Source organism: Cyprinodon tularosa, unplaced genomic scaffold (assembly GCF_016077235.1).
Source record: "Cyprinodon tularosa strain WSP-4 unplaced genomic scaffold, ASM1607723v1 ctg1289, whole genome shotgun sequence".
Taxonomy (NCBI): domain Eukaryota; kingdom Metazoa; phylum Chordata; class Actinopteri; order Cyprinodontiformes; family Cyprinodontidae; genus Cyprinodon; species Cyprinodon tularosa.
The window spans coordinates 45166-117254 of record NW_024038102.1 but is presented as its reverse complement, the minus strand read 5'-3'; the positions used below and the strand labels follow the sequence as shown (position 1 = coordinate 117254).

Genomic DNA, 72089 nt, shown 5'->3' with positions numbered 1-72089 from the left:
TTTTATAGTTTCATAAAGCTCCGACCCTGTTGAACTGATGGCTGTAGATGCTTTATGGACGTTTGGCTTCATATTTCAGCATCAACTGAAGCTTGATGTTGCTGCTGACTCTGCATTTCTGTTTGTAGCTCATTAGCTTTGGGGATTTCTGTGCTTTAACCCTCCTGTTATGTTACGGGTCAAATTGATCCGTTTTAAAGTTTGAAGATCTAGGAAAAATAGTTAAAAGTATTTTTTCAGAATGAAACTTCTTCTGCTTGCCTTAAATAGTGTAATCAACATATAATATGAAAATGGTTCATCTCACATATTTGCAACCACCCCCTGCATGTTTATATCACATAGATACTGTTCGGGTCAATTTGACCCAGCAGTCAAACTGGAGGTAAAAGGGTGTCAGAAATGTCAGACTATTTATTTCTTTGCAACTGTGAGAAATGTTTCACCCCAATCTCACACACCCACCCCCCACCCCCCCACCCCACACACAACGCACACACACGCACACACAAAAATTTGTCAAGAGACATGGGCTGGTAGACGAGAGAGACAAGCTGGCAGCTGTTAGGACAGTGTGGGACAACTAGGTAGAGCAACTTCCACTACTCTATAACCCAGGCCCTAATGTCACAGTGGATGAAAGGCTGGTGGCATTCAGAGGTCGCTGCCCATTTAGGCAATACATGCCTTCCAAACCAGCTAAATATGGGATAAAAATCTGTGCAGCATGTGATGCAAACACCAGTTATGTATTGAACATGCAGATTTACACTGGAAAGCCGGTGGAGGAGCCACAGAGAAGAATCAGAGCAGAAGGATCGTGCTTGACATGGCACAGGGTTTCAGGGAACAGAACATAACCTGTGACAATTTTTTCACAAAGTACAACTTGGGTCAGGAGCTTCTAAAGAGAAAGCTCACAATGGTCGGAACTGTCCAAAAGAACAGGGCTGAACTCCCTGCTGAGCTGCTGGTAATCAAGGACAGGGCCGCTCAATCTTCCATGTTTGCCTAGACAGACACCACAGCCCTAGTGTCTTACTGCCCCAAAAAGGCAAAAAATGTTGTGCTCATGAGCACTCTGCACAAAACTGCTGAAATTAGCACAAGAGAGGACCAGAAACCAAGCATGATCCTTGATTACAATGCCACCAAAGGGGGGGTAGACAACTTTGACAAAGGGACAAGGTCCTACAGCACCAAACGGAGCCTGCAATGCATTTATCATCTGGACGGAGATGTTTCCTGACTGGAATGTGTCAAAGCTGTACAAGAGGCGCATCTTTCTCGAGGAGCTGGGGAAGGCGCTTGTGACACCGCACATCCAACGGAGGCAGCACCTGCCAAGGACCCTCGCCTCTGCAGCCATGGTGAGGGAGATCCACGAGAGGACTGCATCAAGTACACCAATGCGTGAGGTAAGTAAGTAAGTAAGTGGGTGTGTGTGGCTGTGGGTGTGTGTGTATAAGTGTATGAGAGTGTGTGTCTTGGGATCAGCAAAAAGACACCATAGTAAAGTAATCATGGTCCTCTTGTTTATAGGTTGCTGCTGAGGGGAAAAGAAAGAGGAAGAGGTGCCAGTTCTGCAGGCCATCTGACGATGTCAAGACAAGCATGACCTGCGCTAAATGTGCAAAAATCATTTGCACAAAGCACAGTGCGATGACATGTCACTCGTGTGCTGTGTAAATGTACAGACAGACAGACACACATGCACATACACCTTGTTCATATTGCAATTGCTTGTTTGTTGTATTGTTGTATTGCCACTTTGTTCATTTCTGGTTCACAAACAGTGCATGTATGTAAAGCAAAATTTAAATGTTAAGTATCAATGTTGTGTAAAACTATTGTGTTTTTATATGTTGGTTTTTCAAAAGTAATAAAGTGGTGAAACATTAAAAAAAGTTTGAACATACAGGGTTTTTTTTTTTTTGAAAAACTAGTGAATTATCATAATTGGATCATTACCTGTTAGAGGTAAGGAACACTATTGCACTAAATATACAAAGAATAGTTAGTAATGGACTTAGCAATGAAATATTAACAATGCTTGTTGGGATTTTTTTGGTTTCAGACATCTTTTGGATGATTAAACATGCACCGGGTCAAACTGACCCGGGAACAGCATTGTTGTTCCTAAGAAATGAACATAACAGGAGGGTTAATTTTTCCTCTGTTTGTGATGTCATTCTGAATCTGAGTCTGATCATCAAGATTAGGCTGTAGCTGAAATTAAATGCTGTCTCTAAATAGCCTATATCTGACTGACGTTAGGAATTTCCTCTCAATAAAGTCAGTCTGTACTCCAAATCTGCCTCTCTTTTAGTGGAATTGCCCTGAAGAGGAAATGTTGGGTGGATTCACCACTGTCTTGCATGATATATATCAATCTTTGTTAGATATCTATGGAACTGTCCTCCTAACAATTTCTCTTTGATATTGCTTTGAGATAGGGTAAAGTCAGATCACATTTTATTTCAAGCATGTCATGCATGCTTGAACCTTAAACCAGGACTGATTGACTTGATAAAACTTAGACTTAGATACACTTTAGTGTCATTTTGTATACACAGAGTGTATATATATATATATATATATATATATATATATATATATATATATATATATATATATATATATATATGCCTATATATACACACACACCAGATAATGAGTTATTTAATTCAAAGCTGATTATCAATCTTGTTTTTTCTAATAGGTTTTTGTTGGATTATATCTTGTCATGGTAATTTCCAAACTGGACTGCTGATTTTGCTATCAGATTAGTTAGGACCTACAGGGATTATCAGACTTTTACATTCTTAACATATTTAACATCCTTCGTTCAAAAGGGAGGCTAAACTTTGGATAGAGGAAAAAAAGGCTGTTTTTAAGTTTGACAAAGGATGTATTTCTAAACTCTCTGAAGGCCTTGTCATGTGATTATACAACAGCACCAAAAGCCAGTAAAAGCCTCTATACCACGCTGCTGGGTCAGGGATTTAAACAATGAATCTGACTCTGTTGGATGCGCAGTTAGACCTGTGCTTCTGAGGCTTAAGCCCTGAATATTTTCTGAATAGTTCCTTCTTCTCACAAAAGAAGATATTTGGAGCTGTGACATAGGGTCAGGGGACAATGATAAGGCAAAGCCTCATCTGTCACCATGACAAGTGATTTGTAAGATATATTTATCAAATGTGCATGACATATTTAATCTTTTGGTGAAAATGGACAGAATGACGCACTTCATTTTTATAATTTATCTTGGGATGTAAAAAAAAAATTTTTTTGTCAATTGTTAATTAATGGTATTTTATACTGAAACTTTTTCCATCAGTTTAACTGATAGCATCCTTTTTAGGATGAATTTCTTTCAATGTTTTATGATACCGCCGTAAATTAAAGGGCACCCAGTTCATCCTTAAGTGGAGCATCACTGTTATTTTCAATGCTGCAAAAGAGAATTCATGCAGAAACATAAATCAATCCAGAGTCGTGTGTGATACTGTTTGCACTGTTTAATGGCAACAAGGTTGAAGAATACAATTTATATCTGTCTTAATATCAGACGGCTGACATTTGTCCTGTTTCTCTTACTACAACTATGAAGTGCTCTCCTTCATCCACTGTCATGGGAACTGGCTCGGAGCTTGTCCGATAGGCTGTGTCATTCCTGGACTGGGACGCCTGTGGAGCTAATTAACAGATACCTTTTTTTCTTATAACCGCTTTCTTTTGCATGTCTACTTCTGTCAACTTGAACTGCAATTGGCTTTGGAAGGTTGAATGTCTCAGTAAGGACCTTGAGATGATGTGTTGTGAATTTAATGCCTTCATCCTGCAGGAACTGCTGACACACTCCAGCCACATGAAGTCTAACATTGTTCTGCATTAGGAGGAACCCAGCGCCAACCACACAAGCTTATCATTGCACAAGTGGTCAGACGATCTCATACCTGTTTCTAATGCCAGTTATGCTAGCTCTGTCGAGCAGCTGGAGGCCTGTGCAGCCCTCCAAAGAAATGTCACCCCACACCATTACTGAACCACTGGCCAATTTGTCATACTGAAGGTTATGGCAGACAGCAGATCACTCTGGCCCTGAGCCATTTGTATGATTGTAGAGGCCATCTAATGCTACCATGAGTATGACAGCACTACGAACATTCAAAAGTGACCAAAACATCTGCACAAAAACATAGGTACTGAGAAGTGGTCTCTCTCCCATTACCACTACGTTATTGAGTGTGTGTTGCTAATGGCCAATAGTTTCCAACTGTTGGCAACTGTTTGCTTGTGAAAGCAAAGCTGTTGGGGTATCACCTAGTTCTGGGACATCTATTCCCACAACTTTACTGGCAAAACAGGACAAAAAAAAAAAGAAAAGGCCAAAAGAAAGGAGATCTCCTTAGAACGGTGTCAGATGGTTCAGTAACAACGGCAACTGCACATTTCAAAACAGTGGCTGAACTAATGGGTCATGGTCATGCTTCAACAAGAATAAGGCCCGGGCTGTTGCGTGGGCAGCAAATAATCGACTAGGTGGAAACAGGGTACTTAGCTCATCTGCTTCCCAGACGGATTGGCGATGAAAAACACTGCGTTCATCTTAGTTTGAATTGTAGAAAACAAAAACACAATTTTTCTGCATCTCTAAATCATAGGCAAGATGTAATCTAGTTCTACTGGCAAGCAGAGACTCTTCTCTGGAGGGGAAGGGGGTGGCCAACTGACTTGGTTTCAGCTGAGAACCGGTGCAATGTCCTGCCTGTCAGACCCGAGGGTCTCAAGGCAAGGAGAAAGAAGGGAAGGAGCCGGCTGCCTAAGTAATCTCTGCCGCTGGGATGTGACATCATTGGGGAGTCGCTCTCGCTTATATCATTGACATTTGATCTTCAACACTGGTAACGCCTTATATTAAAGTCCATGTAATTACTATTATTTAATAGGTAATAAGACTCTTTGAATTGAATACTAGATGATTATTAGCATGATTATATGTTCATAAGACTATATGTCTTACTATTCTTCTTCCTTTGGCACCTTCTTCTTTTTGAATATTTGAGCCGATGTAATGATTAAAATACTCCACTGTGAGATCAATAAAGTCAATCAATCAATAGTGTCATTTAGCCCTTGATGTTAAGAAAAGAACTTTATTTATGAAGCATTTTATGCACCAACATGACCAAAATGCTGTATACCTTCAGAAAATAAAATGCAATAATTAATAAAAAATATGAAGTAAATATTAATATACAGTAGTAGTCATTAAAAATTTCCCCACTTTCCTTGATGGGTCCTTGGCTGGTCAACGGCTGGTCCTTGAATGGTCCCCTACAACTCCTTTTTAAACATGAATCTTTGTATTAAAATATTCTTTCTGTCAGGATTTGTGGACATTAAGATCTAAAGAGAAGCGCCATCTCCTGGTCAGACCCTGTGATTCAGCGATAGGGTTGAGTCAGAGTAAAAAAATATGCACGCCCAGGAGAAGGCCAGTGGCTGGAAGTTGGAGGGGCCATTGTGAATGGCTGCTACTCTACAGACACAATAAAACAAAGTGAAACCTCTCAGATTGGGCCAAAAGCCAAAGAAAAAAATTTGTCTTAAGATGAAAATTAAAAAACAGCGAGTGAAGAGGCCTGTCTTATGCAGAAAGGAAAGTAATTCCATAGCTTGGGAGCTGCCACAGAAAAAGGAATTGTCCCCTCTGAGCTTGCACTTTGTCCTTGGCGCCTGCAGAAGCAACTGATCAGCTGACCTGAGGGAACGGCAGGGTGTGTAAGAATGTAACTGCTCACACAGTTAGGTAGGAGCAAAGTCGTTAAGAGCTTTAAAAAGAAATAAAACAACTTTAAAACGAATCCTGAAATGCACTGGCAACCAGTATAAGGAAGCCTAAATAGGGGAAATATGGTCAAAATTTCATGTACCTGTTATAAGAGATGCAGCAGTATTTTTTACCCTCTGAAGTTGGGAAAGATAAAAAGATCCCGTTGATAGCAGAGAACAGGTTAGGGTTGTAAGAAAATGGCAGCTACCAATTAATCATAAGGCAATTGGTAAGCTCAATCAGCATTAACTTAAATCATTATTCGATCCCCACTTCAGAGTAAAAGCATTTTCTTCTCCTCCTCCTCCTTTATCAATCTGAAAAATGTCGTCTCTGCCACTGCCTTGCTTTTGGTTTTCTTTTACAGGTTTGATGTTTAGGGGATGGGACTTTCTATAAGTGTGGAAGCTAAGCTCATTTCCAAAGTATGAATACTGGGACTATGTAGTCCTTTTAACATCTTGTCTCCTTGGGAACAACAACAAATTTCTCTGTTTTGCTGAGTACTTAGCAAGCTTCTTTATCCCAGGTTTGTGTCCGCTAGCAGAGGCCTGGGAGCTTGAAAGTTCTTAATGGTGTCGGCTTTTTCTATAACTTCCCTTCTGGACTGAAATGTCTGATGTTCCAGGGATCTGGGAACCTGTTAGAGCAGGGGTGTCAAAGTAGTTCCAGAAAGGGCCGTGTGGCTGCAGGTTTTCTTTCCAACCAAGCAATAGCACACAGACTCCAGTCATCTCATTGAGTCCTATCTTGATATGAAAATAAGCATACAATTAATTCCCCCCTAAAAATTAAATAAACAAATAAATGTAGATAGAAATTAAATTAAACAGTGAGAGATAAATGTATATATCTCTTTCCATTAGCTTCTTTGTTTTTTCTCTTTTGTAATAATTACCTTATTTATTTATTGTCCTTTATAATCTTCAACGTTTTTTATTTATTACTTATTTTTTAGGGATTTATTTTTGTGCATGTTATAAAAAAAATTTCTGTTTTATTCTTCCTTTGTATTTTTTTACCCTATTTATTTCTTCCATGCCTTTATTTCTGCCTGTCGTATTTGTCATGTAGGGTTCAAGGCGTCTAACCCACATGCAGAGAAAAAGTTCAAAGGTTTATTTACAAAAATGTACAAAGGAATGTAAACTGGTCCTTAGTTGGGCAGACTGGTCCCGAGGGGATCACCACTGAGGGGGACAGAGAGGTTAATGTTTGATCCAGGTTACTGCAGGTTATCAGATGTAGGAGTATATACCTAACCTGACAACAGCCAGATGCATGTCTCGCTCCGCCCAGCTCCACTCACATACATCTGGGAACCCGCTCATTGAAAGTTATCTCCCCAACCAAATTTATGGTCTGTCCAATCAGGACGCAGGGCGGGTGTGTCCTGGAGTGGAGAAGCGACCGTGAGATTCCAACAACAATGGCGGCTCGCATTGAGGAAGCAAGCGTTAGCTTTGATGCTGCTAGTTCTTCTGTGTTGTCCAATCTATCTGATATTGTTTCATTAAAAGAACATCAGAGAACGGCTTTGAAGGCTTTTGTTGGTGGAAACGATGTTTTCGCCCTTCTCCCGACCGGATTTGGCAAGAGCTTGATCTACCAAATGGCTCCTCCTCTCACAGCATCACGGGTTAGCTTCGGTGTGAGTGGTTGAAATAGCACGTCAATAAAGATGACAGACAAGTGGCTTATCCAATCATACGCAAGGAGTTTTGATAAGGCCCAGCCTTCAGTAAAGGCAATTCCTATGGCGGGTTCCCAGATGTATGTGAGTGGAGCTAGGCGGAGTGAGACATGCATCTGGCTGTTGTCAGGTTAGTATATACCTGCTCATGGGTGGAACGGAGCTGCAGAGGGGGGGAACCTTGAGGGTCCAGAGGCTAGTCGGCAGGCAGAGGGCTGAGGGCAGAGGCTTAACTGAGTGCAGGCAGGCAGATTCCAGACAGAGAAACTCTCCAGGATTTCACTGAGTGCAGGCAGGCAGATTTCAGACAGAGATCACTCTCCAGGATTTCAGATCTTCAGCCTGGACTCTGTGAGGCAGAGAGAAACAGGGCAGGCAGGTTTAAAAGTCAGAGATTCAGATTAGGTTGTTTGGCTCAGGTCTAGCTCTACCATTACTGGCAAACACTCTGGCAGGGAAGTGTTAGCCTCCTCCTCCTTAAATGTAGCCTCCTGATGAGCAGATGGAAGACAGGTGTTGCAGTCAGCTCATGCCCCCAGGAGATCTCGTGCGCCCTCTGGTGGAGAAAGTGGACAAAGCCTCCAGATCCCAAGAGTATTTACATTTCTGTATGCATTTCTGCCTCATTATGCAAATGAGGAGAGGTGTTTTTTTAGAGGGTCAAATTCTGGCCACAGTCACAACAAACATGGCTACCTATGATGAAGCTGTCTGAGTTAGCTGAGACCTATCTAATTATTGTTACTTCAGAAGTAATAATTCTGTCTTTAGTATTGACAATCCTAAAGACAGAAGTCTAATGAAACTATGAAAACTCTTAAACCTTTTCGCTTGAGTAACCATATTAATTAAACAGCAAATGCACAAACAGACTATTTGGGACTTGATCATCATTAAAGGGCTAAACATTTTCAAGTTATCTATAACATAGGTTATAGAAAATGCCTGCTAGACATTACATTTTTGGGGAATCACATCATTTATTGCTGCCTGTTATGTTGCAACTAGACACATTGAACACAAGAAAATGTGGTGCTCAAAATGTAAACATTTAGCATAAATATTTTTACAGTGACAATGCTGTTGTTTACCACAATTTCCTCAAATTTAGAGCTTTTTTTTACTCATGTTTCTTTTTTTTATCCCCAATTCACAACACATGTCATCTCAAGGCACTTTACAATTCAACCAGATCATACAGTCAAATTGATTCAAAGTTTTCTATTTATGGAAAACCAGTTGATTGCATCAACTCACTAAACATGCTTGTGGCGACATTTGAGAGGAAAAACTGCCTTTCAACATGAAGAAACTTACAGCAGAACCAGACTCACTGTGAGCGGCCATCTGCTGAAGCGAACTGGCGTTCAAGGAGACAGAAGCAGACATACAGAAAGTTGCAGAGATAAAAAGGCAAATGTCAACCAGCTCCACAGGCGGCCCCTTCCAGGAAACACACAGCCAGGCAGACGAGCTCCGAGCCAGCTCCCATGCCAGAGGATGAAGAGAGCACATCCAGCCAGTCACAGTCAGAGAAACAGGACTACACTGAAAAACAGGACTAAACTAACAGATTCTGCAGAGTGGGAGAATAGAGATAGAATGAAGCAGAATGATGAAAAAGGGAGTCCCTATGTCCTCCAGCAGTCTAAGCCTATAGCAGCATAACTATAGAGATAGCTCAGGATAACCTGAGCCACTCTAACTATAAGCTTTATCAAAAAGGAAAGTTTTAAGCCTAGCCTTAAAAGTAGACAGGGTGTCTGCCTCACGGACTAAAACTGGTAGTTGGTTCCACAGGAGAGGAGCCTGATAACTAAAAGATCTGCCTCCCATTCTACTTTTAGAAATTTAGAAATTGTAGAAACCTGCAGATTGAGAGCGAAGTGCTCTGTTAGGAACATAAGGAACAATCAGATCTTGTCAGCCAATGGGTGGTGAGATGCGGATGCAGAGACGAGTGAAGCAGAGATGAGTTCTGAGAGGTTTAATTGCAGACCATAGGTAGCAGAGGCAGAAATCCAGAACTCCAACTTAAAGTATTAAACAAACCAAAACCATGGAGACATCAGGGGAAAACGAGCCTGAGGAGCCGGGGAGAGACGAGCTGAGTAGACAAATAAAGCTATGAGAAGGAACCAGCACTGAGTGACTGCAGAGGTGGGGTATTTAAGAAGAACAGAACAAATGATGGACTAATGAGCTGAATAAGGAGCAGGTGTGGGTGGAACTGGCAAGAGGGAATCAAAGGGGAAAGAAAACAATCACAAGGGGGCAACAGAGAGTAACTAAAGGATGCTAGAATATCATGGAAAATAAAAACAAAACAACTGATAACAGAAAACTGAAAACTCAGAGCCACAACAAATGTGAAGAACCATAACAGATCTCTCATATAGGATGGAGCTTGGCCATTTAAGGCTCTATGAGAAGGATGATTTTAAATTCTATTCTGGTCTGGTGGCATAGGAACCAATGAAGAAACACAAAAAGCATATTCTGAAGGACCCAGCTCACCGTTCTTTAATAATCCATATGCCCTAAGGTCATAGCCACAAATTAAAATAGAATACAATAGAAAAGAATAGAAAATCCATTAATTGTCACACAATGTGGAAATTCTGGTGTTTAAAGCAGCAAAGAGTTTACAGAAAAAAAATGTTTATACAAATGTGGACCTTAGAAAATGTATAAGAATAACATAATAGTGAAAAGTTAAAAGATAAACTATGAAATCCTGTAAAGTGCTTTAACAATATATCAACTGTGCAACGAGAGAATAAATAACCAGTATCCAGCTATGGACATTTTTACAGTAATGGATATTTGAAAATAGCAGCAACATCAGAGATGTGGAAAATGACAGCAGCAGGTTATTTAACTGACTAAGGTAGAAACTGCAAAAGCAGCATACATGTAACAACATGGGAACAGTGGTGGTATTCCCTTAAGGTCTGAAAAAGAGTGTGTTGAGAAAACAAAAAGTAAGTAAAGTAAGTAAACTTTATTTGTATAGCACTTTTCACAGACGAAGTCACAAAGTAATTGAACTGTTTGAAAAAAGTAAAGACATTTAACCGGAACAGGCATTTTTAATCTAAGCGAGGTACCGGCAATCAAAGATATATACATCCATCCACATACATTGAAAAACCCTCTCTGTAAAAGGACTACACTTTCATGGAAACAAGCTGATAAAATAAAACTATTTTTACCCCTAAATATATGAAACCAGTTTATGAGACTAAAAACAGGGTTAGATCATCGGAGTGATGGCTTTGTCCTGTGAGCTTTTTTAAACTGGTTAAGTATGTAAGTCAGACTTAGTCTAGTGTGGATTCTTTTATTGTCATTTCAGTTTTTTTTTACATATGGTTGGCTCTTTGTCTGACTTGGTTACTATGGTAATCCCACCAGTGAATTTATCATGGTCTGTACCAGGTTTAGAAAATAAATATAGCTGATTTTCCTAAATTTATCTTATAACCAGGGAAAACACCAAATGCATCGATTAATCTAAATATGGAAATTAGGGATATGTCCAAAGAGGAACAAAATCAATTGACCTACAAATAAAGCTATACAGTTATCTAAATCACCATTTTGATATCCTGATACAGTGTGATGGTAGAACTACAAACTACAGTAGCAGCCAATTAAAATAGCCCTTCCCAGTCAAAAGCCAGGCGGACGGCAGCCGAATCCCCTCAAACTTGCAGCCACTGGCCTTCTCTTGAGCGTGCATCATTAGATCTTTAGTTCTTAATGTCCACAAATCATGACATAAAGAATATTTTAGATTTTTTTATCATTGTCTCCCTTTCATTTCCTCTTTCTTTTATCTTTTCTCCTTCTTCCTGTTTTTCCTTTTCTACTTTCCCATTGCAGTGTCCATATAACCTGTAATACACCCTGCATGAATTATAATAAAGCTATTTATATGCATAAATCAAGCGGAACACTATCGCTAAAGCCATACTGCTCCACTTGTGAAAGTAAAATCTGTTGGGCTCTTTTTTGACATCAAGACAGTTATTCTTATTGCCAGATTGCCAGACAGGACAATGTAAAAAGATGTTTAAAAAGGAATTGTAGGGGACCAGCCAAGGGCCCAACAAGGAAAGAAGGGAAATTTTGAAAGGCTAGTATTGTGCCATAGCCAAAGTTCTCAACTCCATGCTTAAATAAATAAAGGAACAGGGGATACCCCTGGTATGTTCCCCTTCGAAGGGAACTGAGAAAAAAGCCATTGTTAATATTTCAGCTTGGGGATATATTAGTGTAAAGCAGCTGGATCTATTTTTAAAAATTATCTTTGAGCCCAAACTTTTTTTTAAAAACCCAAAGATATGCTACCTTTATATTGCATTATCCAAGGTTTTCTCAGCTTCCATGGACAGCAGAATTGCCTTTATACTAGTTTTTGTCATGGATGTTTAGTACAAGCCAGATATTGTGAAAACCATCCCTACCTTTCCCAAAATAGTTCTAGTGGGTGAACCATTATTGATAAAAGGGGTTCTAACCTCCACCTAAGCAATTTACTTAATATTTTTAGATTTATCAATTTCCTTTCCTATATTGAAATAGACAATTGACTTTTGTAATCCATCAGTCATGAGCAGCAGGATTGCTAGACTCTCATATGCCTTATTTTGATTAATTTCACTCTGACAGGGAGGCAAAGGACTTGGTTAAGAAAAAAAAAACACTTTAAGCTGCCAGGATGTATTTCTGAAGTCTTTGAGGGCCCAGCCATGTTATTACAGGAAGCCGTAAAGAGGGCTAATAGGTTCTATACCCTTCTGCTGGCTCAGGGATTTAAACAATGGGGGCCCGCTTTCTCTGTAGGGTATGGTCAGGTATAAAAGCAAAGGCTGAACCGGACAAGACAGCAGTCCAGTGTTTGCAACAGAAAGGGCAGCATTTGACCTAAAACAATGGCCATGTCTGACATGAGCAAGGGCAGGGTAAGCTGCACAAATCCAGAAGTGTGAATATATTAAATAATGCATTTTAGAGAAAATTTTTCTTTTTGAACTCACAGCCACAATGCCTCTCATTTAACAGATCATCTTCTATGAGGACAGGAACTTCCAGGGTCGCTCCTATGAGACCACTGGTGACTGTGCCGACCTGTCCTCCTACTTGAGCAGGTGCCACTCCTTCAGGGTGGAGTATGGATTCTTCATGGTCTACGACCGCCCCAACTACATGGGAAACCAGTATTTCGTTAGAAGGGGAGAATTTGGCGACCACATGAGCATGATGGGAATGTCTGACTGCATTAGGTCATGCCGTATGATCCCCTTGGTAGGTATAAAGAGAGAGCTTTAATAATTATTATGATTGTTGGCCAGTCATACAACATTATATTTGTTTTTCCTCCAACAGTACAGGGGATCCTACAGGATGAGGATCTATGAGAGAGAGAACTTTGGTGGTCAGATGCATGAGATGATGGATGACTGTGAAAACATCATGGATCGCTACCACATGTCCGACTGCATGTCCTGCCACGTGATGGACGGACACTGGATGATGTACGAGCAGCCCTACTTCAGAGGAAGGATGATGTACATGAGGCCCGGAGAGTACAGGAGCTTCAGGGAGATGGGATACGGAGGCATGAGGTTCATGAGCATGAGGAGGATCACGGACATGATCTAGAAAGTTTGACAAAAACAAATAAATACTAAACAAAATCTAAAAATGTGTCTTTGTCCTACTTTTAAGGAAATTATCTAATGATAAACAAATAATGTTTGGAGCTTTGTATTGTTTTTTAATAAATCTAGAAGGTAATCCCCACCTGGTATATAAACAGAACTACTTAATTAAGCTTAAAATCAACATTCTCATTTTCAACATCTAAAGTAAACATTTATGATAAGTTAAAGAAACGAGTCTATGTGAATAATATCTAGTGACTGTGCAAAGCAAGATGATCCATTCATAATGTCTTTGTTAAATGCTAAAAAAGACTAAATATTGTCCCATCAATAAAGATAAATTGTACAAAGTATACAACGGATAACAAAAATGCTGGTTAATATACTAATACTGATTTTAAACAAAAAATCTTGCTACTGAATTTTAACAGCAAAAAGGTCTTTTTTCATCCTCTTTCTGCATGGAGTATAACAGCTTCTACCCACTGGTCCGGTTCCAGCTTCCTAACATCACATGTAGATGTGTGTCTGGGTAAAGCACTTAACCCCAAAATGTCTTCTGATCAGTGTATGAGCTTGTGTATGTTTGACAGCGTGATGGGGTGAATATGGCTCTAGTGCAAAGCATTATAAGTAACCTATCTGATTAGAAAGGTGCTCCATCACTGATACATTAAAAGGCTTAACAATAAATATCCAGGAAGAGAGATAACATAAATTGCATGTTTTTTAATAAAGTAATTTCCCACTGGGGTGGCAAATGCCACCCTAAATGACAGCCTTGCCACGCCTGCTGCCACCCCAGTTGGCGGTAGGGGTGGCGAGGCTTATAAATTATGGATCATTTGAGAATTACGACTGCTAATTTCCAGTATCGGACTGCAGTGAATGCAGCATAAGATGACGCGAGAGCGACTGAGACTGATTTGTTTTGAAAACCGAATGAGGCAAAGCGAGATTTTGATGTAACATACAGTACCTGCCTTTTTGTTTATTTGTTGATACAGCAGCTCTATCTACAGCATATTTACATGCATGAAATGTCTCTTTCATGTTGCCTTAACTGCTGTATGTCAAGTTATTGAGGAACAAATGTGGTAAATAATGAGTGTTCAGAGTAAACAATACATGGATGTCCAGTACCTTGTTTGGGTGCCTTGACCCATTTATTTCTACTGTGTAGTTATGCTCACTTTAGAACAGCTCAGTCCATTGATCTCTGATGGGTAACTTTTTCTTTCTATAGTTTCTTCTTGTGCAAATGCTGCAAAGCTGCCTCTCTGACAGTCAATCTCACACAGCGCCTGTGTCTTACCTTAATACCTTTACTGTGATAATGCCCCTCTAGAAATAGTGTTATCATTCTTCCATCTCCTATTAAGTGAGATCACATTGTACGATGTATTACTAATATGAACTGTTTCACATGAAACACTCTGTACATACTATTCTCACCAAACTGTGATAACTGTGAATAAATTCAGTGTAAACAAATGCCATACAGTATGTTGCCACCAGCAGTGACATCATTCTCTATAACTAAGAGGAGCTCTGTGCAGAAACCAGCCTACACCTCTTAGAACAGCAACCAGAGCCTCCACCTAGCCTTTACCTGTAGCTTAAAGAGCAACAATGCTGCCTAATAGCCTACTGACAAGGAATTCTGCTTCTCCGGACAGAGAGCCAGAGTACTCGGAGAGGACCCTGCATGCTCAGGGAGAACATCGAACTCCATGCAGAAAGACTGCGGTGCAGGAATTGAACCTGGAACCTTCTTGCCCCAAGGCAGTAGTGCTACCCACTGCACCACTGAGCCGCCAGCAAAAAACAACCAAAAAATAAAACAACAACATGTTATAAAAATCTTGCAAACTGGGATCCTTACCTATATTTTTCATAAATTCCCCTAAACAGAAATTTTAATGTCCTCTAAATATGTGTCAGTTGCAAATGCACAGCTGTAGATTCTTTGAAGTTAAAGATGGAAGCTAATCTAAGTTTAGAAGATACTGTTTTTCTAACATAGATAACTTTTTTAACGGACATAATACTTTTGTCATTACTCTGCAACAGACATGCAACTTGTCCAGGGTGTACCCCGCCTTACGCCCATCAAATGCCAGAGATAGGCACCGGCCTATCATCCCTGTTGGCACTGCATAGAGTTGTGTGTAAGTTAAAGTGTGTCATGTACATACGCAGTGTTTCAGCACAATTGATGTGGCTTGATTTGAACTGTTTTGACTTTTTGACTTTGGTTTTGAACATTAGTTTTGACGTTTTTTTCTGGCAGTTAGCATGCTGGAAGTTTTACCTTTAATATTTCACTTTCATTATCTCCCTTTTGTTTAGGATTTCCTAGCAGACATGAGGGGCAGCAAATCAATTATTTTAGACATTCTTTTGCCAAATAAAGTTTTATTAAAATCTTGGATTTGCATTGTGGATTGCATTGAACATAATCCAATCTCAAAACTTTATTTGATTACATTCCAGATTCTTCAAGATAAACTTTGGTTCTAAAACATAAATTTGATGCTGTGCCATAATATAATTTCATAATTTTTTTGATTATGGTTTTCATTTCTGTTTTTTCCCCCTTCTTCTTTGTCTACAGATTAGCTTAAGCACTGCGTATGTCACCAGCCACTTCAGTGCCAATGTTGTCACAGATTAGAACTAACTTTGTTTAAATGCCCAAATTCTTTAAAATATACAGCAAAAGTATAGAAAATATTTTTCAGAAGCTATGCTCTTCTGCCTGCTGTTTTGATGTTTACCCATGGGTTTTATTAAGAAGGTTTTACCTGTTTTAGAGTCTAATTTGGTTTAAAACATGAATATATGTTTTATGGAGGCATTTGGACATCTTAAACTTTCCTATTAACAGCACCTTTATTGAAAAAGACTGTTAAATGGCTTCGTAACAATTATCAACTGCTTTGATGTCTATCAACAAGAGTACTGAGACAGCCATTATTAAGGTTTTCAGTGACATCCATATAAATCCAGATTATGGAACAATCACAGTGCTCTTAATATTTTACCTCAGTGCAGCGATTGTGTTTTTAATCAATTGATTTTATTAGAGCATCTGGTCTGTCTCTCTGATATAGCGCTTTACTGGTTTAAATCTTCCTTGAAGAACTGGGACTTTTATGTGTCAGTAGTGTCTGTCATAGAGCAGATGAATATGTGGATGCGCCATAATTTTCTTCAACTGAATGGTAACCAAACTGAAGTAATAAACTTCAGACCAAAGGAGGAGAGATTCAGAATTAGCTCACAGCTTCAGCTACTGCTGATTATGGCTGAAATCTTTGTGTGATGATGGACTCTGACCTGAACCGTCAGAGACACATAAGAGCAGTTACTACGTCAGCCTTTTATCACATGAAGAACATTTTTTGGGTTAAAGGACTAATGTCCAAGCAAGAGGTAGAAAATCTCTGTCATTTCGTCATGATCTTGGAGCTAATGTCTGGTCTGATTATTCATTTCATCTCCACCCAGTTCTCCTTTCCACTCATCTGATCCACCTGCTTCAGCTCACTATTTAACCAGCCTTCCAACCAGTCATCAGTGCCAGATTATTCAAGCCTGTGTTGATAATTCTCTAGCATACCTGTATTACTGATTGCCTCATCCTGACCTGTTCTGCCTCTGGACCTCTGAGCCTGCCTGTCCCCATTCTGATCTGTTTGCCCGATCCTAACTATTAGACTATTAGAGAAATCACTATTAGAAAAATAAATGATTAAATACTGTGTCGTACTTTTCTGAGCCTGACATTATGTATTTGTCTTTAGCAGAAAGGATCACTGCAACAATTCGTCATAAGTTGGCCTAAAAAGTCCATGATACAGCTGCAACTGATTCTCCTATTCTCATGACTCACTAGAACTAAAAATATATAACACATCAGACCAGTTCTGAATTTCCAAACTGACTATATCATCTGGTTCCATTGTCTCTGTAAAGTGCCTTGAGATGACATGTGATGTGAATTGGCATTATATAAACTGAACTGAATTGAATTACACTGCCTGTGTGTAGAATATACTTTAAAAGTTAGTATAAATCACTCAATGGACCTAAATACATAACAAATTTGTTGTCAGCGTATCAACACCAACACCACTCAGGTCGTCAATTTCAAGCCTACCTTGTACACCCAGAGCTACAACCAAACATAGAGAAACAGAATTTAATTCCTATGCACCTCCTATCTGGAATAAAATTCCAGATGACTAATAAAGTTCTGATAGTTGAAGTTCCTTTAAGTCCAAGTTAAATATTCATTTGTCTGACATGTGATTAGTTTAAGATTGAGTTGGCTCAGACCTCGTCTGCCTGGCTGTGTTTCCTGGACGGGGCCGCCTTTTACAGTTGCCTTTTTTATCTCTGCTTCTGTCTCCTTGAACCCCAGTCGGCCTCAGCAGATGGCCGCTCACACTGAGCCTGGTTCTGCTGGAGGTTTCCTCCTGTTAAAAGGGAGTTTTTCCTCTCTCAACTGTCGCTACAAGCATGCTTAGTGGATTGCACTCTTGTCAATGAGTCGATGCAATCAACTGGTTTTCCTTAGATAATAAAACTTTCAATCAATTTACCTGGATGATCTGGTGAACTGTAAAGTGCCTGGATGACATGTGTTGTAAATTTGTGCTATATAAAAAAACTGAATTGAATTGAAGATTGTGCATTCGATCTTTTACCTATTAATCTCATTAGCTTTAATTGCTTTCTTCTGCTTTTATTACCCTTCTAATATACTGCTTAATACATGTAAAGCACTTCGAATTGTCTTTGTACGGAATTGTGTTATATAAAAACTTGAATGGCCTTACTTTACCTTCTCTGAGCCCTGACCCAAATCCAGTTGTCCATCCAACTAGAGCCGTTTACCAATGAGGAGTGGGCCAAAACACCTGCTGAGAGGTGTAGGGGTCTCATTGACAGCTACAGGAATCATTTGCAATAAGGTTGTGCAATAAAATATTCAGTTAAGGTATCATAATTTTTGTTCTGGACAGTTTCTTTTTTGTTATTGCATTCCTTTAAATTTGTAGAAGCATGGTATAAAAGGGATGTGTGCCTTTATTTTTTTGTTGTGTTCTTGAGTTTTTTATGTATTATTACTTTTTTCAGATTCAACTTATTTCCATGTATCTTGTGGGTTTTTCTTTCATTAGAAACCTGTATTGTTGAGACTTGAGATGCAAGCTTGGTATTTTGTGTTGAGGAGAAAAGTGGGGTTAGACTTATTAAGAATTGTCATGACCATGGTCATATTCCTTAACCTGACTCCGCCAGATGGATTTGCTCCGCATATCCATCTGGAAACCTTCCGTTGAAGTAATTTTGGGAAGGGGCGAAAATACTGGTTAGCTGATTGGCCAATGTTGGTGATAGACGGGCCAAATAGTCGGGAGAAGAGCAAAAACATCTTTTCCTCTGAGAAAAGCCTCCAGAGCAGTGTTTTGCTCTTATTTCAGTGAAGAAATACTCTCGATAAAACTTGCTCGATAGCCATGCTAACGCTAGTTTCATCGGCTGAAGCCGCCATATTCTTTAGACTGAACTGTCGCGCTTCTCGTTGTGTCACACCTCAACCCGCCTCAAAGCCAACGCTGATTGGACGTTCGTTTGGTGAACGGCTCCAAATTTTCTTTAACGGAGAGTCTCCAGACTGATTAGCGAGTGAAACCTTGAAAGCTCGCGAGATCAGGATGGTCTCACGAGGCTACATATTCCTAGCAGACTGCTGACTTTGGAAATTTATCTGCCATAAATGTACAAATTCTTCTTTTTAACAGCGTTCACTTTAACCGGGAGGCCAATGTTAGGACTGGTGAAAACAGGTTTTGTTTAAGTTGACAAAGGATGTATTTCTAGTCTTCAAGGACCCGGTCATGTGTGACACTGCAGCACATACATGTGGGTAAAGGGCTCTTTATCATGTTGCTTGGTCAGGGATTTAAACAATGGGGGCCCTCTGACTTTGTTGGCTATGATCAGGTATAAAAACAAGGGTTAAACAACGTAGGAGAGCAGCAGCATTAAGGAAGGGTAGCATATCACCAACAACCATGGCGATGTCTGACATGAGCAGGGGCAGGGTAAGCTCCAATTTCACACATGAAGGGCGTCATTAAAGCATACAAGTATGACTTTTCGTGTTGCAACATCTATGTCTCTTGTTTAACAGATCATCTTCTATGAGGACAAGAACTTTCAGGGTCGTTCTTATGAGAGCAGTGGTGACTGTGCCGACCTTTCCTCCTACCTAAGCAGGTGCCACTCCTTCAGGGTTGAGTATGGATTCTTTATGATCTACGACCGTCCCAACTTCATGGGAAACCAGTATTTCGTCAGAAGGGGAGAATTTGGTGACCATATGAGCATGATGGGCATGAGTGGTGGAATTAGGTCTTGCTGTCAAATCCCCCTGGTAGGTCTAAAGACAAAGCTTTGAATATACTTGTCTAGCTCTGAAATGTTACATTAATTGTTTTTTCTCCCCCCAAACAGTACAGGGGGTCCTACAGAATGAGGATCTATGAGAGGGAGAACTTCGGTGGTCAGATGTATGAGATGATGGATGACTGTGAAGACATCATGGATCGCTACCGCATGTCCGACTGCATGTCCTGCCACGTGATGGACGGTCACTGGATGATGTACGAGCAGCCCTACTTCAGAGGAAGGATGATGTACATGAGGCCTGGACAGTACAGGAGCTTCAGGGAGATGGGATATAGAGGCATGAGGTTCAGGAGCATGAGAAGGATCATGGACATGATCTAAACATGTTTAAAAAAAAAGAAACAAATAAAGCATGTGTCAATAACTAAGTATGTGTCTTTGTCCTGAAATTATTAACTGATATCAGATTATATAAAAATGAATAAGGCTGTGATACACATAAAGAAATAATTGTGATCTGATTTGGTCTGATCAGAAAGAATATTTTTTATGATTGGCGTCATTCCGATTGGCATCCATGTACACATCCATTTGGATATTTGGATTAAATAATCTCCTCTACGCATATGTGCAACACCCGCATGACATTTTTCTCTTTACTAACCTTAACTCACTGGCTGCTGGTCCTCTTTGGTGGAGGAGGCGGCTCCAAATGTAATGTGTGGATGGACATGCCATTCTGACCTCTACCGCAGTAGCAATTAGCATAAGGTACAGCTGAGCCCTAAACCGAATTAAAACGACCATAAAAAAAATAGAAACATGATGCAACGAAAGTCCATAGTGAAATGAAAAGCACATTATATGACATACATGAAGAGCCTAAGAACAGAAATGTAAGGAGCAGGCTCAAAGAGTAGTTAAAGTTGAGGATGAGCGGAAAAGCACAGATGTGGTTACAAAAAACTCAGATTCTCCAGAAAGGGTCTCTTGAAAATTAGACAGTTCCACGTATGCTTAAATTATTTAATCTGATCAACAATTTGACAAATGTATAGACACGTCATGATTCAGTGTCTATGTAAATTTTGCACATGTAAACACAGCTAGCATTTTGCCCATGGCGATATTCCTAAAGGAAAATTAACATGATTCCAGTTGAGGAAAAGTTCAAACAATTAAATCTGGTTTAATAAACACAATATCTCTCTCTTCAAAGAGTTCATTAATTATTTGCCTAATTTGTGATAATCAGATGTATTTACTTTGTTCTTACAGAAATCCTGCTGCAGCAAAATAATTATGTAGCATAAATGAGGCAACTCTGTTTAGCTATTTGAATGTTGGCATGCCCAGAAATTCTGAATGAGAAGGAATTGCACAACACAACATTAACAAACATTAATTCTACATGCTGGTGAAGGTTCTCAGTCATCCGGGTCCATTCGGAATTAAGTCTACACCACCAAAACCTCTTCTGTTTCATCTTTGTATCATTCACCTGGCCCTAACTCTTAAATGTTCTTATTCTTAATTTTTAGACTTCCTATCCGATTTGGTATAAAATCAGATAAGAATTTCAACATTCATGCCAACGTAGAAGATGATCGCTTAAACGCAGCATTTAGTGCTATCTTGGACTAGATTTGCTTTGTTTAAAATGTCCACAGCCCCATGCATTCTCATCTTCATACTTTGGACCTTGTACTGACCTATGTTTTTTTTTGTCAACTCCTCAACTCATCTGATGGTTTTCTAGTAACCTTTTCATAATTTAAGCTAGTTCTCCTCCCCAAAAAGAATGTTTCACCTGAGCAGATCAGTATGAGAAAATACATGATTACAATTGAAAAATCTTGACCCTTTTTTTTTATTCCCCTTTATCTGTAACAATACTACAGAGGGCAGCCATTCAATTTATTCTCCTCCACAAATTGATGATTTTGTTGAAGCGGTACCTCCTCTCTGTACTTTGCTTTAGACTAGGAATTTCTAAAGGATGGCTGTACTTAAGGTTTTAACCTGGATGTTACATAATACAATAACAAGAATTAGCTGTGCTGTAGTAAAGAATCTTCTAAAGTCTCCAGAAATGACTTTGGGCAAGCTCACTTCATACAGTGTAGCCCCTTTTTAAAAATAAGAACTTTTTTGATAGAAAGCTAGCTCCCTGGTTTAAATTAAAGCTGAGAAATTTGAAGCATAATGCCAGTAAACTGAAGAAAAAATGTCCCCACTCTACAGGAATCCTTATTAATATACAAAAGCTGTGTATTATGTCTCATTAATAGAAGAAAATAGGAATAACCCTAGATGTCTTTTTAAAATAGCTGGCGAGCTTCCACAGAGCCAGAAGTCTGTTGAACCGTCAATTCTACCAGCTCTTAGCGGTAATCAGTTTATGGGATTCTTTATAAATAAGACTAATTCTATTAAAAATAAGATACTTGGGATAACTCTAAGTATGTTTGATTCATGCCTAGAAAGTTAAGTAACATAAGTGGTAAATATCTCAAATGTGTTTGGACTCTTTTGAGATTATTATCTTCATCTAAGCCTTAGACATCCAGTTCCAGCCAGTTTACTCATGAAAGTATTCCACCTCATTTCCTGCACCAAATTAGATTATTAGATCAATAAAGGAATATTAAACATAGGCTTTTGAAGTAGCTATAATCAAAATATCAATTAAAAAAATTAATATACAGGGGGGCAAAAAAGTACTTAGTCAGCCACCAATAGTGCAAGTTCTCCCACTCAAAAAGATGAGAGAGGCCGGTAATTTTCATCATAGATAAACCTATGAGAGACAAAATGAGAAAAAAAAATCCAGAAAATCACATTGTCTGATTTTTAAAGAATTTATTTGCAAAATATGGTGGAAATAAGTATTTGGTCAGTTACAAACAAGCAAGATTTCTGGCTCTCACAGACCTGTAACTTCTTCTGTAAGAGGCTCCTCTGTCCTCCACTCTTTACCTTCATTAATGGCACCTGTTTGAACCCGGTATCAGTATAAAAGACACCTGTCCACAACCTCAAACAGTCACACTCTAAACTCCACCATGGCCAAAACTAGAGAGCTGTCAAAGGACACCCGAAACAAAATTATAGACCTGCACCAGGCTGGGAAGTCTGAATCTGCAATAGGTAAACAGCTTGGTGTGAAGAAATCAACTGTGGGATCAATTATTAGAAAATGGAAAACATACAAGACCACTGATAATCTTCCTCGATCTGGGGCTCCACGCAAGATCTCACCCCGTGGGGTCAAAATGATCACAAGAACTGTGAGTAAAAATCCCAGAACCACACGGGGGGACCTAGTGAATGACCTGCAGAGAGCTGGGACCAAAGTAACAAAGGCTACCATCAGTAACACACTACGCCGCCAGGGACTCAAATCCTGCAGTGCCAGACGTGTCCCCCTGCTTAAGCCAGTACATGTCAAGGCCCGTCTCAAGTTTGCTAGAGAGCATTTGGATGATCCAGACGATGACTGGGAGAATATCATATGGTCAGATGAAACCAAAATAGAGCTTTTTGGTAAAAACTCTACTCGTGGTGTTTGGAGGAGAGAGAATGCTGAGTTGCATCCAAAGAACACCATACCTACAGTGAAGCATGGGGGTGGAAACATCATGCTTTGGGGCTGTTTTTCTGCTAAGGGACCAGGACGACTGATCCGTGTGAAGGAAAGAATGAATGGGGCCATGTATCGTCAAATTTTGAGTGAAAACCTCCTTCCATCAGCAAGGGCATTGAAGATGAAACGTGGCTGGGTCTTTCAGCATGACAATGATCCCAAACACATCGCCCGGGTAACGAAGGAGTGGCTTCGTAAGAAGCATTTCAAGTTCCTGGAGTGGCCTAGCCAGTCTCCAGATCTCAACCCCATAGAAAATCTTTGGAGGGAGTTGAAAGTCTGTGTTGCCCAGCGACAGCCCCAGAACATCACTGCTCTAGAGGAGATCTGCATGGAGGAATGGGCCAAAATACCAGCAACAGTGTGTGAAAACCTTGTGAAGACTTACAGAAAACGTTTGATCTCTGTCATTGCCAACAAAGGGTATATAACAAAGTATTGAGATGAACTTTTGTTATTGACCAAATTACCGGCCTCTCTCATCTTTTTGAGTGGGAGAACTTGCACTATTGGTGGCTGACTAGATACTTTTTTGCCCCACTGTATTATTATTATTATTATTAATTATATTAATTAATGCGTAGTTAACCAATACTTCCTGGGGAACACCTATCCCAGACCTATTATGGGACTACTGCCTAGTTACATGGAAATTTTTGATGTGCAGTACTTTGTTTCTGCGTTGACTGTTGTTAAAGTGCTTTATAAATAAAGTTGAGGTTGATGATGATGAAGATGATGATGAAACACATACATAAGGGTACACATAAATAGTGTAAAAGAGTCAGGTAGTACTTAAGTAATGATTAGTTCCTCAGTAAGAAGTTGTTATGGGGTATATTGGGTCTCTGTCATTGACTGCAATTATGGTAAATCCAATGAAGTAATATGTTCTTCTGAGCAAGTGACTGATGGTGGGTGTGTATGAAAAATGTCAAACATAATGGAATTATGTTGGTGATTTAGATGGTATAATGTTGGGCAGTGTAGCGACTCCCAGATCTTCAATTTTGTCAGTGGTTTGGAAAAGTAGGGTAAATCAAAGCTCTCATCTTGCAGTATATATGAAATATTTGAACTTTATACGATGTTCACACCATACGCAGCCAGAGCAGCAAAATCGCGTCTGCTGCTTCATTTTTGCTGCTTGTACCAGTTAGTTCTGACGCGCGGCTGAAGCAGCTTTGCTGCTCTGGCTGCGCGGTGCAAAAGTGTGTCTGACGCGTGTTGGGCGGAGCTACTCTATCCTTTCTCTGCCTTGCAGCTATATTTGCTGTGATCAGTGGGAATAAAGTAGTTTTAATATATTTTAAGTGAGAAAATCCACCTGAAAACTTAATCATTGCAGTCAGTTCATCCAGATTACCATCCTGCCTTCTAATATTATTTCTGTCGGAGCCGCTCAGACCCCCACATACCAGCAGAGCGCTGTCAGTAGGAATCCCATTCAACAGCAGCCTCTGTCCGGGTCGCCTCCTCGCGGTTCACCGCAGCGGCTGGTAGGTGTTTTTCATCTAAATAATCCAAACTGCAGGCACCAGGATAATAAAAGCGAACATATTCTGCTGGCAGATTTCTGCATTTTAAGTTAATTTAGGCGTTAATAAACTGTTTCAGAGGAGTGATCACAGCGCTCTGTGTCATCAGCGATGTGTCTGTCTCACGGCCAGCTCCCAGATCAGATTCTCTGATTGGTTGATGCGGCGCGTCGAGCAGCAAAAGTTCAATTTTTCCATCTCGAGCAGCAGCGCGTTTGCAGCGCGTCACACGCGTCAGATGCTTAAACGCGCCCGACGCTGCGCCTGCTTCTCAAAACGCGCTGCGGGACCTTTTGCTGCGCCTTGACGCACGTCAACCATTGACTTTGCATGTAAACTCGCTGCTTCTGCTGCCCCTGCTGCGTCCGGTGTGAACGTAGCATTAAGGATTTTGATGGTTTCCTGTGTGGTGGTGATATCCCTGGGTTTGCATCTATGGAAATAAACTGGACAAAAACAGTTACTGCACTAGAAATTATGTAAATAAAAAAATTAAAAAAATGATTTACCTGATTGAGAGACACAATGCTTTCTCTCCCACCCTGAAGTTCAGAGTAACACATGTTGAGATGGCTCCAACTGCATCTACAGATAAAAAATTCATTTGCAGTGCTTCAATAAACCTATTTTTTTTCTTTTAGCAGCAGAAGTTCAGCCCCACAAGTACTAGCTAAATGCTTTTGTTTGCCAACATCACATGTACCTTCAGTATGTGAGAATGTGATTTCCAGATTTTAAAGACTTTTAAATATTGCTTTTTTGGCAACTCCATACAGTAAAACACTGTCAATTTAATAGGCCAACGCTGACAGACATTCTTCTCTTCGAATCAATGCAATCGCTGTAGGCACACATGTAGAAAGCAGCCTTGTGGCCTTTGAAGGGGCAGATCTCCTTCAAAGGATACAATAAATAGCTTCATTTTTATTCATGTGTTTCTTAAGTGTAGCAGAGTCTTCACTCACAACTGGATGATTAACATTTACTGTTTTTTTCTCTCGTTGGATTTCAAGAGTAATCAGTTCCACTGATCCACCTCCTGTGGGTTTACCTGCCCGTCCGCTCCGCCATTCATCATTTCCTGTCCTGCTCCATCAGACTCTACATTCTCTGTATTTCCATCCACCTTGCACTATTAGAGGAATAATCATCAACATTTCCCCGCACGGGAACCTGGCTATCTTCGCTTCACCCTTACTCATAGCCATTTAGATGCAAGCTCTATTTTATAAATTCCTGATCAAGAGTTTCTTGCTACCATTAAGACCACTCTCATTCCAGACCACGTCGTTCACAAATTTCCTCCACACTCCTGAATGATCAAGAATTGTCTGTTGCGTTTCTTTCTTGTAAATAAAGCATTTTTCATATTTTAACTGAGTTGATTCTGCATGAGGGTCAGAAAGTCAACTCCAAACATGTCAATCTGATGGTGGGGATGGTAGAGAAAGGATTTTAACAGCTTTACTGTTGGGATCTGGAGGTCTGGAGCTGAAGCTGACGACCACACCTGCGGCTCATTGGCACATCAAGAGACCAGCATTTAAGCAGCGGCTGGACAACACTTCAGTGCCAGAGTGTTAAGCCAGTTACGGTTAGCAAGCCTGAGCCAACCAACCTGTCTGATTCTCTGACTCCCTGATACCTGAACCTAACCAGTTTTGTCCTCTCTGCTTCCTAGGAAGATCTGAACTGAACCCTGAAACTCTGGAAGAGTTTCTCTTCTGCGTTACCTGTCTGATCTCAAGAGATCCTTGGATGATCAAGCTGTCTAAACCTGCCTGCCGGCTCTCAAGAAGAGAACTGGAGATAACCTCTGATCTGAACACCGAGAAGTCTGAAGTCAAGCCCTGCCGCTGCCGAGCCCTCTGCTCACCATCTGCCTCTGGACCCTCCTGGTTCCCTCCCTCTACCGCTGAGTCAACTACTGAACAGGTACAGACCTGCATTATCCTTCAAACAACCAAACCTGAAACCCAGCTAACCGAACTGTCCCTCTCTGCAGAGAACCCTGTCGTGACCAGTCCTGTACTAGTCCCCAAATCAGTCTTTATTAATCATTCTGTTTTCAATAAACTGTTAAACTTTTCCTCCGTGTCTGAGTGTGTTCTGCATGTGGGTTAGGTCCCTAAATCCCAACATGACATTTACAAAGAGTTTATTAAGACCTTTTCTAAAATATGTTATATTATTCCACTTTTTATGATAAAAATATTAGCAATGAGTCCTCAAGAGCAAGTTTTTGCCATTTGATGAGGAAAATTACTCTTAGATTAGGCAGATGGCAATTAGCAGAAATCTCCTAATTTAGCCTTCTTCTAAATGATTCGTTTTGGTTTGCTACACCCCACTCCCTCTAAGGCTGCATCCCTACAACCGACAGCCATGACAACCAGTCAGCCCTCATAATGACAGTGGCAAGGTAACCTGCCACCACTTTACTGTACACAAGATACCATAAATATGTCACCTTAAAGCAGGGGTGGGCAATTCCAGTTCCTGAGGGCCGCTATCCTGCAACTTCTAGATGTGTCTTTGGTTCAGCACACCTGAATCAAATAATTAGATGATTGAGAGAACTCTGGAGGAAGTGACTGCATACTAAGGAGGTAACTGAGCCATTTAATTCAGGTGTGTGGAGCAAGGATGGATCTAAAAGTTGCAGGATACCGGCCCCCAGGAAATGGAATTGCCCACCCCTGCCTTAAAGGCATACTATGCAACATTTTTCAGTTAATTAATGTGTTCCATAACGTTTTGGATGATTAAAGGAGTCATTTCAGGTCGAACAAAGGTTTTCTTGACCGCCCTGGTGGTCTGTAGGGGAAATACCGTACTTGCAACTGCAGGAGCCCTCGGCGCCGCACCCACAGCCTCGGAACTCTCGTGCATCGCGAGAGTCGGTCTTGCTTTAAGGCGAGAACTTGGCTAACTACAGTCTTTGTTATTTAGACACATGCGTAACAAATAATGTATGAAAACATGCTAAATTTTCAGACTCGAAAATTGGAAGAAAATAGTCACTTACCGCAAGACATGGTGATTCGTTGCGTTCGCCTGTCTGTTAAGCTCAAAACAACCGCGCCTGGTTTGACTGAGAAACCAGGAGAACAGCTGAGCATATTTACAACAGTGCATTTTTACTTTCGCCCTCTGTGGGGAAAATCAGTTGCATAGTATACCTTTTAAACTCTCCTTTATTTTTTTACCATCCACTGTATATATCTGAATGCACTACTGTATATATACTTCTTGCACCTTTTCCTCCTTTGTGCACCTTCTGTTTTTTTTTTTGTGTGTGTGTATAGGAGTCGATGTCACAAGTAAATTTCTCCATTATGAAATCAAAAAATTGTATTCCATTCTATGAGCTTTAGAGGAAGGTTGCAGATTGACTGATGGGCTGCTACAGCTTTGTACAGCTATTTCCCCTCATGACATCATAAGGGGAATGATTTTCAACAATTATGAGCACACATTAGCTAAGATTTGGAGGAAAGCCATGATGGAGGTCAAATGTTTTGTTGTTGTTTTTTCATTTGTGAAACTCTTAAACAGGTGTCAGGAAATATACGACTGTTAAAAAATGTTTATAATGTGAACTTTGTATAATATGAACTAGTGAAACAGACTTTGCTTAGGCTTGACAAACCATGTGTTTTTAAAAGTCTTCAAGGGGCCATTCATGTGATTGCACTTCACCACCAAAGGTTGGTAAAGAACTCTATAACATGTTGCTAGGTCAGGGATTTAAACAATGGGGGCCCAGTGACTCCACAGGGTATGGTCAGGTATAAAAACAAGGGTTAAATCACAAAGGACAGCAGTGCAGCTACAACTGAAGAGGGGGAAACATCTCAACCAGAAAAATGTCGATGTCTGACATGAGCAAGGGCAAGGTAAGCTTTAGGATATTTACTAATATAAATGTAATTAGTTTTAGATATGTTAGAGTAAATGTTTCATGTTGTAATAACTTTGCCTCTGTTTAGATCATCTTCTACGAGGACAAGAACTTTCAGGGTCGCTCCTATGAGAGTAGTGCCGACTGTAACAACCTGTCTTCTTTCTTGAGCCGGTGCAACTCTTTCAGGGTTGAGTATGGATTCTTCATGGTCTACGACCGCCCCAACTTCACTGGAAACCAGTATTTCGTCAGAAGGGGAGAATTTGGCGACCACATGAGTACGATGGGATTGAGTGGTGGGATTAGGTCTTGCTGTCAAATCCCCTTGGTAGGTCTAAAGAAAAACCTTTGATAATGAATATCATACCTGTCAAGTCATTCTATATTGTACTGATTGTTTCCTTCCAAACAGTATAGTGGAGCCTACAGGATGAGGATCTATGAGAGGGAGAACTTCGGTGGTCAGATGTACGAGATGATGGATGACTGTGACGACATCATGGATCGCTACCACATGTCTGACTGCATGTCCTGCCACGTGATGGATGGTTACTGGATGATGTACGAGCAGCCCTACTTCAGAGGCAGGATGATGTATCTGAGGCCCGGAGAGTACAGGAGCTTCAGGGAGATGGGATACGGAGGCATGAGGTTCAGGAGCATGAGGAGGATCACGGATATGATGTAAAATCTTTGAAACAAAAAACTAAATAAAATTTAAAGTAAACACAAACTAAGCAAGTGTCTCTGTCTTTTAATAAAGAAACTATCACAAAGAATATAACAAACATATAAAACTATTATATTTACTGAAAGTGGGACTAAATCATTATGCCTACTTTTGTGCTGGACAAAGACCAATTGGCCTCAACACAAGATGGTGGAGGATCAATGGTGGGGTCCTGCTGAAAAGCCCAAGGGAATTTTTAGATTTCATTCCTATATTAACTTTTCTAAACTAAGACATTTACATGAAGTCGTGTGGAATAGACCAATGCACTGTTAAATGGATTGTCATCCAAATTTTCATAATTGTAATATGCATTTCTGTTAGAATAATTACATATAAATGTATTTGTGTAGTGTTATCATGCATAAAGCTGTGTGCTATGTGCATGTGTTTATAGCCATCTTTTCTGAAGTACACTCACCGGCCACTTTATTAGGTACCCCATGCACGGTAACGGGTTGGACCCTCTTTTGCCTTCAGAACTGCCTCAATTCTTCGTGGCATAGATTCAACAAGGTGCTGGAAGCATTCCTCAGGGAGTTTGGTCCATATTGACATGATGGCATCACACAGTTGCCGCAGATTTGTCGGCTGCACATCCATGATGCGAATCTCCCGTTCCACCACATCCCAAAGATGCTCTATTGGATTGAGATCTGGTGACTGTGGAGGCCATTTGAGTACAGTGAACTCATTGTCATGTTCAAGAAACCAGTCTGAGATGATTCCAGCTTTATGACATGGCGCATTATCCTGCTGAAAGTAGCCATCAGAAGTTGGGTACATTGTGGTCATAAAGGGATGGACATGGTCAGCAACAATACTCAGGTAGGCTGTGGCGTTGCAACGATGCTCAATTGGTACCAAGGGACCCAAAGAGTGCCAAGAAAATATTCCCCACACCATGACACCACCACCACCAGCCTGAACCGTTGATACAAGGCAGGATGGATCCATGCTTTCATGTTGTAGACGCCAAATTCTGACCCTACCATCCGGGTGGTTATTTGAGTCACTGTTGCCCTTCTATTAGCTCGAACCAGTCTGGCCATTCTCCTCTGACCTCTGGAATCAACAAGGCATTTCCGCCCACAGAACTGCCGCTCACTGGATGTTTTTTCTTTTTCGGACCATTCTCTGTAAACCCTAGAGATGGTTGTGCGTGAAAATCCCAGTAGATCAGCAGTTTCTGAAATACTCAGACCAGCCCTTCTGGCACCAACAATCATGCCACGTTCAAAGTCACTCAAATCACCTTTCTTCCCCATACTGATGCTCGGTTTGAACTGCAGGAGATTGTCTTGACCATGTCTACATGCCTAAATGCACTGAGTTGCCGCCATGTGATTGGCTGCTTAGAAATTAAGTGTTAACGAGCAGTTGGACAGGTGTACCTAATAAAGTGGCCGGTGAGTGCATACTGTGATTTGTAGATTTGCTTTTGGGGAGGTTGTGGTTGATCTACGGGCAGCACTTGACCTGCTGAACTTTGGTGAACAGCTTCAACAGCTTAAACTTTGACTGAACCCTGAAATTTATAGGTTTTTTACTGAGACTGCAAGTCTAAATTTTTCATGTTGTTTCTTATCTCTAGAGTAGTCTCATCTGTTGTAACCAGGGACCCCTCATTTCCCATAAATAGCGAGGAGAACCCTGGGACTGCAGATTGCGTTGAGATTTGTAAACTCTGCAGTCTCTTCATACTCTCCTCGCGAGTAAAACTAAATTAATTCTTTCTTTCCGTGTATGTACAGGTGCTGGTCATAAAATTAGAATATCATGAAAAAGTAGATTGATTTCAGTAATTCCATTTAAAAAGTGAAACTTGTATATTATATTCATACATTACATACAAACTCATATATTTCAGATGTTTATTTTGTTTAATTTTGATGATTACAAATGACAACAAATGAAAATCTCAAATTCATCATATCAGAAAATTAGAATATTACTGAAGACCAATAAAAACAAAGGATTTATAGAAATGTTGGCCAACTGAAAAGTATGAACATGAAAAGTATGAGCATGTACAGCACTCAGTATTTAGTTGGGCCTCCTTTGGCCTGTATTACTGCAGCAATGCGGCGTGGCATGGAGTCGATCAGTCTGTGGCACTGCTCAGGTGTTATGATAGCCCAGGTTGCTCTAATAGTGGCTTTTAGCTCTTCTGAATTGTTGGGTCTGGTGTATTGCATCTTCTTCTTCACAATACCCCATAGATTTTCTATGGGGTTAAGGTCAGGAGAGTTTGCTGGCCAATTAAGAACAGGGATACCATGGTCCTTCAACCAGGTACTGGTAGCTTTGGCACTGTGTGCAGGTGCCAAGTCCTGTTGGAAAATGAAATCTGCATCTCCAAAAAGTTGGTCAGCTGCAGGAAGCATGAAGTGCTCTAAAACTTCCTGGTATGTGGCTGCGTTGACCCTGGACCTCAGAAAACACAATGGACCAACACCAGCAGATGACATGGCACCCCAAACCATCACTGACTGTGGAAACTTTACACTGGACTTCAAGCAACGTGGATGAAGTGCCTCTCTTCTTTTCCTCCAGACTCTGGGACCTTGATTTCCAAAGGAAATGCAAAATTTACTTTCATCAGAGAACATGACTTTGGACCACTCACCAGCAGTCCAGTCCTGTTTCTCTTTAGCCCAGGCAAGACGCTTCTGACGCTGTCTGTGGTTCAAGAGTGGCTTGACACAAGGAATGCGACAGCAGAAACCCATGTCTTTCATACGTCTGTGTGTGGTGGTTCTTGAAGCACTCACTCCAGCTGCAGTCCACTCTTTGTGAATCTCCCCCACATTTTTGAAGGGGTTTTGTTTCACAATCCTCTCCAGGGTGCGGTTATCTCTCTTGCTTGTACACTTTTTTCGACCACATCTTTTCCTTCCCTTCGCCTCTCTATTAATGTGCTTGGACACTGAGCTCTGTGAACAGCCAGCCTCTTTAGCGATGACCTTTTGTGTCTTGCCCTCCTTGTGCAAGGTGTTGATGGTCGTCTTTTGGACAACTGTCAAGTCAGCAGTCTTCCCCATGATTGTGTAGCCTATAGAACTAGACTGAAAGACCATTTAAAGGCTTTTGCAGGTGGTATGAGTTAATTAGCTGATTAGAGTGTGGCACCAGGGGCCATCAATTTTGAACCTTTTCACAATATTCTAATTTTCTGATATGATGAATTTGAGATTTTCATTTGTTGTCATTTGTAATCATCAAAATTAAACAAAATAAACATCTGAAATATATGAGTTTGTATGTAATGTATGAATATAATATACAAGTTTCACTTTTTAAATGGAATTACTGAAATCAATCTACTTTTTCATGATATTCTAATTTTATGACCAGCACCTGTATGTATGATGTTTTAGGTGCATAGACCTGACAGTTTCCAAAAACATACAGCCATTTCAACTAAGAAATAGTTCATGACAATCAAAATCAATGGACCTTGAAATCCATCTGTGTCTAGGTCTAAGTCCTAGAGGAAATCTTTGGCTAGAGCTGAAGGACAGGTCTTATTACCAGTAGTTCCCACCTTAAACAAAAGGCTCTTTACCTGCTTGGCTTTTCAATAAGCTTAACAGCAGTCTGGCCATTAATCATTCATTTGTTTCAGGTGTGTTGAAGAAGGGATGCATTGAAAAGTTGCAGGACAGTGGCACTCAAAGACCTACACTGGCTAACCCTGCTGTAGCCTATGTTTGTATCAGCACACATAATGCAGAAAAAGGGTGTAAACAATCTGCACTTTTAAGCTTCATGTGTAACACTTTTCAAAGTGTGAAAGTCACTAAATTCATACTGTGTGTCTTTTTTAAGATGGTAAAACAAGATAAGATGCAATTTGTCACTAATGTTTCTTTTACATTGTGAGCATTGCAATCTAGTGTCTTATTGAAAAATTAGTCTGTTTTAAAGGATTGGTAATATGAAAAGGCTCAGCTGTGCCTTGCTGTGAAGGCATGGTTATCACCTTTTTTCAGCTCAGAAACCCGGTCTTGTATGAAATCTGGTTGTTTTACAGGTTTGCCTAAGTTAAAGATTTAGATGACTAATTAATACATTGCTGTAAAAATGTATGGTGCTGTAGAAGCAAGCGATGGAGAAAAGTGCTTGAAACATGCTGTTGTTCTGATGCTAGTTTGTTTCAGCCTTTCTGCAAACATGTGTATAGGGGCAGGTACTATTAAACGCTATTTCCACATTAATACTGACAGTTATCAAAAAGGTATTGAAAGGTATCGCATTCCATCTGGGTTTTTTCTCCATGGAGTTTGCTTCTTATCTTTGTATATTCATAGCACAGCTTCCTTCTCAAGCTCAGTAAGATACATGTTAGTCTAATGTGTTACCTAAGCTATTCTTTTTTGTTTGTTTAAATCTGTGAATCCTGGTTGTTGTTTGTGTCTCTATATGTATCCTGCATTAACCTAATAATTATTTTATTTTAAGGATTATGCATCTCAGCTATGGGTGGGGAGAAGCCTTTTTTCCCCTAAACTCTTCAGAGATGCACATGATGTATTCAAATATTTGGTAAAGTTTCACTTCTGAAAGTATTTCTGAACATGGCATGTGTCCCAAGTAGACTGCTGACTTTGGAAACCCATCAGTTATGAACAGCGGGAGCTGTAGATATGCACATTCTTCTATTTAACTGCCTCTACTACAGCCGGAAGCCCAAAGTTAAGACTAAGGATAAATGGCTTTGTTTTAGCTTCACAAAGGATATAATACCAAAGTCTTTGAGGGCCCCGTCATGTGATTACACTAGAGCAACATGTATTGGTGAAGGGTTCTGTACCATGTTGCTGGGACATGGATTTTAACAATAGGGGCCTACTGACTCTGTAGGGCCGTGAATTTCGACCTTTTTTGAGCTGTGGAACATTTTTTACATTTAGAAAATCCACTTTGGCCGGTGGTGGTTGGCCCAATTCAGGTTAATGCTACAGTTTCTAAATGTATTTAGGCTCACTTATTGTGAAACCTGGGTCTGTGTCAATGAACACAAAAGGCATATCCTGGCAGGAATGATGAAAAGACGCACAAAACTCTTTCTCAGCAGTTCTCTGTCCCTGTCTGTTTTTAGCTTTTATCACAGTCAAGCTTGAGGAGATTTGTGATTGAAAATGGGAGCAATGTCCGATAATCTTTGTTGTCCAGAATTGGGAACTCCTTGGCAACAGATAACCAAATAATTTCAAAAGGAAGATCAGCAAAGTTTAGGTTTAAACCACAATTTGTTTCAGTTCAATTAGTTCCTTTTGCTCCTTTAATCTTATGTCTTTCCAGCAATGGAGACTGAGCTGTTTGGGTACCTAACCCAGTCAAAGAATTCTTTGCTGAAGAGAAATAAATTGACTACTCGTCAAATGTGTGCCATCGCACATTGCAGCAGTATTGTAATCATGCAGTTTCTCGGTGAGTGGGAACATCTGAAGGTTGCCACATTGCACAGAGCTCAACCTTTAAACAGAACCCGTTCATTTCATCAATCCTCATAGCAGGTTTTCATTCCGATAATGAAATATATCAGTCAGATATGCCAGCTTTGCACACCACTCATTACTTGCAATCAGCTTCGAGTAATTTTGAATAGCTACTACTGTAAATTCCACTTGCAACTCATACACATGGGCCAGCACTTTGCAGTGGGAAAGCCATCGAAACTTAGTGTGGAGCAAAAAGATTACTGTATATATTTTCCCCTCCCAAGCCACAAATAAGCAACATCTGAAAGGTTGTGTCTTCACAATGTTATCTTTTTGCACAACACCATCATACAAAGGAGGTAGATCTGCTGGCAAGTTATTTGCAACAATGGCGTCACAGTGCAAAAAATCTGGGTTTCCTTCTTTGACCCTCCTTACAAAGCCTTTGATGAGACTGTCTTGGACTGTCACCAGTACTGTTTTCCCATGTAAGCCCGCTTTTGTCAAGATATTCTGACGTGACCCGAAATATTTCCTCTCCTGTTGATATTTCTGGCAGTGCCTTGCAAATTAGGAAGCTTTTTCTAATGGCTTCCTCATCCAAAAAAATATTTTGGCCAAGAGTAGCCACAGCCAGCATAAACACGTCATCAATATGTCTGCCAATTGTGTTATCTGAGAGAGGCACTGTAGCTATCTGTTTGGCCACGTCAGGGCCAAGCATCTCTTTTAAATGCTTGTAGATGTTGGAGATCGGCCGGTTTTCCAGTGTAGTCCTGTTTCTCTGACTGTGACTAACTGGATGTGCTCTCTTCATTCTCTGACACGGGAGCTGGCTCGGAGTTCGTCTGCCTGGCTGTGTGTTTCCTGTTGGGGCCGCCTTTTACAGCTGCCTTTTGTATCTCTTGGCGCTGTATAAATAAACTGAATTGAATTGAATTTACAATGATCTAAAAATTCGCAGTATTAATGTTTCTGCCACAGTGTTGGTCTTTTTTTTTATTTAGCTAAGAGTTCAGCAACAATGTAGCTAGCTTTGAGGGCTTTCTGGTTTACCTTTGCTGTTTTCCTCAAAAACGTAGCTTGTTTTTCATTGATTGTTTGTAAGCAAACAAAATACAAAATAGTCCATCAGCTTGTTTTGAACAAAAGGTTGTTTTGTTTGGAGATGGAGTTTAAGTTTGCTTGGCACCATGTTACTAGTGGATAGCTTCTCACCACACACCAAGCACAGCGCTGCTGTCAGATCCCCGCTGATTGTAAATCCACATGAAAGATAGTTTTTAATGTATTGCCTTGAGCTAAGCATCTTTTTTTTTCTCCAGGGCCCTGTTCAGCATTTACATTTTCCCTTGTAAAAAATGTCTCCATCTCTGTGACTTGCGATGATATTATGATAATCCGATAATATTAGATCATATCCACATCATGGCAAACTGGTTGAAAATCACTGCTTTAGGGTATGGTTAGTTGTACAAACAGGGAGCAGAACGGCAGTATAGCATTAAGCAACAGCAGGATCTTAACTATAACAATTACAAGAGATATACAGTGCCTTGCGAATTTATTGGGCCCGCTTGGCCTATTTTCACAATCCAGGTTTCAAACATAAAGATATAAAATTGCAGTTTTTTGTGAATAATCAACAACAAGTGGGGCACATTTATGAAGTGTAAAGACATTTTTTGGATATTTAAACTTTTTTAACCAATTTAAAACTGCAGCAAACTCTCTGCAGAAGTTTTATGGGCTGTCGTTTTTAAAGTTAAGCAATTATTTATGGTTATTTAGCATGTTTTAGGAGAAAAATAAGGAGTTTATTTTTTTCCCATGTCATTTTATCACTATGTCGTTCATTCATTTATAAAAATCTTATTCTGTTACATAAATATTTAGTTTAGAGCTAAATATTTAGTTTGCAAATAGATATTTAGTTTGCTAAATAAAGAATAAATTTTAATAAAATACACAATTTATAGATTTAAAATTTCTCTCTCGCCACTAGGGGGTGCTTCAGCACCCTCAGTACCTCCACTTCCAACCCAGTCTCATGGGAAAATGTACCCCCACTACGTTGGTCCACACTGCAAAACGTAGTGGAGGTACATTAATGGCAATTTTTTTGTGGTACTGTTACATTTCTTCTGCCTATACGCTTTCTATTGTTTTTACGTCCTAGTAACGTGACTTTCAAGATTCCAGCTGGGAGAAGAAAAAAATATATATAGATGGCCGACATTCGCTCATGTTTTTGTGGAAAGATTAATAACTTGAGTTTGTTTTTGCATTAAAATGAGTTTTGATTACATTTCTAGTGAGAAATGTATAGTTTGTTGCCAGAATATTTACTCAGGGGATGTACATAATCCCTTGCTTGTTCGTTTCTTGCAAAGATTTTTCAAGATAATGTGAAACTGAAACGTTTTGGTATAAACATGGCTGAGATTTCTCTAACTTTTAGTGGGAAAATCAATAATTTCAATCAGTTTCTGCATTTAAATGGGTTTTGATTACATTTATAGCGAGAAGTGTAGGGTTTATTTACATAATATTTACTTAGTGAACATACATAATCACCCGCTTGCTAGTTTTTGCTACGGGTTTTCGGATCTCGTCAGGATTATTTGAAATTGCAACGTTTTGGCTGCTACCCATCACCTAGCATTTAGCTGCCGCCCCGATTCAACATTGAATTCTTTGTGATTTAACTCCATCTGACGGATCAAACCCTCGCCACTGCGTGCGTTGCGTCTGAGGATGATTTTCAGATCAATGCATTACGTCGTGCTATACGGAAGAAACTAATTAAACTAGTTAAAAAAAGGATCATGGGTTAAGATCGGATGTGTTTTATTTGGAAATCTACCGGATCCTTTGTGCATTTAACTTCCTGTTTGGTGCGATCTCATTGATGGATTTTGACCAGATTTTGACCAAAGAGGAACTCAAAAAAAAACAAAACAATTTAAATACACAACCAGCATATCTGGAATCAGTGACAGAGAGCGACTGGGACCAGAAGTTTATTAATTTCTCCCCATTGATTTCCATTCAAAATGTTTTCGCTCCCACCGGGCTCTAGGGAAGGGGCGTGCATACCGCCACCTACTGTTCATGAGTGTGTAGCAACATTGTTTTACATCTATTAAATTCTATTTTTTAATTTTGTATTCTGAAGATAAATAAATAATGCTTTCCTTAATCTATAAATATCTTTTATATTTCCTTTATTTCCCAATAATCCTTTAAGACTCCATTCTTGGCCTGTCCTTTCAACTCTTTTCAATTTCTTCCTTTCAGGTCCAGATGTTTTACAGTTCATCAATACGTGTTCTACATTTTCTATCTCTCCACATCCTTCACATTTATCATTATTTTTCCTCCCTATTAAGTATAAATTGTCATTTAAATAAGTATGACCTACTCTTAATCTGATCATTATTATTTCTTCCCTTCGGTTTCTCTCATTAATATTTCTATTTAATACTGACTTTTGTACTTTATATAACCTTCTTCCTTTTTTATCTTCATTCCACCTTTTTTGCCATTTTTCAATTTCTTTCCTCTTAATAAATGATTTTCCTTCCCCTTTCCCTAAAGGAATTGTAATTGTTATTGCCTCCTCTAATTGCTAATTTGTCTACTACTACCCCACTACTACCCGTAGTGGGGGTACATTTTCCCACTTTGACCTTTTAAGGTTAGCATATTGACCAAAAGCTGACACCAAAAATAAAGCAATCGATTATTTACAACAATATGCTACATTTAATGAAGACTAATACAGATTTTACTCTCTTATAAGAATTAGTTTTAGGTTTTATAGGGGAGAGTTTGTATCGGCAGTCATCTGGGAATCTTTTATGTATTTACTGGTAAAGAACAACCTCTCAACCCATTTAATGTAAATGTTGCGTCGAACCAGAAAGTTATTTGAAGAGCATAGATGCATAAATATGTGCATAGCTTTAACAAGGGCCTCATGAAGGTCTGTTCTGTTATTCTCTTTTGGATAATATAGACATTGTGGGCATTCATTTCCCTGATAAGCTGGTGAAGAGTCTTAGACATCCAGGTCATAATCATTCCAAAAAAAAAAAAAAAAAAAAAAAACTTTGGACTTTGTTTTTCAAGTTTGAAGACTTCCCATTCAGGACGTTTTTCAATTCAAAATTACAGTAGCCCAACAAATCCTTGTTTTGGCTAAGAAAATATGCAAATTGAACCCTGATACCTGATCCCAATAGCTTGACTCTGAACCGAATTTGATCCCTATTACTTTTTGGCCACATGCACATTATTGTACTGCCTGGTCAACCCTAAGAAAATGTTCTGGAACTGCCACTGAACTGACACCCAATGCATGGAGGGTAACCCAAAAAGGGCCATTGTTAGAGAAACTGGGTGCCTACAAAGTGCTGTTTTCAAGCTAATTAATGGAAAGTTAGGTGGAATGAAAAGTAGACAAATAACAATTACAATTCCTTTAGGGAAAGGGGAAGGAAAATCATTTATTAAGAGGAAAGAAATTGAAAAATGGCACAAAAAAAAGGTGGAATGAAGATAAAAAGGAAGAAGGTTATATAAAGTACAAAAGTCAGTATTAAATAGAAATATTAATGAGAGAAACCGAAGGGTCCGGTAGATTTCCAAATAAAACACATCCGATCTTAACCCATGATCCTTTTTTTAACTAGTTTAATTAGTTTCTCCCGTATGCCACGACGTAATGCATTGATCTGAAAATCAACCTCAGACGCAACGCACGCAGTGGCGAGGGTTTGATCCGTCAGATGGAGTTAAATCACAAAGAATTCAATGTTGAATCGGGGCGGCAGCTAAATGCTAGGCGATGGGTAGCAGCCAAAACGTTGCAATTTCACATAATCTTGATGAGATCCAAAAAACCGTAGCAAAGACTAGCAAGCGGGTGATTATGTATGTTCACTAAGTAAATATTATGTAAATAAACCCTACACTTCTCGCTATAAATGTAATCAAAACCCATTTAAATGCAGAAACTGATTGAAATTATTGATTTTCCCACTAAAAGTTAGAGAAATCTCAGCCATGTTTATACCAAAACGTTTCAGTTTCACATTATCTTGAAAAATCTTTGCAAGAAACGAACAAGCAAGTGAATATGTACATTCCCTGAGTAAATATTCTGGCAACAAACTATACATTTCTCACTAGAAATGTAATCAAAACTCATTTTAATGCAAAAACAAACTCAAGTTATTAATCTTTCCACAAAAAAAATGAGCGAATGTCGACCATCTATATATTTTTTCTTCTCCCAGCTGGAATCTTGAAAGTCACGTGACTAGGACGTAAAACAATAGAAAGCGTATAGGCAGAAGAAACGTAACAGTACCACAAAAAAATGGCCATTAATGTACCTCCACTACGTTTTGCAGTGTGGACCAACGTAGTGGGGGTACATTTTCCCATGAGACTGGGTTGCCACTTCCCACGGCCATGCTTTCAACCAATTTAAGACTTCAATTAGGTACTCAGATCTTAACTTGCAATGTTGGCAACAGTTCCGGTTGGAGAGGCAGATCAAGTTTTTTTCTTATATAGTTTTTCTTTACCACTTAGTAAGAAAGTTATTTTTGTGGCCATTATGTTTTTCTTTATAACATTATGTTTTGCTGCCCATAGTGAATACCTGTTTTTCCCTTTAGTCAATCCCTTTAGTTTATCCCTTTAGTTTAGTACGAAAAATACACTTTAAATTAGCTGAACGGGTGTGTATCCCTTTAGCCATTTATAAAACTATTTAAATGCTTAGTTTTTGGGTTTTTTTTAAGCGTATGGTGATCTGACCTTAAATTGTTTTTTTTGTACAAAACTAATGGGATAAACGCAAATCTGACACTGGAAAAAATCGAAATCTAGCTAAGTCATTTTTTCTTAAAATAAGTGCATTTTTTCTTGGATTTAGGAGGTAAAAGAGACATTTTGCCAATAGAACAAGACAATTTACACTTCAAATAAGAAAACACAATCGCATTGTCTTATTTCAAGTGCATATCATCTAATTGTCTTATTTTAAGAGTAAAAATACTAATTCCTTTGGCAAACTATCTCATTTACCTACTCAAATTAAGGGAAATAAACTTAATTTAAGAAATTTTTACTTATTTCTAGATCATTTTTCCAGTGGACGTCTTGCACATGCGTATTGACTATAGGTATGCTGGTCTGACAGATAACCGGCCATAATGGGGAAAGGCAGCATAGAATATAAATCCTGCAGTCGTTGTGATGCTCCTCTGACAGAACACCAGCTACAGGGGGTGATGTGTTCAGCACAAGCTGCAAGCTGACAACACCATACTAACCACACAAGAAAGTACAAAACACAACCTTTTACAACTTTTTCATGCAGTCCAAGAGCCATCTCTCTTTAGGTTGCTTTTCCACAATCTGTTGATTAGTGGTGATATGTATGAGCTAAATCACAGAATCTCTAGATGTTTAAACATATTTGTGATCCCTTGCCATAAAGGAACAATTGCTCGCTCATCCCCTCCAATGTTCATGCGGATTAGGGTGCATACTTACAAATTTTTCCAGGTGCGCGGTGCAGAGTTGTAGAAGCAGTAAATGATATAATTTGGCTCCACAGACCATGTCAAGTATAAATCAAGTTTAAGTAAGGCCAAAACAACAGAAGATCTGATACCTAGTAACTTAAGCTGGGAATATTTAAACTTGTGTCTCTGATTACTGGTTGCTGTAGATTAATATCTGGACAAGACCAAAGCTAAGGCACCAAGGTTATATAATAAGGCAATATAATGAAAGGTATTACAAAGTTTAATAAGAAATCAAGACTCATTGAACATCAGATCATTACACACTGTAGCTTTAAATCTAAGGCTCCTTGCAAACTTTCCTTTTGTGAGATAGTTTGTCAAAACAGGAATTATCTACAACTGTTGACTTCGATAAACAACCACTAATGAACTACAGCAAATATAAACTTTCACATTATTTCATGCCTCTGCCTTCACCCAATCAGAGACACCAAAGTTATAGCTTAGGAAAACAGACTTTGTTTGAGCTTAACAATGTATTTCTAAGTCTTCGAAGGCACCACCCATGTGATTAATCTACAGCACCAGAGGTTAGTAAAGAACTCTATAACATATTGCTAGGTCAGGGATTTAAACAAAGGGGGCCCACTGACGCTATAGGGTATGGTCAAGTATAAAAACAAGGGTTAAATCAGATAGGACAGCAGTGCAGCATTAACTGAAGGAAAAGCAGCATGTCACCCAAAAAAAGTGCCATGTCCGACATGAGCAAGGGCAAGGTAAGCTCCACAAGTTGATTTATTTAATGTCCAATAGTTTAGAGTAAAGGTTTGTTAATTCATGTTGCAACAACTTTGCCTTTTTTTTCACAGATCACCTTCTATGAGGACAAGAACTGTCAGGGTCGCTCCTATGAGAGCAATGGCGACTGTGACAATATATCCTCCCACCTGAGCAGATGTAACTCCTTCAGGGTGGAGTATGGATTCTTCATGGTCTACGACCGCCCCAACTTCACGGGAAACCAATATTTCGTTAGAAGAGGAGAATTTGCTGATCACATGAGTTTGATGGGCTTGAATGGCGGGATTAAGTCTTGCTGTCAAATCCCCTTGGTAGGTATGAAGAGAAAACTTTGATCATGAATATATTTGTCTACTTATACAATCGCATTGATTGTGTACATTTCCCTCCAAACAGTATAGTGGATCCTACAGGATGAGGATCTATGAGAGGGAGAACTTCGGTGGTCAGATGTATGAGATGATGGATGACTGTGAAGACATCATGGATCGCTACCACATGTCCGACTGCATGTCCTGCCACGTGATGGACGGACACTGGATGATGTACGAGCAGCCCTACTTCAGAGGAAGGATGATGTATCTGAGGCCCGGAGAGTACAGGAGCTTCAGGGAGATGGGATACGGAGGCATGAGGTTCAGGAGCATGAGGAGGATCACGGATATGATGTAGAAATCCAAAAAAGAAATAGAATAAAAATTAAACAACAACTAAGGATGTTTTTTTGTCCGTAAATTATTATCTCACAGTGCATACAAAAAAAACCCACATAAAACTGTGTTATATTTACTAAATTTTTTACAGAATCGTTATAACACCCCTTTTGCTGGACAAAGACGGTCTGGAGTAAAACAATTAATTCAATTTATTTCCAAAAGTCCAGGAGATATTTCATTCGTCCATGCCTATATGTGACCTTTATGATAATAGTACAGTTTAACCAAAAAACTGGTGGACTTGACCTGAAGATTGAAAATAAATTATTGATTGTCCTTGGTAGCATTTCCTAAATTTTGGTCAACAAGATCAGATGTGCTGCACCTTTTAAATGTCTCTCTGCTTTCATGCAACCAAAACAAATTGTTGAATTACCTCTTCAGAAGGCAGTGAGGTCCTGCTAATGACCACGTTTTTTGACTTGTGTGTTGAAGCAGAGACTACGGGTGACCGGGAGGTACAAACCAACATTATAAAATCTAAAACACTTTTACAAGTTCCAAAACAAATGATCATTTCAGAAAACAAGGAATATGAATTACATGAATTTCTTCCCATGTTGTGGAGGGAGAACAGATTACATCCATTCTTGCCTCTCCTCCTCTCATATCTTTGGGAAATAAAGAGCAACTGTTTCCAATTTCTCTAAAATTGATATGTGTGATATGTTATACTAGAAATGTCCTTAATCCAATAATCTGTCATGTTTTACATTAGAAGGGGTTTAACCAGAAATTCTACACTCTCATCTTTGCAGGACGTCTTAATTTCAGCCAGTTTCCATCCTCTTATATCAGCAATGAAAAATTTAAAATACACTACGTGTTGGAAATCTGTGTTTGGTGACTGACGTTTATTTCTGTCAGGCTGATGGGACAAAAGTTGGAGAAATACAGATTCTCTTGGTGTTTAAAAAAACAACACAAAACAGCCTAAGGAGACCTTGTTAATGTATTTATTATACAAATTTGTAAAAAGAGCAACCAGTTAAACTGAATGTTACAAAGTTGACATGATTAAATGAGCTGTTTTCACCGAGAAATGATCAGGGGCGCCTTAAAAGTAGCTGCAATGCGTGCTCCTGACACTAGGGGGACAGAAACAGAATTTCTGCACAAGACCGGTTCAGCCTCGGAGTTTAGTACCCGCCCTTTCCGGTTAAATTCCTGAAACGATAACTTGTTTTGGGACTTGTGAAAGTGTTTCGAATGTTTTTTATTTGTTTTCTTAAAATGCTATTTGTTTTGAATTTTTTAAAGTGTTTTGTTTATTTTTATTTATTTATTTTTTATGTAAATTTGTTTCCTGAAATGGTAATTTGTTTTGGAACTTGTAAAAGTTTTTTAGATATTGTAATGTTTGCGCCCGCCTGCAAGTTCACGAGTCTACGGAAACCGCGGCAGACTAAACCAGATGAAAGTGCGCATTCAGCTCGGCAAAGAACTCATGCTCTTCCTCAACACTGAAGTCCTCAGACATTTTTCTTTCGTTGTTTCTTTCTTTGCACAGGTAAACAGCACATTTCTTCTTCTACGCTTGCATTATCGGCAGAGCAGACGCTGAATGCGCACTTTCATCTGGTTTGGTCTGCCGCGGTTTCCATAGACTCGTGAACGCGCTTTTAGGAAATCCTATACACTACTGTTTATGCTCTAAAAACATTCTAAATGACTTCGTTTCGAGTAAATTCTGGACGCTACCCACTCAGGACACTTGGAATACATTGGACGAGCAGTATGGAGGAATATTGACACGTTTTTTGTGGACTTTTATGGACCTTTCTGCCTCGGGCGCCATAGACCTCCATTATTTGAATGTCAGCAGACAGTAAGAAGCCTCCCAGATCTCCAGATGCATTTGAGATATCAAAAAAGTACTCCAGAGTGTTGTTCAGCATGGGGGTGAGTAGAAAATGAAGACTAATCATGTTTTGGGTGTACTATTCCTTTAATAAACTATTTCAGAGGAGTGATCATAGATCTCTGCATCAGCAGTGCTGTGTCTGTCTCCCTGCCAGCTCCTAGATCAGCTTCTCTGATTGGTTGATACAGTGCTTCGAGCAGCAAAGTAAAATTTTTCCAACTCCAGCAGCTACCGCGCAGCTTAGATGCTCAGAAACTCATGAGGCGCTGCTTCTGCTGCTCAGACGCGTCAAGATGCACTGCTCCTGCTGCTCGAAATGCGCTGCAGGACCTTTTGATATGCCTCTAACCATAAATTTTGCATGTAAACTAGCTGCTTCTGCTGTCTCTATCGCATGTGGTCTGAACATAGCATAACTGTAATATGTTTGACCAGGAGTAGAATACTAATAGATTATTCAATTTTAAATGGGAGTTGCGAGGAATTTATGAGTAAAGAGTTAAATGACCATGATTTAAGTTTAAATTACACTTGTATCTGTTGTCTCAACACACAGCCAGTTTGGCATGTGCCTACGGAACAATACGAGAATCCGAAATTTCTTACATTAAATTTCAAATAACATAACTGCATAGAATTACACAACAGCCAAGTAGACTGCTGACTGTGGAAATCTATCAGTCATGACCTGCGTGAACTGTAAACATACACATTCTTCCATAAAAGTGCCTTCTCTCCAGCCGGGAGGCCACAGTTAAGACCGGGGATAAAGGGCTTTGTTAAAGCTTGACAAAGAATGTATTTCCAAAGTCTTTGAGGACCAACTCGTGTGATTACACAATAGCATCACCAGTTGGTATAGGGCTCTTTAACATGTTGCCAGGTCAGGGATTTAAACAATGGGGTCCAACTGATTCTTTAGGGTGTATTCAGATATACAATCAATGAATTAATCAATTATTTAAAGCTTATTTGCATAGCACTTCACAACAACACCAGGAAGACCAAAGTGCTTCACAGAGAGAAAAAACACAATGTAAACAAAAAAACGTAAGCATAAATCAGTCAGTTCCAAGTATTAAAATAAGTTTAAAAAAAAGTCTTTAATCTGGACAGTGAGAAAAGGCAGACTGAGGGGCAGGCTGTTCCACGGTTTAGGAACGCTATCCACAAAGGAGCAATGGCCCCATTTGATCGGCAGCTCTGCAGGGGCAATGTACGATCAACATCTCAGTTAAATATAACGGAGCAGGACCATGAGGGGCTTTAAAAGCAAGCATTTAAAATCAATCTGAAAACGGACTGGGAGCCAGTGCAGGGATGAGAGGACAGGAGCGATGTGGTCCTGTCTGGATGAACTGGTAAGGGGACAAGCTGCTGCACTAACTGTAAGTGTTGGAGTGACGACTCTGGGAGGCCAGAGTAGACAGTGTTGCAATAGTCCTACCAAACAGGGTTTAAATTGCACAGGCCAGCATATGGGAGCAATGTTGTTGCAAAATTATTTGCACGTGTGTGGAGACCAGTTTTTTTTACAAATTAAAATGTCTGCAGATTGTTAGAAAAGTTAAAAATAATGTGAAAAATCTTTCATACCAGATTCAAATGTTTGCATTTGTTAATATGTATAAAAAATCTTGCAGTAATTCCAAAAGGCTGTCATCAAAAGGCATAATTTCCTTTTGATGACAGCCTTAATCCATCTAAAGATGCTGATGAAACTACAGAGTTTGCTTCTCTGGAACATCCAAGGAGAAGAGCAGGTATGTACACATTTTAAAGGGGCTTATTTTTGTGATGATCTATGCTTCATTGAACTATTTACCAAAAATGGTCCTCAAGGCACACGCTGTCCTTCAAATTATAGATCTTTCTGTACACCTAATTTATATTAACAGGTTTTGCTGATGTGCAATAATCTCAATCAGATGTGTTTAAGCAGAGATGCATCTAAACAGGTTTCTTAGACAGATTTATTTTGTCATTTTGTATACACGAGTGTATACAAAAATAAATTTCGTTACGGCTCCAGACAATTTCATTTTTGCAGCCTTGAAAACAGTAATAAATACCTAAAAAATAGTAACATAAACAATAACAATATGTATATTTACAGTTCTGAAATTATTATTTTTTTATATACATAAAATAACCCATAGTACACAACATTCAGCAGCCCTAATGGAAGAAACTGTTATGGAACCTGCTGGACCTGCATCGGATGCTTTCAAGCCTCTTCACAGAGGGCAGCAGGGAGAACAGTGAAATGGAGTTCTATCTGTAAAATTGACAGACCGTAGTAGCATCGTTTGCTCAGCCACGTCTACGGCGTCGCCTTTTCTCTTTAGGGCTTTCAGCACAAAATTGCACAAATAGCCAAGGCCGCTGCCTTGGCTATTTGTGCAACTCTAGTGAGCTTCATATTCCTCTTCTACTCGTTTGGCTTCCGGATAGACGAGTCTGAGCAGCACCATCTTACTGCGGAGGGATAATGAGAAAGTATGCAGTCTGTCCTCAAGGATAAGTTTTGATATTAATTGAATGTCTATGCAAAGGAGGATAACTGTGTCTGCAAACCTAATTCCATGATCACTTTATTACTCGCTATATTGCTTTGTCTTTTCAAACATAGTAAAATGTATGGAGTAAATTTTGTTCCATTAATGGTGAAACAAAGAGTACATTTTGTAAATGGAAAAAAAAGCGTTATCTAAAAAGCGGTTTTGAGAGTAACTTGACTGGGCTTTCAGATTTTATTTTTATGTTTTAGTCTAAATTTTTTTTTATATTAGAGTTTTTATTCTTACAGATTTTTATATAACTTTTTTTTTTATTTCTTTTTGTTAGATAAAATTTTTACAAATTGCACAGTTTTCCAATTGTGTCTCAATGATCACATTCTCTCTTCACGCCTAATTCAAACTCGCTCTTGATGTGAACATTTACCAATAAAAATGTGGTTGTTAACATCAAGGCTAACCAATAGAAATGAACATCACTCAAGAGAAAAGCCCGTCCCTAGAATCGGAAAACCCATCATTAATATGAGTTTGTGATGGACATTTCTATCCCTTTTGGTTTTTAAATGCTTTTTTATCTCTGTTACATTAAAACCTTGTGTCTCTCTCACTCCACAACTTTTCCTGAATTGGATCTGGACTGGGTTCTGTTGTTTCTTAATTTTAGTTCTCCTTAGCTTACGCAAATATATATAAATATGTAAGGGGGGGGTTGAAAATTATCCCATTTGGCGGTTTTAGAGGTATTGTACTGCAATGTTAAACCTTTTATAACTTCATTCTTGATTAATTGAGGTACAAATGTAAACATTATTTATTTGCCAATCAGGGAAGTAGGATTTTTTCTTAAAGAGGTAGGAGAACAGTTCAGGTGAGAGAGCAACTAGAGACAGTTATGTCATAAAACATGTGATAAAACATTGGTTAATAGTAATTTTCTCTTGTTTATGTGTGAATGCAGCACAGACAGGAAGAGACAGCAGAGATGGAGGAACAGGCCAGAATGAGAAAACAGCGATGGTACAAGAAGCTGGTAAGAAATTGTAGAGAAAGTTCATTTGGATTAAACCAAACGACACTTTTGCATTTACTTTACTACCCAGCATTTTTCCTCTTGATTTCAGTTTTTGCCAATTTTCTGAAATGCTGCTGAATGTAGCTTTTATACATTGTTTTTTTTAAGGTTAGCAAACAATGTCTTCCACCTAATGAATTCCACCTTTATCATAACTTTAACCAAGTTTAGCAAAGCATTTTAACACATTTCTGTATGTTTTTACCACCATAAAAAGATTAACACATTGTATTATGAGCTATTTGCTCCCCTTCAGTATAAAATGATTTTTTATTTCTGTCTAAAAGAAGTTGAGCATTTTTAACAAAAGGTTGATTCACTGTCTTTTCCAAGAATATGGCCTAATAATCATTTCAAAGTCCACTAAAGACATAAAACGTTCTGGAAACACAGAAAAAGCTTTAAGTTGAAAAGCTCTGCTTAAAAGACATGATTGTTTATTGTTAAAAAAGATCCTCATTAGCTGTCACCGAGAGCGGGACAAGCTAGTCTTCCTGGGATCCACAAGACTAAACATAATTTAACAATTAAACATTTTAGACATTATTGTAGATGTCATCAGAAATCATTTAGAATAAGTTACTATATTCATATCTATTACATTAATTCTCAATTTCATACAGTAAATATTCACAATATTCTCTACTCACAAATTTATATAGTGCTTTTTAAGTAATAACTAAAAGATACTTTACTATTCACTTCACAACATTCAACGGGCAATTATTCCAATAACTGATGGTACGATAAATAGCAGTTCATCTGACCACCATTAGTCTATGGAAAGCCATTTGGTTCAATTACTCATGATTTCTAACATGTAGAAAACACATCAATAACACGCATCAAGTACGCGTCAAGTACACCTTGACAACGTGTCAAATACACGTCATTTCGTGTGCGTTGATTTCATGTAAATATGAGCCATTCAGCCGCTTGTCCAATTTCCCATTGGCTGCTGAGTAGTAGAGTATGGCAGGCCGTTTTGACATATATTAGCTTGACTGAATATGTAGTCCAGTTGTCTCAAATGCATTTCTTCCTAGTCAAAATGAACATTTCAGATATGTAAAATGTAAAAATGAGGTCACGTTTGTCATTCATGTGTATTTTATATCCAGATATCTAAAATAAAATTCTTCCTATCTAAAAATGGATTCTGGCCAGTATGAATTCTAATTTCAGATCTCCATAAAGTTACTGCTTGTCATAATTCGTTTTTGAGATTTCAAAAATGAATATAACATTACATATAAACGGAAATTAAATTCTTCTTTCTGCTGGTGTAAGTGTCATTACAGATATGAAGTACTTGTTGTATGACTTATGTTCTTAACGTGTCAACTACATGTGACGGATTGAAAGGCGAAGACAACACGTTAACAATGCGCAAACAATGCACAAAATACATCGACGTGTTGTCTACGCGTTAGAGATGAGTAATTGAACAAAATGGCTTTCCATATTAGCTGACTTTGTTACATAAGAATTAACCTGATCACATCGGACAATTTGCTTTTATAAAAAAACAGGTTGAAAAGAATAGACAGTGTTTCTATAACATTTTGTAGTATTGCAATCCAGTCAGTACCCTACCATTAACCAGGAAAGTTGCTGGTGCATACTGATAGTGTTTGTTCTTATGGAACAATGTAAAACCAACCTGGCACCTCTGTTCTGAGCAGTTTGGAATTTCCTTAGTTGACCTTTAGGCCACGTTCACATTCACACCGCAGCCTGAAGTAACCCAAATCGGATGTTTTTGTCCACATGCGACCGGGATCTGATCTTTTCATGGCTGTCTGAACAACACAGATCCGATATTTTTCAAATGGGACCCAGGCCACTTGGCTATGCGGTCCTGAATCCAATACGAATCTGATCTTTTCAAATACAACCTATGTGTTAACGGCCAGGTCACATTCATCTGACCTGAACGCCATTGATACCCAACAAAGGTTACTATTCTGCTTCTTGCTACACAGAAGCACCAAGAAAAACAAAAACCATGGCGGACGATGATGCTGAGAGCAGTATTTATATTTAACCATCTTGAAAAGATTGAGGTTTTAAGGTTTGGCGCTCCAGTACTACCATCCATGTTTACGTCCGTAAACATAGAGCACGCTGGCTTGTGATGTCATTGCGTCCTCTACTGCGCATGTGGAATGCTTAATCTGTATGAATGCATTTCACACAGGAGACCACATACAGGTCGCATATATTTGAAAATGTGAACGGCAACGCAAAAAAAATTGGATTTCACAAAATAATTGGAATTGAGCATCGATGCCTGCAATGTGGATGCAGAGGATCACACAATAATACAGGTGGTATAAACTTAACAATTTACCCAGCTGTCCCACAATATTTGTAGGGACATAAGAAAGACATTTCCTCATGATGCCAGAGGCAAATGAGGCATTGGTGCATTTTGAAAATTGCTGCCAAAGGATTAGGCTGCCGACAAATCACGAGCTGCTAAAGAGAACGCTGCTTTAAGGAGAATGTGTCATAAAACAGGACAGATGAAACCAGTATTCAAGGTGAGGCAGTCAGTAGAAAAGTTCAAATTGTTTATTCAATAAAAACCAACAAAACTAAGGTGGAGCTGCTAGGATCTGCGGCTCGCGGATGGTGCAGGAGGGGGGCGGGGCATCGCCCAGTCTCAGACACTCTGTGGGAGAAACACAGGTTCTACAGTCCAGTCAATCTCACTGGAAAGGGGAGCAATCCAGCCGCTGGACTGAAGAAAGATGCAGCATGCATCACTGAGAGTGTCCCGGTGCAACAGGCAGGATTCAGGCTTCCAGGCATCCGAGAGCTCCCAGGCAGGTTCAGAGTACAGAAGCGTGACCAGGTGGACACGCACAGGAGCAGACAGGATCAGGTGCAGACGGGCAGGCTCAGTGGAAGAGGGTAGCCGAGACAGGACGTGGAACCAGAACTTGATGCGGGACTTTTAAACAGGTCTCCACCTTGGAGCCAGGCTTACTGGAATAAAAACTGAACCTCCCCTCGTAAAGTGTCAAAAACCCTGAGGACTCAGCAGGGGAGGAACAGTGGACGAGCAAGAGACGAGACAGACACAAAACCCTCTTTCCTTGGCGGGGGAGAACAGACCAGATCACAAAATAAAAAACAGAATCTGCCACATTTCAGAACCGAACAAAAAACAAACTTATCCTACTGACTGTCCCCCGATGGGTCCTTTTTTGGGCCAGATCATTCTGTCATAAAACAGGACATAATAAATATATATATATATATTGTTCCTCTTAATACAATGACCTCCCACTACCAAAGAGCAGTCTATATTGAGATAATTGTATTATTTGCAGTCTTCCCAGAGTGCACCCCACCTCCTGCAGACTGACCACTAGAGATTGGTGCAGACCCTCCCTACAAAACAGTAAGAGATATGTGGGTATAGATTCAAGCTTACAAATGCATTGTATAATAGTGATTTTTCAAAGTGCACTGATTGGATTCAACCTACAATGGTGAAGAGGTAATAGAATACAAAACCGGAGTTTCCATTTTCATAGATGAATAACGATTCATTTTACGTACATAGAAGTTCAAACCCCATCCACAACTACCTTCTCTTCAAATCCACCATAAAACGGGCGAATTCAAACGAGGCCCAGAGTTGAGGTCAATTCGAATGAAGTGTTGACTGCTGGGCCGCTGACTGGACCGGACCTCAGCAGAGAGCCATTAGCCGAACGTCCTCAGCCGGAGGAGGGGGGCTGGGGGCTGGAAACAGACATCCCAAGTCTCCAGGAGTCTCCTTTATATAGATAGTTGTTCACAGATGCCCACGAGTCAGATAAAGGATCCGGTATTTTAGACTATCTGAGGTGGTGCTTTTTTTATGCGAGTGAGAGCGTGCAGGCAATACAATAATTTGTCCATCATGTGCGGATCAGAACTACATTGATTGCGCAGGCACAACAAGAGAAAGTGGGGTATAGGGAGGGGGTTGTTTGTTTAACCTGTGCAGCGTATCTGTCCAAAGCGATGCTCTGTTCCACGAGCGTTCCAGGCGACTGGTTGTCAGAGAGCTCACTGATTGGATTAGTCAGAAAAATAAGCCAATAAGTTTCCGTTTACTTTCTGACAGTCACCTAGTTACCACTAAAAGCTGTGCATCCTGTGAAATAGGTCGAATCCTCCAGTAAAAAACGAAAATATAGGACTCATTTTACAGCCGAATATACTAAAGTATGTCCAATATCCCGGACGATTTTGAATTTTTTTTAGGTATGAAAAGTAGGGCATGTCCGGAAAAAAGAGGACCTCTGGTCACCCTACCAATTTGATAGTTCAGTGAGTGAGTGCTTGTTGATATGATGCGTCTTTGCTCAGCAGCTTCGTTTGTTGTAAACCAACCAATCAGAGCACAGCTCATCTAAACATTCTTGAACATACCATCAAAGGAAGAAAACCTGTCATTTCATTCTAGGGCTTTTAACCAGGCTTGCGTTAGGACTCATAGAACAGCAAATATGCCATTTTCAGCCCAACCAATGTTACACACCCTATTCAGAGACCTTAAGGACCAAATACCCAATAAAATCATTCTATCACCCCTTTAACATTATGCTCTAAATCCCTCAAAGGATCAATAGAGCATTTTTGAAATGTATGAGGCTAAATAGTTGTCAGTGCATGTGTTGTCTGAAGGGCTGTTTATCACTGTGGAGTATTCAAGTAGGGCTGCAACTGACGATTATTTTAAAAATCGATGAATCGGCCGATTATTTTTTTTCGATTAATCGATGAATCGGACAAAAAATATTTTTTATGTTAACCTCTTTATTCCAAAATAAACATTTTAGACAGAACAAACAAGCACACAAGTACAGGTTGCTCATTAACTGTCCTGGTGCAATATGAAAAATAAATGTTTGTGTTAAAACTACGCAAACTTACATGAGAAATGTAGCTGTACATCCACAAAATATAGGGTACTTTGTTTCATAAAGTGCAAAAAAAATACATTTTTTTTTTAAAAGCCCCTAAGGGGTTCAAACAATAGGTCCCCCCATTTCAACAAATGAGGTTTTTTTAGACTAGAAGAGTTCTGCCTTTTAAGACAGGAGAGTATAGCAGTTAAAGTTGCTACTTGAGAAAATACTGAACCATAGAGATAAAAATAGCCCTGTGATTCAAATTATAAATTGTATTGGGAATAAAAATGAGAGAACTAGGGGTGCTAAAAAACACATCCTCCAAAGACAGATATTTACATGGGAATGTGGCATAAAATTAATTGACATATTACTGATCTTGCTGGATTTTATTCTGCTTTACTTCCATAAATTGCAGGATATTCTTTTCTTTATCTTTGCCAGAAGATTTAAACTTTAAAAGCCTTGCCCTCATAATTTGCAAGTTAATTTATTTATAAAGTAAATATAAACGCTGCTTAAGCTAATTCAAATGAAATTAAAAGTAAAATAAGTAGCCTACCTTATCACTGTCTGTAACCTACTAACAAGGTGAGGAAAGCATCAGATGAGCTACCTGAGAAACTAACGTTACGTTTCCCCACTTTAAAACCAAACAAACATGGTGGTTCCGTGCCATGTTCATTTGTTTTGACAAAAGTTGCATGTTACAACTTTTTTCACTTTACAAAGCGCAGGCTATTTTAATTATTGTGATCAATTTGCGCCGTCAATCCCGGCGCATGCGCGCTTCATTTGCAGTCTGGACGCTGAGGGTAAACATCCTGCGGCTCTGACTGCAGCGCTGAGAGGGACTCCTGCGGGAGTGGGGGGAGGCGCCTCACGGCAGAGTAGGAATGATACATGCTTTCACTTAAGAGTCTCCAAAAGCCACCAGTAACACCGTAAAAAGTCGCCAGATTTGTCGCTATTCGCTTTTTTGAAAAATAGTCGCTGGTGGGGTCTGAAAAGTCTCTGAGTTGGCAACACTGCACCTGCGGCGCTGACTCGCTCTAACATATTTTTTTTTCTTCCCCCGCTTCAGTCAAGTGGCAGTGATGACGGCGGCGGCGGATGACGCATTAATCGCGCGACACAACTAATCGATGATGAAATTCGTTGCCAACGCTTTTAAAAGTCGATTTTTATCGATTTTATCGATTCGTTGTTGCAGCCCTATATTCAAGGCAAATTGTTTACTTGTCACCAAAGTCTTAATGAGCTGTTCTACTTGTGCAATTATTTTGACCTTTGCAAAAATCTGAATGAATCTCCAGTAACTTCTATACTGACCACTTCTGGAAAAGCTGCAGTTTATTTAAATACAATTCTCAGAAAATGTCAACACAACTGTTTGCACAGTATAGGCATGTTTTACTTGTTTCAAGGGGTTTTTCCTGACCCACATGCAAGATCTTACACACCAGAAAGGAGAATATTGAATGGTTTATTTATACACAAATGCACAACTGTGGGGTTCTCTGAGTCTATGATTCATAAGCATCACAAATAAAAGAGAAATTGTATGAAATAATGCTGACAAATTATGTGGAAAGGTATTTTCATTGAGCATAAATAGATTTGGTAGATTACCCTGAACAGAGTGAGGAGTGTGCAGGCAACTAAAGGCTGATGGAATAGAGCTGCAGAGAGTTACCATGGGGTAAATGAGGTTCCACAATTTCCCTGATCCAGTGCAAGATACAGTGCTACAGAAGCTCCTTCCTGTCTACAGCTATCAACATCTTTAAGAACTTGTTGAAAAACTGCTCATGGTTTACTGCAACATTTATTTTCCAATTTAATTTAATTGACCCCATTATTATTCTATCCATCTTCTTTTGCTTGTCCATCAGGGTCACAGGTTGCTGGTGTCTACCACCACCGGTCTATGTGCAAAAGACAGGATTATCCCTTGTCTTTTCACCAGTTCATCACAGGTCAGAGGTATAGAACCATGCACACACCTTACAGAAACTTAGAAATGTCAATCAACCTCACATGTTTTTGAAAACGAGAAGAAGCCAGAACACCCCGAACTGATGCATGTATAGGGAGAACATGCAAACTCCAAGGGCGGGATTCAAACTGAAGACCTTTGTGCCGCAAGGCAGTAGTGCAACAAACTGTGCCGGGTTCCATGGGGTATATTTATTTTTATCCTCAGATTTCTGCTCTAATTCTGTTGATGCCAAAAGAGTTTAAAAAAAAAAAACAATCCACTGGACTTTGTTTCGAAGTTTAAAGACGTTTTGCCTTCCATCCAGGAAGCTTTTTGAATTCAAAATGTCAGAAATAGCAGTGAGTTGGAGGCTTTATAGAGTGGACCAAAGCAAAGCCTTGTTTTGGCTAAGAAAACATGCAACTTTTAGATCCATCCTTGGTTCAACACACCTGAATCAAATGGCTGAGTTACCTCCTCCGTAGGCAGTCAGTTCTTCTAGAGTCCTAACTATTTGATTCAGGTGTGTTGATGCAAAGGTACATCTAAAAGTTGCAGGATACCGGCCCTTGGAAATGTCTTAGTTCTTATTACCAAGACAACTGGTGTTACGTTAATAGCTTGGTTTGCTTTTCTAAACCAATATTTCTGCATTTCATTTTATGCTCTGTCATTTATCAGTGTTTCAGGACCAAAAGGTGGAAGTCCTGCCTCATGTGTAGAGCAGGAGTGTGAGAAACCGAGCCAAAAAATCAGAGAAGCACAGGGAAGTCTTTGATGGAAAAAATGGTAACAAATTTATTTAGCAAAAAATAAAGTTCAAACTTATATATATATATATATAAGTGCTGTCAAAATTATCGCGTTATTATCGCGTTAACGCGAGGCCATTTTAACGGCGATAGTTTTTTTAATGTGAGATTAACGCTATGTGGTTTTATGGTACAATTTTCCAAGTACACCCCGCTGCAGCCTGCGGGAAGGCGGGGCTATTTTCCCCCAGTCTATGCATTTCTCATAGGCTTCGAGAGCGGAGCTCCTCAAGGAAAAAAGACGCTCATACACTGGGTGGCGCTAGTGCCTTTTCTTTAAGCCCCACCACCAACAAACAAGTTGAGTGTCTGGTGGCTAGTAGCAACCTGAAATACGCTGAGAAAACAGATTACTGAGGTGAAATGGAATCTGCTACGGCACTCTTGCTGTCTGTGTACGCCACAGGTCGGTATCGTGTGTGTGTGTGTGTGGGTGGGTGTGTGTGTGTGTGTTCTCATTTTTGTTAAGAGGCTGAAAAGTAACTTTCTAGAGCGTAGACTACCTCCATCTAGTGATGTCGGTCTATTGATTTTGATGTATTGATTGAAAATTGTTCATTATTATCTTGGTTAATTAACATCTAATGTTAACTGTACTACATTTTATAGCAGTAGGGTAAAATGCTTGTCTTTGTTCAAAAGACTGTATTGACTGTAAAGACTGTCTTTCACATCAGCCTGTTTTCAGGGCCTTTTTTTTTTGGCTACATATTTGTTATTTTTTGCTACATGCCTCCCCATCTTCTTGCCATATGTTTCTATGGCATAAATCAGTGTCTGTGACCTGTTTTCATTTAAAAAAAAGAACATTGGCACAAACCTAGCCTGTATGTATTTTTTTGTATGTCATGGAGAGTATTTAAATGATTTTCAATCAGAAAATAAATTTGCGATTAAAATGCGATTAATCGCGAGTTAACTTAGTTATTGATGCGATTAATCGCGATTAAAAAAATTTAATCGATTGACAGCACTAATATATATATATATATATATATATATATATATATATATATATATATATATATATATATATATATATATATATATATATATATATATATATATATATATATATATATATATATATATTAGTGCTGTCAATCGATTAAATTTTTTTAATCGCGATTAATCGCATCAATAACTAAGTTAACTCGCGATTAATCGCATATATATATATATATATAGGTTGATCAGACCATTTTCAAACAAGAGGGAAACATAAAATACATTTGCCTAATCAGCACCATACTAAATCAGCAACCTATGAGGAAGAGGACTTTAATATTAAACTTCCCAAATTTATATATAGAAAACAAAACCAAATACAGAAACCTAAACCCTTTCTACACCCCTTCTAAAAATAAGTGGAAGAGTCCAACTAGGCCTCCATGTCAATGAGGAGATCCTTTGCAGCTGGGGTCTCCTTTCCTTTACTGGCTTTACTCATGACAGCCTCCCAGGACCTGGCAACTCAAATGAAAAATATATTAATATAGAGAAACCAAACAAGCAAGAAATGACAAAATGAGTGGACTAAATGTGCATCCAAGTAGTTAACCAATGCCAAATCAAAGTAAAAAAAAAATACAGTACAGTAAAATATAATATTTATTTAATGAAAGAATTACCAGACCATTTGTTGTGTGGTTGCACATGCGGCCATCAGAAGGAGTCACAGCATGGAGTTAGGGGAGGAGGGAGAAACTGAAGCGAATGTGTTTATAGGGGAGGACCAGGTCAATGTGGCTGACATGATGCTCCTTTTATTGGTTTAAGTTTAGCTGTTTGCTTCCAGTTAAACCTGCAGTTGATCATTTTTGGAGTAGATCTCCTCCTTCCAGATGTTCCCAAACATGTCAGCCTGTGTTTAAACCCCCAAAAAATAAAGATAGCAGAGACTGGCGACCCCCTGAAAACACATGTAATTACTTTACTCTATTTATAAAAAGTATAACCATTTTTTATATATATATATAAATACTTTTTGTAATGATTTATTTGATTCATCATTTTAAATTGTTTTTGTTTTTTGTTTTATTTAATAGTGCATTTTACAAGATAATGTAACTAATATTTGAATAACACATAATAGACTAAAATTACCTCTACTTGTTTATGGTACATTTATTTATATTCACATATTTCACATGTATTTCTTTTATGATATATTTTGGCTATATGTCAACCCCCACTTTAGGAACCCCTGATCTTGTGGAACAATGTTAACTTCATGGGTTTCTTCTTGCTTTTCCTCTGTACTTGACGTTATAACTGCGCTGATGTCATGTCAAAGAGGCTGGATAAAAATACCTGCCAAAACTTCAAGATAGATTTCTATTATATATCAGCAGTAATGGCAATAATATTGCTGTTTCTAAATTTGGCAGGCTGTGTGCTTTTGAGAAGCCAACGCAATTTGAGTGAATCTTCCACAGGTTCCAGGTTCTAAGTTGCGGAGATCTCCCTCCCCTGTTTGAGAAATGTGTTTGCAATTATGCAAGTTTCTCTACATAATCATACTTGTTCTTTGTGATTGTGGTATGAATTTAATAAGTCTGGGACAATAAATGTGAAAATTAGGAGGGGAGGGAATCTTCAGCAGGTTCCAGGTTCTAAGTTTAACAAATAAAGTGTCAGAAATGATGTAGAATGGTGTTGATAACAAAATGGGGAATTGGCATCCACTGAGCAGAGAATTTATTCATTGCACACTGACTGTAGCACATCGACTGAAAAGTGTCTCCATGTAATTTTAAGGCATCCCTTATAAGAAATATGAAAACATTAAGAATATGTTCATAATCTGCCTTTTCGTTCATATTTCAATCCGTTTTCTCATCAGTGGGCATGAGTTTAGGGCGATGCGCACTCCCGCGACAGGAGAGGTAATTCTCTACATGACAGATGAAACCCGGAGGAGAGAATCGAAGCAGGGGCGGATTTAGGAAATTTGGGACCCTAGGCAAAGACAGGCATGGGGCCCTCTGAATTGAGAAGACTCATAATACAGACCCATTATAGAGATACAGAAATGTGATGTTAATGTCTGGCCAATGGTCATAAAATAATCGTATATTGACATCTGACTGCAAGCTCCCTTGTGTGACTTGCAGAATGCCTGTCATCCAATCGATGGTAAATATAATTTGACAGACCTGTTAGAATAGTTTTAACTCATTAAATGTCAGCATGTAGCCTAGCTTACTTTAAGTTAGCCAATAGAAGCAATACTGGTTATCTAATAAACAGTCTATCTTATAAAAGAAATACACTGAGCCTCACCTTGGTTTGATGAAAGCAAAAATAAAAAAGTTAGGATGGGATTTATGCTATGCAGCATCTGCTGAATCAGTAGAGACTTGGATCAGAAACCAGTGAATTCTGTTGGTGATTTAAATGTTGTTGTATTTTTTTATCAGCCTACATTAAAAACAATAAATATAGTCAAGAACTTTAATTATTTAAACCTTATTCGGTTCATAATTTTCTATGGGGACATTACTATTGATCAATGTATTCTTAAAGATTGTTGTTGTTTAACAGACTTTAAACCAGACATCTGACCGCATATTTTAGAGGTTTCTCTGCTTTAGCTCAGCTGATTCTGATGAGTGCAGTTCAGCAAAAGCCTGTTAATCAACTATCAATGTAAATCAGCTGTGCTGGAGAAGGGAAACCTCTAAAACCTGCAGGAAAGCGGCCCTCGAGGTTCGACTTTGTAACCTGACTCCGTCAGATGGATTTGCTCCGCATATCCATCTGGAAACCTTCCGTAGAAGTAATTTTGGGAAGGGGCGAAAATACTGGTTAGCTGATTGGCCTATGTTGGTGATAGACGGGCCAAATAAACCAATCAGATCAACCAAGCATATGACGTACTAACAGAGCGACGACGAAAACACAACCACAAGCCAGGCTACTTTTGCCGAAACCAGTCGGGAGAAGAGCAAAAACATCTTTTCCTCTGAGAAAAGCCTCCAGAGCAGTGTTTTGCTCTTCTTTCAGTGAAGAAATACTCTGTAATTCTGATAAAACTTGCTCGATAGCTACGCTAACGCTAGTTTCATCGGCTGAAGCCGCCATGTTCTTTAGACTGAACTGTCGCACTTTTCGTTGCGTCACACCTCAACCCGCCTCAAAGCCAACGCTGATTGGACGTTCGTTTGGTGAATGGCTCCAAATTTTCTTCAACAGAGAGTCTCCAGACGGATTCAGGATGGTCTCACGAGGCTACCGACTTTGGGGATGCCTGCTTTAAACAGACCATAACTGTACAAACGTTTAACTTTGACTGAGTCCATCTGTTAAGTCTAAACCTAATTTAGGAGAGTAAGGGGACGTTTTTTTTATTTTATTCTTTTATGAAACAGCATTTCTTCATTACCTGCTTTTCTGTTTTTATCTTTAATATGTGAAACTGAGCTAAAAATTCTGGCTTTCCACTATGCTTCGTGGAGCTGAGAGGTACCTCTGGGATATTTTATCCAATTTAACTTATCAGCTGCACCGACTGATGCATGGCTTCGTTAAAATTATTGTTGTTCTTCTGCTCCACCTACAGGATTCATTTGGCCTCTATTACAAGGTTGACATTCCAGGGGAAAAAAATCCTTTTACTTGAAACATAGATAATAATAAATTTACTGTTAACATATGTGCTAGTATGAGAATTGTTAGCAAATATTAGTAAATTATACCTTCAAGTACCTTCAAGTAAACCCATTTTGGTATTATGTTAACTGAATTAAATAATAGATTCATTTGGATACTCTATATTAATTGTTTAACAAATTTACTTTTGTAAAATATTTTAGCTTAATAAAGTGTTTTGTTTTAATCATGTTTTGATATAAACAAACAGACCAGCACAGATATTGTGATATATGTATGTGTCCATCCTTCCAGCACTAGATGGAGCCTGGATCCCACTGTTTATATAGACTGCTGATGAGAGAGAGAGCAAAATAAAAAAACAATGAGGAAGCATTAACCAGAGGACAGCTGTTGGTGTGCCACCTACAACTAGCCTGGGCTTTGAATAAAATCTGGCAGAAAACTCTGGCTTGCCGTTTGTAAAGTAAAACAGTCAAAAATTAGGAGCAATAGTTATAGTTATTTAGCATGTTTTAAGGGGTTATTTTTTCCAAGTCATTTTTTCAGTATGTTAATCATTCATTTATAAAAAATCTTACTTTGTTAAATAAATATTTAGCTTGGAGCAAAATAATTACTGTAGTTTGCAAATTAAATACTTAGTTTTTAGATATTTAGCTCCAAACTAAATATTTTGTTTAAAAAAATATATATATTTAGCTCTAAATGAAAAATTTATTTAACAAACTAAATATTTATCTTAAACCGAGCTAAATATTTAGTATAAATAGTAAAGAGATTCCCCGGCTTTTTACTTTGGTAGTTCACTTCCGCTTTTTGACAAGGGAATTTGCATATTCGCTAAATATTTACCTAGCTTGGAGCTAGCTAAATATTTTGTTTCTAAAATAAATATTTAGCTCCAAACTAAATATTTATTTAACAAAGATTTTTATAAATGAATGAATGACAGTGAAAAAATAACCCCCTCATTTTTCTCTTAACACACGATAAATAACCATAAATTTTGTTCCTAGTAAAGGCAGTTACTGTAAAGCGATACGTTCCTCCAGGTCACAAGACCTGGCCAATGACAGTTAGTTGTTTTGAAGATAATTGGGGTGTTTTGATCTGCAAACTATAAAGTCAATATGTAGAAGTTCAGATGAATACATTTAATAAGAAATTCTTATGGGGACAGATGTGACGTATTTGTATCCATGTGTTCCTACCACTAGGTGGAGCCTCCTCACTATTTATGTAGACTGCTGAGGTTAGGGAAAGCAGAATAAAAGAAAACAGTGAGGTAGCATTAACCTGAAGATGGCTCTGTGTGCTTTGACAGATACACAACATTACAATAATAACTGGGAAAATAATCAGAGCAGCTTCTCCTGGCATTAGCATCTTCATGCTTGAGAGCTACTTCAGCAAACCTTTTTTCAAGCAATTGCCAACCTGTTAAACTATCTGGAAGCTTGTGGTCTAATTCATATATGCCAAGGCCCCACTTCTGCAAAATGAAAGACTACCATGTGTAAAATGTCCTGTTCCAACAGGTTTGCACATGCAGTTGTATTATTTCATTGTATGGTTGATTTGCTTCTTTGTATTTTCAGTAAAGAAGTATTATTGTGCATTTGTTGTGTGCATGCATTATGTTGAAAATGCCTTAAGATTTTCCGACCAGCAGCCAAAGCATCATTCACACTCCTCTGGACTAAAAGCCCCTTAGGTTAGCCACCAGCTGGAGAATGTATGCAAAACATTAAAGGCTCAGAAGTCCAGCATCAGTCATTGCTTTTCTCGTGTTTTTATCACTATTACCTACAGTAGTACAATATGCAGTGGTGTCAAAAGTTCACACATTTGTTCCTTAAGCAGAAGTATAGATACTGCAGTTTAAAAACACTCTGGTAAAAGTTGAAGTATCAACTTGACCTCTTTACTCAAGTAAAAGTGAAAAAGTATGTGCTCCAAAAACTACTTAAAGTATAAAAGTATAAAGTACCCTTTAAAAAAACACCCAGATGCCACTATATGAGTTGAAAGCTCAATTTTTCGACTATTTCTAAAAATACTCTGAGATAGGGCCAAGGATGAGGGAGGTCTTGTTGGTCTCCGTCTCCCGATACGCTCTCGCCTGTGTCCGACCTTTCAGACATTTCAACATCTTTTCCTGAATCCCACATTGTAGCATGGCATAGACAATTCACGTTAGCAGTTTGAAGAACACCTGCTTGCTTCTGATGATTTCCTTTAGCTAGCCAATGAGTGTTTGCGTTCTATGACTCATCCAATTACACTAGTTTTCACTAGATGTGGATGGAGCCAATGATCTGCATTGGATGGAGCACATGACAACAAAAGCGGAACAATAAACCGAAGCCAAGAGTAACAAGTAATGTTTGTTTTAAAAATGTAAGGAATAGAAAGTACAGATACTTGTGTGAAAATGTAATGAGTAGAAGTCAGAAGTAGGAGGAAAAATAAGTGATGGAGTAAAGTATAGATACCTAAAAAGTGTACTTAAGTATAGTAACGAAGTATTTGTACTTCGTTACTTGACACCTCTGACAAGTATTTGTCAACCCACTGTTTGGTTAAACTTCAGCATTTAGTGACACCGGGCTAACATAACTCATCCAAATGTCAGTTGTCAAGCTAAGAACTGGCACATTTTGCAAAAGGCTTTAAAGTGTCTCTACACTAAGGGCCGGATCTATCAAAGGTTTGCGTGTATAAAAACGTGAGCTATTTCACTGCGCACGCTAAAAAATGTACAAACTGATCTATCAACAGCGTGCTAAAAGGATTTGGTCTTTAAAACGTGCTAAATAGCGCCTCTTATCCATTTAGTACTTTTTCTGCAATGTATATGCAATATGGGGCGTTTACACGCAAAAGTGCGTCTTGTGGGAGGAGAACATGTAAATATATTAATTTAGCACTCGCAAAGTGTTTTATCAAACCTGAAAGCAATTTTGCTAACAGTATCTGACTCTATATTTAAGACGTTTCATAAGAAGGTGCAAATGGTGTGTATGCGTAATTGCGCACACATGGCAGCGGTTATTGTCGCAAGAAGGAGACATCGAAATGAAGCAAGGAGACGCAGAGAACGCATTTTTTCACTCCATGTGAATATTTATGGAATGAACGAGGAAACGATCATGAAAACATATCGTTTATCCAGCATTGCCATTTTGGAGTTGTTGGGCGAACTCTGAATGGATTTGGAGCCAGCCACAAGGAGGACCCACGCAATACCAGATATCACTAAACTCCTTGCAACATTGCACTTTTTTGCATCTGGGTAATTCCAGCGTACGGTTGCAGCGAGAGCTGGGATCTCCCAATCTAGTTTTTCAGAAGTGCTGTCCGACGTTCTAAATGCCATGTCGCCCTGACGCCCTACCGGAGAACCCCGACCTCCCCCCTGCGCCTGTGGAGCAACATGCCAATGCTGCGGGGATGCATACGCGCAGTAATCTCATCCACAGTCCCATTGTGAGCCATTTGGTATGTGCATTTTTCTACAGGCCAATACAAAACACCTGTTCTTTTTTTGTTTTTTGTTTTTTTTTACTGCAGTGAAGTAGAAATTCAGCCACATACCACCTTAGGGAATAAAGGTTGCCAAAGTTTTTTCTTTATATATATATATATATTTATTTATTTTTTATTTATTTATTTATTTATTTATTGTTGGGGGTCACTGTAAGATTTACATTTCTTAATGCACTAGTTTGTACAAACTACAAACTACTTTGCCGCAAACCACAAAATGCACAAAACCATCATTTAAATAGGGCGTCTCCAACAGTTTTGCACCTGCCACCAGTTACGCAATCACTCTTGTTAAATCACCCGCAAACCATGGTTCAGCCCCTCGCGCAAAATTCCAGTTTGCGAGCGCAAATTACTGCACGCAAAATTGGATCTTGGAAAATCCGGCCCTCAGTCGTGTAGTTTTAGCAATTTCCTGTCAGTGATGTAATCACAACTAGAAATGTCATTCCTTGTTTCAAGCACACTAATAGGCCTTTTCCACCAAAGCAGTTTGGAGTCCAGATGAAGCTAACCCATTAGATAGATTACAGGCAAGTCTTGAAGACGTAAAAACCTGGATGACTCTTAACTTCTGCTCCTGAATTCAGACAAAACAGAAGTTATAGTCTTTGGACCAGAGTCTTTGTAAAAGAAGCTGATTTGTCAGTCACTTCATTTGGATGGGATTAAATTGATCTCAGATATCAATTCAATTCAAATATACTTTATTAAACCTGGGACTGTTGTAATTTATTACTATCAGGAAGTTCATAGTAGCTTCATCTGGTCTGCTCCTATTTGACTGTGACTCCATCCTGGAGAGAAATATCAGCTGTGCTGCTGCCATCAACACCTTTGTTTCTAGATGTTGGAGATCGGCCCGTTTTTTCAGTGTAGTCCTGTTTCTCTGACTGTGACTAACTGGATGTGCTCTCTTCATCCTCTGACATGGGAGCTGGCTCGGAGCTCATCTGCCTGGCTGTGTGTTTCCTGGACGGGGCCGCCTTTTACAGCTGCCTTTTGTATCTATGCTTCTTTTTCTATGTCTGCTTCTGTCTCCTTGAACCCCAGTGGGCCTCAGCAGATGGCCGCTCACACTGAGCCTGGTTCTGCTGGAGGTTTCTTCCTGTTAAAAGGGAGTTTTTCCTCTCCACTGTCGCTACAAGCATGCTTGATTTGAGGGGTTGCTGAAGAGTCAATTAGTCAATGCAATCAGCTGGTTTAACTTAGAGAACTTTAAACTAATTTGCCTAATTTGCTTTGAACTGATTTGGTTAAATAGTTGCTGTAAAGTGCCTCGAGATGTGTTGTGAATTGAAGCTGAATAAATAAACCGAATTCAATCGAAATTGGCTTCCACTGTTGATTTTTAGGTTAATAGTTGTTCATTTAAGAAAAATTACAACTTACTCCTCACATTATGATGTTTTCTTAAGTTCAGAAAATTGGTTAGAAAAGGTGAATTTAGTTGATCTGCTATTTTTGGCTGAACCAATTAATCTGTTTTCAACCTCAAGGTCTATTAAAGAAAAATGCAACACAGCATTTAGCTGAATTATTTGCGCGTGGCTCGAAGTAGCTGCACCAGTGGAGCCTTTGTCTTTGTCGAACCGATCAAGCCAGGATGTAAAACTCATCCACGGTCACGCCTATATCTCCAAGTCTAGACTTTCATAATAAGCTTTTGAGAAACAGACATCTGAAAGTGAGACATGGAAAATAATGAGATTCAATCATGTCTTTCATCAATTCAATGGATTCGACTGTTAACTGTTGTTACCTGTATAAGCATTGTAATCATAAGAATGTCAACCAAAAACCATATCTACATCTGTAGATCTATCTGACCATTGTCTCTCTAAAGCACCTTGAGGTGTTGTGTTGTGAATTGGAGCTATATAAATAAACTGAATGAATTAGGTGTGCTGTTGAGCCCTGTCTGCAGACCTAAACAACACTACATTTAACACAACTTTCTATCAAGCTTAATAACATGACACAAGAATTTGGTTATACTAATTAATAGCAATATTAGTCAAAATATTAATATCATAGATTTGTCCCTTGAAATCCAGACATTTTGATTGCAAAAACATTAGCAAGCAAGATGCTCCTTGTTCAGTTAGTCCAGGAGGGGCTGGATTTCGGTGAGAAGGCATTCTGGAGCAGCAGGGAAATCAGAGCGAGAAAGTTGGCAGGGAGAACACCACAACCAGGATGCTGCAGCTGGCCTCCTCTGCAGCTAAGGAACCACAGCAGTAGATCAGAGGAAGACAGTGGTAGATCAGAGAAGCCTGCTGGGCAAACGGAGCAGGAAGAGGCAGTGGAAACTGCCCAATGTCTGTGCTGGAGGTTTGGGAGGAGAGCAAAACAGTCGACCTAGAACTCCCAGGAGAATTCTCCACTTAATCTTTTGTAAACATTATTTTCTCTAACTTCCATTTGGGTAAAAATAACAAAGTTTTTTTCGACTGCACTTCTTCACTGTAGCCGTATCTAGTTCCTGATTGGTTTTTGACAGAAATATAAAAAAAAGCACAACGCCATCTAATTTCAGTTTGCGTACTTTGCAGGGGCAATGGTGCTCTGACTCTGTTTTATTTTTTTTTTTTTTTTTGTGGCAATAATCTTGATTGTCTTCAGGTGAGCGTTTTGTTCCACTGGTTGCACCTTCTGCCATTGTGCTTGTATGCAACACTGGTGAGCCCTTATTGGCCCGGTTCACATGCATCTACCTGCACATGCATGCAAGTATATGTTTAAGAGGAAGGACTTGGTGAGATAATATAGTCATATATTAAGGGTAGTCTAAAAGATACTTTTATTTCTTCACAAAAATATTTTTTATTAAGGTTGTTAGCTTTAATGAAATTTCGCTTGCATTTCGCTTAAAAAAATGTTATAACTAAATTTAAAGTCATATGTTTATATTACTGTTTATATAATATATATATATTTATTTATAATATATATATTTATATATAGGTTTATATTTATATTAGTGCTGTCAAACTATTAAAAATTTTAATCGCAATTAATCGCAATTTTATCAACAGTTAACTCGAGATTAATCGCATATTTGATCTTTTTATTTTATTTATTTTATTTGGCAATTTAAAAATGCAATTGTGCAATAATGTAAAAAACACATGCTTATACAACTTTTTTTTTTATTAGCATTATTTTTCAAGTACTTTTAAGAAACTAGAATAAAAATATCCTGGTTTAAATTCTAAATTTTAAATTAGGCGTTATGCTTCCATCAAAACTTTACAAAACTACATAACAGTAAACAGTACTTCAAAGTACTCCGTAAGCTTAAGTTTTTTCTGAAACATAGGACAAAAATAAAGATGTTAAAATAAAGTGCACATTCCATTATGAAATACAGACTTAATTAAAATTAAATGAATTTACTCACAAAAATAATAAATAAATCAGACAAAATTACAATAACTGGGCTTTGCAGTCATCTCAACAACATAACATTTTACATGTAGAACATTTTCAAAATGCTTTAATATTCCTTTGGTCTGAACAGGAAGTGCAGCAGCAGTGCATTCCACATGACTTAGTTCATTTCTTTGTCTTGTTGGCACTAAGCCAGTGAGACGCTCGTTTCTTCTGGACAACATAGACATAGGACTTGGGTTTTGTCAAGAGAACCTTCTGGCATAACTTAAAAAAGAAACGTATCATTCAGGATACCTTGTCTGTTGGCCATTTTTGCTCATTCAAAGCACGGGTCTGTTATGCTGCGGTCTCTCCCAAAACTTAGCGTTCCTGAAAGCGCCGAGGGTAAAACAAACAGTACAGCGAGCGCTGCGGAAAAATAAAAAACAAAAGCGCACGGTGCATTTGTTTTGATGCGCGATTAACGTGCGTTAAAAAAAATGTCGGCGTTATAGTCTAAAGCAGTTAACGCGTTAATAACGCTTTAAAACTGACAGCCCTAATTTATATATATATATATATATTAGTGCTGTCAATCGATTAAATTTTTTTAATCGCGATTAATCGCATCAATGCCTGAGTTAACTCGCGATTAATCGCATTTTAATCGCAAATTTTTTTTCTGATTAAAAATCATTTAAATACTCTCGATGACATACAAAAAATACATATAGGCTAGGTTTGTGCCAATGTTCTTTTTTTAAAATGAAAACAGGTCACAGACACTGATTTATGCCATAGAAACATATGGCAAGAAGATGGGGAGGCATGTAGCAAAAAATAACAAATATGTAGCCAAAAAAAAGGCCCTGAAAACAGGCTGATGTAAAAGACAGTCTTTACAGTTAATACAGTTTTTTGAACAAAGACAAGCATTTTACCCTACTGCTATAAAATGTAGTACAGTTAACATTAGATGTTAATTAACCAAGATAATAATGAACAATTTTCAATCAATACATCAAAATCAATAGACCGACATCACTAGATGGAGGTAGTCTACGCTCTAGAAAGTTACTTTTCAGCCTCTTAACAAAAATGAGAACACACACACACACACACAGACACACCCACCCACCCACACACACACACACACACAGACCCACACGATACCGACCTGTGGCGTACACAGACAGCAAGAGTGTCGTAGCAGATTCCATTTCACCTCAGTAATCTGTTTTCTCAGCGTATTTCAGGTTGCTACTAGTTACCAGACACTCAACTTGTTTGTTGGTGGTGGCGGGGCTTAAAGAAAAGGCACTAGCGTCACCCAGTATTTGAGCGTCTTTTTTCCTTGAGGAGCTCCGCTCTTGAAGCCTATGAGAAATGCATAGACTGGGGGAAAATAGCCCCGCCTTCTCGCAGGCTGCAGCGGGATGTACTTGGAAAATTGTACCATAAAACCACATAGCGTTAATCTCACGTTAAAAAATTATCGCCGTTAAAATGGCCTCGCGTTAACGCGATAATAACGCGATAATTTTGACAGCACTAATATATATATATATATATATTTTTTTTTTTACTATTTTTCAAGGCTACACATTTAAAAAGATGAAATTGTGCAGAGAGCTGTTCCAAACAAAATGTTTTTTTTTTTTACACTCATGTAAACAAAATGACAAAAGTCTTATTGGTCATTTTCTTGAAGTAGCTGTTGCTACTAATTTTCAATTTTTGTCAAATTGCAATAATCAAAGCAAACATTACACCAATTTGCTACAGAGAAATTGCAAAAATACATCCACCACGTAGATTTTCCTTTATTTCATGCATAACAGTAGTCGAATACAGTAGCCTGGTTCTGCTGGAGGTTTCTTCCTGTTCAAAGGGAGTTTTTGCTCTCCACTGTCGCTACAAGCATGCTTAGTGTGAGGGATTGCTGAAGAGTCAATGAGTCGATGCAATCAGCTGGTTTTCCTTAGATAGAAAACTTTGTATCAATTTGATTGTATGATCTGGTTGAACTGTAAAGTGCCTTGAGATGACACGTGTTGTGAATTTGGCGCTATAGAAATAAACTGAATTGAATATTTATTTCTGTTTATGATTCTATAGTAACACAATAACAGGTTTTAACTTTGAATTAAATGATTGAAAGTTTTGTATTTTAGCAAGCATATAAATGCATGAGGCTATAAAAGGATTTGTTTTTTTTTTCAGATTAATTGTTTCTCGTTCAGTGGAAAGCACACGATTATAGCAGTAGCAGGGACAAAACAAACGGGGCCTCTACTCACAAATGCAACCATGGCAAATCCCGATCGATTAAAGCTCTCTTTGAACTGAACCGACCAGAGCTGTCGGGCTGGGCAGGGCTGCTGCTCCATGTTGCTCTGTCAGGAATTTGGACAAAGAGATCATAAACCCTTTTGGATGCAAGTTCTGGTATAAAAGCAGCGGGAGGATCTGGATAAAACTGGGAAGTCCATTAGACCCAAAAGAAGTGCCAGTGTAGTCATGACCATGGGAAAGGTGTGTTCTTTACGTCTGCTTTTAATGTTTATGGCATGTTTAGATGCTGAAGAGTGACTGTCAGAGTGATAATATTTCCTTTGCCTTTTCAGATAATTTTCTACGAGGAAAGAAATTTCCAGGGTCGCTCCTATGAGACCAGCAGCGACTGTGCTGACATGTCCTCCCACCTGAGCAGGTGTCACTCCTGCAGGGTGGAGAGCGGCTGCTTCATGGTCTATGACAACACAAACTTTATGGGAAACCAGTTCTTTGTGAGGAGAGGAGAGTACTCTGACTATCAGCGGATGGGCATGAGCGACTGTATCAAGTCTTGCCGCATGATCCCCATGGTATGGACGTTTAAATAAAGAGTAACACAAAGAAAACTAGGCAAGGTTGCTCTGATGAGATGTCTTTATTTTGATTTACAGCACAGAGGCCAGTTCAGGATGAGGATCTATGAGAGGGAGGATTTTGGAGGCCAGATGTACGAGCTGATGGAGGATTGTGAATCCATCATGGATCGCTACCAAATGTCTGACTGCATGTCCTGCCATGTGATGGACGGCCACTGGCTGATGTACGAGCAGCCCCACTACAAAGGGCGCATGATGTACCTGAGGCCCGGGGAGTACAGGAGCTTCAGGGAGATGGGAATGAGCGGCATGAGGTTCATGAGCATGAGGAGGATCATGGATTCCTGCTATTAGAGCATCAATGCTAAACAGCAAGTTTTCAAATAAAATGCAAACGCTGTCTTTTAACCAGCTTCTTTTTCTAACGAATTACCCGAAACCACCTCACTGTGAGCCCTTATTTCCCCATTTTAGAATGAAATATTTGTTTAGTAATTATTATTCAGTTAATAAGACTTGAACACTTTTTTTAGTTCAGATATAGCAGACAGATTCCATTTTTTATCTGAATAAGTATTCTTCATGCAGCAGTTAGTAGCGTACCATAGGGTTTACCGAAGGGCGTAGGTTTGATTTCCACTTTGGTAGAGACGCTATTGGTCACAAGTTTCTTTTTTTACCTATGCAAAAATATGCATGATTTTTTTATGCTTGACGTAAGCATCAGGGTGCATATCTTTTAAAGAGAACAGCAGCATTTCTTGCTACATTTATCCTAATTTTATAAACAATTCACACACTAGATGTTGTTTATCAATGTTTGAAGCGTCACCGGCTCTGATTAATGTGGAATTAGGACTTTTTTCCACTTTGAAAAGGTTTGCATTTAAACTTACCAGTGACTAAGACAGAAGGTAAATATGTGCCAATTTAACCAGATATAGTCTAAATATGCTGATTTATCTTGTATTTTCTTTTGAATATATATAATTGTGCAAAGGTAAACAGGTGAAACATTTTTGAAATGCTCTCTCTGTATCATGAAACAACGCAAAATAACACATTCAAGGAACGGCAAAAAAAATTATTGTATTTACATTTAGTGGCATGATCTACAAAAAACAAAGAATGAGACTTAAGTTATTCCAATATAAAATTACTTTTAACAATTATTGAAAAACATCATCTTGTCTGTAATGTAACAATATTTAAAATAAACAGCCGATTTCAAGCATTTTTACCAAAAACTAATGTTTGTAATAATTAACTTAAGGACTGTGAGGAAATCTATGAAAAATAAAATAAATGTAAATAGTTTTCCTATGTTTATTGGCTTTAACCTATTTTTAAAAGTAGAAATAGTCCAAAAATAGCAATATTATGTGGAACCGTAATTATAGCCTGAGACCATCCTGATCTCGCGAGCTTTCAAGATTTCACTCGCTAATCAGTCTGGAGACTCTCCGTTAAAGAAAATTTGGAGCCGTTCACCAAACGAACGTCCAATCAGCGTTGGCTTTGAGGCGGGTTGAGGTGTGA

The 72089-nt window shown here is 38.9% G+C and overlaps 5 protein-coding genes across 5 annotated transcripts; all 5 read left to right on the top strand.

Moving 5' to 3' along the window:
- The first annotated feature begins 12393 nt into the window (after positions 1-12393).
- LOC119777885 (gamma-crystallin M3-like) lies at positions 12394-13214 on the top strand. Its single transcript, XM_038276888.1, has 3 exons — positions 12394-12505; positions 12606-12848; positions 12930-13214. Exons 1-3 carry the CDS (start codon positions 12476-12478, stop codon positions 13203-13205), a joined length of 549 nt encoding a protein of 182 aa, XP_038132816.1. The 5' UTR covers positions 12394-12475; the 3' UTR covers positions 13206-13214.
- A 5999-nt stretch (positions 13215-19213) lies between these two features.
- On the top strand, positions 19214-20061 carry LOC119777884 (gamma-crystallin M3-like). Its single transcript, XM_038276887.1, has 3 exons — positions 19214-19326; positions 19416-19658; positions 19739-20061. The coding sequence occupies exons 1-3, from the start codon at positions 19297-19299 to the stop codon at positions 20012-20014; spliced, it is 549 nt and encodes a 182-aa protein (XP_038132815.1). The 5' UTR covers positions 19214-19296; the 3' UTR covers positions 20015-20061.
- Positions 20062-28584: 8523 nt separating this feature from the next.
- LOC119777883 (gamma-crystallin M3-like) lies at positions 28585-29461 on the top strand. Its single transcript, XM_038276886.1, has 3 exons — positions 28585-28716; positions 28810-29052; positions 29137-29461. The coding sequence occupies exons 1-3, from the start codon at positions 28687-28689 to the stop codon at positions 29410-29412; spliced, it is 549 nt and encodes a 182-aa protein (XP_038132814.1). The 5' UTR covers positions 28585-28686; the 3' UTR covers positions 29413-29461.
- A 12632-nt stretch (positions 29462-42093) lies between these two features.
- LOC119777882 (gamma-crystallin M3-like) lies at positions 42094-42968 on the top strand. Its single transcript, XM_038276885.1, has 3 exons — positions 42094-42228; positions 42322-42564; positions 42650-42968. Exons 1-3 carry the CDS (start codon positions 42184-42186, stop codon positions 42923-42925), a joined length of 564 nt encoding a protein of 187 aa, XP_038132813.1. The 5' UTR covers positions 42094-42183; the 3' UTR covers positions 42926-42968.
- Positions 42969-69908: 26940 nt separating this feature from the next.
- On the top strand, positions 69909-70958 carry LOC119777881 (gamma-crystallin M3-like). Its single transcript, XM_038276883.1, has 3 exons — positions 69909-70212; positions 70305-70544; positions 70626-70958. The coding sequence occupies exons 1-3, from the start codon at positions 70198-70200 to the stop codon at positions 70902-70904; spliced, it is 534 nt and encodes a 177-aa protein (XP_038132811.1). The 5' UTR covers positions 69909-70197; the 3' UTR covers positions 70905-70958.
- The last annotated feature ends 1131 nt before the right edge of the window (positions 70959-72089 follow it).

Coding starts and splice junctions, on each gene's coding strand:
- LOC119777885 (XM_038276888.1), top strand. CDS start 12,476: ATGGCCATGTCTGACATGAGCAAGGGCAGG. Junction 12,506..12,605: donor CTGACATGAGCAAGGGCAGG/GTAAGCTGCACA, acceptor CTCATTTAACAG/ATCATCTTCTATGAGGACAG. Junction 12,849..12,929: donor CATGCCGTATGATCCCCTTG/GTAGGTATAAAG, acceptor TTCCTCCAACAG/TACAGGGGATCCTACAGGAT.
- LOC119777884 (XM_038276887.1), top strand. CDS start 19,297: ATGGCGATGTCTGACATGAGCAGGGGCAGG. Junction 19,327..19,415: donor CTGACATGAGCAGGGGCAGG/GTAAGCTCCAAT, acceptor CTTGTTTAACAG/ATCATCTTCTATGAGGACAA. Junction 19,659..19,738: donor CTTGCTGTCAAATCCCCCTG/GTAGGTCTAAAG, acceptor CCCCCCAAACAG/TACAGGGGGTCCTACAGAAT.
- LOC119777883 (XM_038276886.1), top strand. CDS start 28,687: ATGTCGATGTCTGACATGAGCAAGGGCAAG. Junction 28,717..28,809: donor CTGACATGAGCAAGGGCAAG/GTAAGCTTTAGG, acceptor GCCTCTGTTTAG/ATCATCTTCTACGAGGACAA. Junction 29,053..29,136: donor CTTGCTGTCAAATCCCCTTG/GTAGGTCTAAAG, acceptor CCTTCCAAACAG/TATAGTGGAGCCTACAGGAT.
- LOC119777881 (XM_038276883.1), top strand. Junction 70,545..70,625: donor CTTGCCGCATGATCCCCATG/GTATGGACGTTT, acceptor TTTGATTTACAG/CACAGAGGCCAGTTCAGGAT.
- LOC119777882 (XM_038276885.1), top strand. CDS start 42,184: ATGTCACCCAAAAAAAGTGCCATGTCCGACATGAGCAAGGGCAAG. Junction 42,229..42,321: donor CCGACATGAGCAAGGGCAAG/GTAAGCTCCACA, acceptor TTTTTTTCACAG/ATCACCTTCTATGAGGACAA. Junction 42,565..42,649: donor CTTGCTGTCAAATCCCCTTG/GTAGGTATGAAG, acceptor CCCTCCAAACAG/TATAGTGGATCCTACAGGAT.